This window comes from Carya illinoinensis, chromosome 11 (assembly GCF_018687715.1).
Source record: "Carya illinoinensis cultivar Pawnee chromosome 11, C.illinoinensisPawnee_v1, whole genome shotgun sequence".
Classification (NCBI taxonomy): Eukaryota; Viridiplantae; Streptophyta; class Magnoliopsida; order Fagales; family Juglandaceae; genus Carya; species Carya illinoinensis.
The window spans coordinates 8,020,365-8,089,817 of NC_056762.1; the positions used below are offsets into that span (position 1 = coordinate 8,020,365).

The following is a 69,453-nucleotide window of genomic DNA, read 5'->3' on the forward strand; positions in this document are numbered from 1 at the left end:
TTTGTTGGATATGGAGCTTAGAGAGAGGGATGAAGTCTTGAAGGAACTTAAGAAGAATTTGGCTCATGCTTAAGACCAAATGAAGAAGCACTTTGACAAAGGGAGGAGTATGGAGTCCTTTGAATCGGATGAGTGAGTATTTCTCAAGTACCTACCAAAAGAGCACAAGGCACCATCCAAAACAATATTGAGCAAGTTGAGGGCTAAGTATTTTGGCCCATATCAAGTGTTGGAGAAGTGAGGATAGCTTGCTTACAAGCTAGATCTATCGATCAAGGTTCACATTCACCCTATTTTTCATGTCTCATGGCTAAGGAGGAAGGTTGGAGGTCCAACTATGGTGGTGAGTGAGATGCCCATCGTGGATGAAGAGAGAAGAATGAAAATTCAACCCGAGAAGATCATGCAGTATAGGCTTGTAAGGGAGGAGGGCCAAGTGAGAACTGAAGCCTTGGTTCAATGGAATGGACTTCCAATCGAGGATGCTACATGGGAGAGTGTTCGGGTTCTCAAGAATCAATTTTTAGATTTGGACCTTAAGGACAAAGTCGGTCTTGAAGGGGGGAATTGATGGAGATGCAAGACGAACTATTCGTAATGCCACTAGGAGGGCTAGGCATGCCGAGGCTAGGATGGTTGCATTTGATTGCTTGCATGGCTCTAGTAGTGAGGTGATGGGCGTTCAAGACAAGTGCAACTAGAGGAGTTTCACGTGTTGGCCAATTCCTTGATTTTAGGAGTTAGATAACAAAATGACAAGTTTCTAAAATTTAGGGGTGTGGGCACTATTCATAGTGATGGCTAGGGGTGAGAGTTGAACCGGCCAAACCAACCGGACAGGCCATTTTTGGACCAGAGGTCCGGTCCTCATTTGGGAGGACCGAATGAGTTGGTCTGGTGCCAGTCAGGGAGTTTCCAACCCCGGACCGGACCGAGTGAAAAATAAATAAAAAAATATAATTTATATAAATAATTTTATAAATTAATTATATAATCTAATATGGTATTAAAAAAATAATACTAATAGTCTAATATTATAATATACTATAGTTATACTTATACTAATATAGACTATATAGTTATATTAAATACTATAAGTAATACTAATACTGATATAGTTATAGCTAAATCACTATAAGTATAACTAATACTAATATATAACTATACTATTAGTCTACTATTAATACTATTATATAGTTATACTTTTCACTATAATTAGTATTAATATATAGCTATACAATATACTTATACAGTTTTACTAATACTATTAATCTATTATATAGTCTAATAAGACTCTTAAGTCTAATATAAGTTATATGGCTATAACTAATAGTAATATTATTAATACTAATAATGTAGAAAATAATTATACTAACTGATTGATTTAACATAACTAATATTACTAATATAATATAGCTATACTAAATTACTAATAATCTAATACAAATACTATTATATATATAGTTATACTAATCATAAATTCATAGTAACTAAATCATTATAAGTATATAACTATATATATTTATTATCAATGTATTATTATATTGTTTAATGTATAACTATTAACTATAATATATAGTACTAGTATATATTAATATATTAACATATTATAAGAATTATGGTATAAATTATAATATATCATATATGTATAATTTATAAATTTATAATGTATTAGTATAGTTAACTTAATATGTAATATGTTAGTATTAAATCACTATAAATACATAGAGTATTAGTAATATAGTACTTAATATAACTACATAAAGTATTAGTAATAATAGTATTACTATTATTTAATAAAGTATTACATAGAGTACTAATCAATGTGTGGTGTTTGAAGAGATATAGTAATACTAGTATATTACATATAGTATTTGTGACCCCATACTTCGTGTGCCACAGATTTTGTGGACCCCACGAAACTGAATGTACTCAAGATGAAACGTGACTGGAATACAAAATAATTGAAGCCCTGACGTAACATAACGTGACTTGAACATAACTTGAAATACACGACCAACTTGATATAGAAACATTTCGTAACATGGCATAACATATAATAGACAGCATATTTAACATGACATACTTGCAACAGTGAATATTATATGACTTGACATGCATGTAATAGATGACATACTTAGCATGACGTACTTGTAAGGTACAGTAATACATGACAGAATATATTATGTAACAGATAAAAATTGATGACAGAATAAATTCTGTATAATAGACAATTACTTGATAACTTGTATGGCATGACATATATGATAACACACATACATACACTGTAGTTCCTTTACTTAGCACACATATACAGTAGACTGCTAGTAAGTTAAAAGCTAACTTATCTCGATCTCCGCGTTTCTTATAAAACTTTAATGCGATCACGAGGAACTGTAATTAATGATTCTAAAAGTTAGCACTAAATTACTAATAAATTAAAATATGGAAAATACTAACTTAAAAAATAAAATTTCCATTTTACTCTTTACATGTAAGAAAATGACTGTTTTACCTATAACTTAAGGATTTTGCATACTAACTCCAAAAGTCACCAAAATTTACATGCATCATGTAAATTTTATCCTCAATTCAAATATCAATTTAGAAAAATTTAAAACTAATCACAACTATTAAAACTCCATAGGGCCGAAATTCCCATATGCTATTTCTATTAATTTTTGTTTCCAACTTGTTTTGATCAACCTTTTGATCTATGACTTATAAATATGTGATCTTCAAACCAAACCATCACATGGTTTAAAAAGATATCATAAAACATATATAAGCTTCTAATTCAAGATCACATGGTTAAAAATTAACCAAAACATAAATTTAGCCAAGAACATCCACACTTTGACTTATCTGAATATCTCTTTGCATACAATTTCATATCTTTGAAACTAACATCAAATATTTTCAAAATAATAATACAACATGTATATAAGATGCTTAGGATCCTCCAATAAAATTATCAAAATCATTGGAATAGGTTTAAACCACCAAAGAGTTAAACTTTCTCAAAACAGAAACTGTTTTTCCTCTTCCAGTTTCTACGTTTCTAAATCTAAGAAAATATTTCATCAAAACCTTTAATCATGCAAAAATCCTCAACCAATAGTCATATATACATGTTAACAATACTCCATAAAAATTTCGGACCCATATCTATCTATTAGCTTGGTCAAAAACTCCAAACTATAACATATTCTCAAGTTTATCTCCCATAATGACCTTTTTATAGTTTACATAATATTTGACTGATCAAATGATCTTCAAATAGGACAAATAAGATATCCACATAAACTAGACTCAACAAGAAATAACTTATATGAAGGATACTTTATGAAAGAATACTTACAAAAGTTTCGAAATGAGCGTGCAAAAGAACTCATAAAAGCTGTCCGAGAGAGAATGTTTGATATTCTTTTAATGGAAAGTATAAATGAAGATAATTTCATGGGGAGGGGTGGCTGGAGATACTTATGGATGAGATATGAAAGAAATGAGGCTGGAGTGAGAGTTAAGTGTAGGACTCTCTTACCCGAAATGAGAGTTAAGTGTGTGACTCTCTTACCCGAAGTGAGAGTTAAGTGTAGGACTCTCTTACCCAATAATATCCACGAAATTAGCTTAAAATATTTTTATCCAATAATATCCACAAAATTAGCTTAAAATATTTTTATCCAATAATATCCACAAAATTAGTTTAAAATATTTTTATCCAATAATATCTACAAAAATTAGCTCAAGATATTTTTATCCAATAATATCTACAGTTTTGAGTAGACGTTTTGTCCGAAAATATGAAAAAATGTTATTGCGCCATAAGACCTTAAATAACCCTCCGAGTCTAATGGCACAAATCATAATACATTTTGACACTTCTAACTATCTCCAATAATCAAAAACACACTTCGGATACCATAGTAAATAATAACACTAACTATGTAGTTAGACTAAAACCTATATGATTAATGGATTCGTGAAAACTTATAGGGTCTTCACGAGGTTCCTAAAACTAATAGAAATTTCACAATTAAATTTCTAGCGGGCTGTTACAGTATTACTATTATTACATATAGTTATTAGTTATAGTATTAGTACTAGTGTATTATTAGTTATAGTAATAACTATTACTAATTTACTATATACTAATAGACTAATAGTATTAACATATTACTAATATATATAAATATATATAATAGTATACTATATATATATATTAAATATTTTACAATATAATTACATAAGTATTAAACAAAATGTCATTAAAAAAAAATCAACCGTGGATCGAATGGATCGACCGGACCAAATGGGACCGGACCGCCCCGACCCTTAGGGAGTTCGGTCCGGTCCAGGGTGGGAAAACCCTGAACCAAATAGGTTCGGTCCGGTCCACAAAACCTTCCCGGATCAGACTGAACTCACCCCTAGTTGTGGCCAGCCATGATCCTTTTAATTAGGGATTTGTTTAGTTTTTATGTATTTATGTTTATTTCCTAGTTTAATTCATTTATTTTAGGCACTAGATGTTGTTTCTTTAAACTTATGATTTCTTAAACTTAGAAGTGGATCTAAGATTGAGATCTAGATCTAGGTTAAGGGTAGAGAGGAGAGGCAAGGTGGTGCCAACCCTAGGGTTTTTCTATTTATATTTTCGGCCATTGCATTGTTTAATGATTATTGTTATGTTTTCTTTCAATAAATGAGAATTTTCTTTTCAAAACTTTTGAGAGTTAAGTACTAGCCTGAGTTAGTCTTAATTTTCACAAATCAACCAACTTGGATCTTTTTGTTGCCTTAAGGTAACCCTAGATCTAATCACCCAACATGCCAAATACAAGTGAGTGAGAGTGAGGCTTCCATCAAATGGTCGTGGATTATGGAGACTAAAATAAATAAGAGGATGGAGAGATGAAGAATAAAAGGAAGTGAAAGGGGTGAAGAAAAAGAAAAAGAGAAGATCAAAGCGGATACAAAATTCATTGGAATAGATAGAGCGGAGATTGAGAAAATGTGAGGTACCGTAAAGAGAAAGCTATGCGCCATTTAGGAAATTGTTTAAATAAATGATATTTGCATTTATGAGTGTACAAATGCCTCATAAGTTTTTTGAAATAGAATGGGATCTATTATTAAAAAATTAATTTTTTAATAGTAGACACCACTATTTTTAAAAAAGATTACGTTGCACTTGTGAACTCCACGACTGTACATAACATAACTCAATATTTTAACGTTCTAAATTAGGTCATTATATATGTGTGTATATATATATATATATATATATATATATATATGTTTGCTTCTATTCTTGAGTCTGGAATATTGCATAGCTCAACTATATTACTATTAAGAAGGAGGTATTATCCATAATGTTGTGTATTATTGATGAACACTAGAAACTACAATTGTTTTTAAATATCATTAGACAAAATGGTCTTGTCGTTTCTGCCAAGAAAATTAAATTGTTCTAAACCAAGATTAGATTCCTTGGTATGATATTGCTGAAAGCAAAATTCGACCTATTAGTATGGCTATTGAATTTGTTGAAAAATTCTCTAATGTTATTCTTGATGAAACTCATTTGCAAAGATTTTTTAATTCTCTCAACTATTTTGCAGAATTCTACAAGGATATGAGGAAACAATATTGTCGTCCACTCTTTGAGATATTACACACTCAAACCCTCCACTTTGGACTGAAATTCATACTACTCTTATTAGACAAATCAAAACACATGTTAAAACTTTACCATGCCTTTAAATTCCTACCTTTGGTTTCTTTAAAATTGTTGAAATAGATACATTTGACATTTATTATGGTGGCATTTTGAAACAAATTATTTCACTAGGTTCGTATGAAAAAATTATTCGGTTCCATTCTAGAGTATAGAATATTGCAAATATATGTTATATATGTAATAAATTTATGAGCAGGAGAGTCCGCACCATATACTGGCCCTCATGTTTTTCCCATTTTTGAATTATTTGCCCACTCAATATTGTGAATGGGCAAGATGCGAGTACCATGTAGCACCCTTACAAACACGTCAGTTCAATAGAATTGAAATGCAATTTTAATATTTTTTTAATGAAGCCACACTACTTATGAAATTGATAAATCCCAACATGTATGATACACTACTCATAATACTGCAACAAACTTTTACGGTCTTAAATTAATTTCCATTGCAACCAAAAGTAATAGTACGACTGTTAAAAGTGATTATATATATATATATATATATATTCTATTATAATAAGAGCCTATCCAGTGTGAACAATAATAAACAGTAACTTTTTTGTCCTTCTGTGTACAGTCTGTGGGTATTGTATGTTTACTTTTTTATCCTTCTACTTTATTTTTTTGTGTCTATTTATTTGAGGTTTTATTTGTCTTTTTACGGTTCTATATCAATGTTGGGGTGTGTCAATGGGTTAGGATTTAATTTATCCTTTTGTTTTACGTTTTGTCGGTAGTGTCAGTGCAAAAGTCTGAGTCTTGTATACGTCTATTAATTCATCAGTCCATGCGTCTAGGTAGTTGTGTTAGAGTTTTTTGTCTATCAGTTAGGGTTTTTTCTCCCCTGCCGTCGTTGAGTGTTAGGGATTTTAGGTTTTGTTATTTTTAAATTGGATTTTGTTGGTTGTCAATACAGATTCACATATTTTCTTTCTCCAACTTTACTATGTATCCTTTTGACATTTTTAAATATTTAAGAAAAAATCTACAAGGAAATAAAAAAATCACAAAAACCATTAAAAAAATTCTTAATCAATGGGTTAAAAAAAACCATACTCATTATTAAAGAAAAATTAAAAAGGAAAAAAATCCAATTATGTCTCATTTGCCAATAAATAAATCACAAAATCATTGGGAAAAAAAAAATTGTACTCATTTTTGAAGAAAAAAACAAAAAATGAAAAATGAAAAGTCCATGCATGTTTCATTTTGCTAGTTCATGCATCCGTCTGGGTAATGAAAAATCATCATTGTCATTGTGCCAGTCTATCAGTTTGTCGGTTAGCACTTTATTTATCTAGGTAATCCAAATTGTACTTTCCTTACACAATAAAATTAAATATATGTTAAAGAGTTTTTAAGAGAGTAAATCTGAACTTTTTTGTTTCCCCATTTATGTTTGATTTGGCTTGTGGTGGTGTGATGGGTGATGGTATGTCATTAGGAGCACGGTGCACCTTAAAAGCATCTCGTGGATTATTTTCCTTTCACTACCAACTTGTTTCAAAAATCTTTCTTTCCATCTTGTAATTTTGTCTTTCCTTCTGGATATTGTTCCTCATTCCAGGTAGTCTTTTTGGAAAACCTTCTTTGTGTTCTTTAGTTCTCATCTCTTCTCTTCCATTTTTTTCCTTTATTTGTTTTTCTACTGTTGAAGACATTGGTTCCTATTTTTTGTGGGTTATTCCCAGTTTTTGTGGTTCTTTTTTTTTTCTTTTTTTTTTCATTATTTACTTAGTGCTTATTCTTTTCTATTAGTTATTTTTGGTGATTCTTTTCAGGTCTTGTTGGTTGTGGGCTTTCAGATCTGCACATTTCTGGTTTTTACTTTTTTAAGTGTATGGTGTGATTTCTTTTATTATTTCGTTAGTGATATAATTCATCTCTTTGATTTTTCTCTGGCTTTTCTTTCTTTTTTTCATTGTTTACTGCAATGCTTATTCTTTCTGTGGGTTATTTTTGGTGATTTTTTTTTAGGTCTTGTTGGTTGGGAACTTTCAGAGCTACACATTTCTGGTTTTTATCTTTGTAAGTATATGGTATAATTTATTTTGTTATCTCGTTGGTGATATAATTCATCTCTTCAAATTTTTCTATTTTTTGTTGTTCTAATTTATACAGTTTTCTAGCTTGGTTGATGTTATATTTAAGGACATTATTGTGTTCAAACAGAATATACAATATAAGAATGTACAATATATGCAAAGATCTAAAAGAATAATACGTTCTATAAGTATTTAAAAGAATTTTGGCTGCTAAGTAGAGGGAAAAAAAAGGCATTTAAGAATCATATGTTGTATTTATTTTTTTGATTCTTTCCATTTTGTTTTTTGTTTTTTTGTTTTTTTTTGTTACGTTCTATGTTGTGTTTCTAGCTTGGTTGATACTATGTTTAGGGACACTATTATGTTCAAACAGAATATACAATTTATGTGAAGATCTAAAAGGAAATTGTATTGTGTAAGTGTTTACGATAGAGAATATATAATAACATAATATATTTACTTGCAGTAGATAAATATATTGGTGAGAAGTCAAACAAATTACTACAAAAATAAAAATCATAACATTGGAACACATGAGACAGATAAGTGGTTTAGTACAAACCAAACACAATATACAATATATATAAGGATCTAATAGAAATTATTAAAGTATTTTAAAAACATTTGGCAGATAAGTAGAGACAAGGAAGATGCATATGAAAACCCTTTGTACAAAAGAGTATATGTAATAACCTTATTTACAGCAGATAAATATATTTGTGAGGAATCAAACAAGTAAAGAAGGGATTTAAATCAAACAAATGTTAAATATATAAAGAAGAAATGCAAGTAAGGAATTTACAGAGGAAACCAAACACAATGTATATTTTGTGACCATCATTTCTCATATTGGTTATTAGAAACGTTCAATGGGATACACAAGATATAGACAGAATTTATAAAATCAAACAAATGCACAATATATACAAAGATCTAGAAGAAACCGTATTTATAGAGAACAAAAAAATCAATGCAAGACACCTCTCTCTAAAAAAAGCCCCTCCAAAACTGAATTATAAACTTATGTAGGTAAAAAAGATAAACCAAACAGTGAGTAGGAGATCCAGAGAAGCAGAGAAGGAATCTCAGGGTCACACCAAATATACAATGCATATAAAAATTTAGGATATCCCATGTCGTCAAAACATTTAGCAAACAATGAGTAGAAGATCTGAAATATTACCACAACAGCTAATCAATGAAATCAATATAAAAGAGGGGAAAGTTGGAGGAGTTGTCTAGCTAGCATGCAACAATGAAGAGGGACCGTGACAAGATGGACAAGAGGCAGAGTGAACTGATGGACTCTATGCTTCGACTCGACAGGAGGGTTAAAGCTTGTGATAATTATATCAAGGAGTTAGATTTCGAGCTGGCTGCTTTTGGTGAGTAGGTTGCTCGCCTTTCCGCTCTTGGCAGTCAAGCCGGTTTGCAATAGGGCCTTCGACTATGGCTATGGCATTGAGCTTGGAGAGGTTGAGAGCCTTCTTACTAGCAAGCCCTCATACTAACTTGAGGACACTGAACCTTGACCTTTCAAGCCTAACCGTGTCTCTCGCCTATATGTGGACGCTTTTGGGCGGGACATAATGCCTTATGCATTCCTAGCCTTGGCCCCGACCCTTCCAATTCCTCTTGCTTGAACACGGCGCCTTTCGGTTGTGAGCATTTTTGTTTATCATTTTTTCTTTCTTGGTTGTGCTAGCCACCTTTGTACAAGAATGATATTTTGAGTATATGGATATTTTTCCTCATGTTAATTGACTGTAATAATTGCCTCTGATTGTTTTGTATTATATGCTCTGTGTTTCAATCGCTTGATATTCTTAACACGTTTCTGAGTGTCACTATGGGGAGGGTAGTGCAGTCTAAGGACTTGTGCACCATTTTTCTTCACATTCCTCACCGCAAGTCTAAGGGCTCAATGCCGATGGGTGAGGATGCAGCAATCTGGTAACTTGCGCGCCCTATTATCCATAACGAGTCTAAGGACTTGAAATTAGTTGGTGAGGGTCGCATAGTCTAAAAACTTGCATACCCTATTATCCACAACAAGTATGAGGAATCAACATTTTCAGGTGAGGAGTTTCGGGTGAGGAGATGCACAAGAGGGAAATAATCAACTTTATTCATAGTCTTTCATTGCTTATATAGTTCTTTTTTAGATGTTCGGTATTCCATAGATGCGGTAGCTCATTTTCTTGAGTGGTGTCTTTTAAGCAGTACGAGCGGGGTCGTCTACTGAATAAGTGTAATCAAATATGAAAAAATCTAAGATCAAGAAGTTCAACATTACACATTCCAACTTTGTGGATTAACTAAATTAAGAATAGAGAGTTCTGTAACTCTGTTTTTCCATTTTCTCTTTTTATATTATATAAAAAAAATACTTGTCCCCAACCAATCGACCAATCTACTAGATTAAATTGAGGAATTTAATGCAAATCAAAGGAGATATGTTCGGTTTTCACTTTTTTGAAAAATCTTTATATTCACTCCAAACAATTAATTTTAACTCAATAAATATATCTACTTTTTTGAAAAAAAAATTACAATCATTATCTAGACTTCTGTAATATATATATATATACAAAAACCAAAATAAATTTTACAAAAACACATGAAACACCCGTTCACAAAATTTCATTTGAATAATTTCTCAAATCTATGAACTTCTATTTTTTATAAACCTCAATGCAAAACATATTTTCAAGATTTTTTTTATTGAAACACCCTCTTATTTCTCTCTATCTCTATACAAATTACAATCTCAAATCTTTCGAAGAAATTCTCAAAATCTTCACCTACCAAATAAATAGATCTCAACTCGCTGTTTTGTAAAATACCAGAGCAGAATTTTGTGAAGGCAAATGGGGATGCAACACTTGATATAAAGACAAGGAAGATGGGGATGAGAATCATCATTAGAGATGGGAAAGGGGAAGTGAGGGTAGCATGTTGGGATCAAAGAAGTAATGTTGAGTAACCAGCCATAGCAGAAAGTTATGCACTATGGAAAACGATGAAAATTTGCAGTGATCTGAACTTCATCAAAGTGATTTTACAAAGGGATGCACAACCAATAGTTAATGTAGTCAATGATGTAAATGAAGACATTTCTTACCATAGAAGCATCATCGAAGTAAAAACACAGCAGCACATACCTTTGCAACAGCGGCTATACACTTAGACGTTGAGAAGGTGTGGATAGAGGAAGCCACTGATTTTATATTGAGGTGTTTAGAGAAAGAAAAAGCTTTTAATAAATAAATTTTGACTACGAATGAAATTGGCATGGTTTATTTCAAAAAATATATTAAAAATAAAAAAAATCTCGATGCTTCGACAATATTATTTGATAGTTGGCCCACAAAATTGGTTTATAATGCCACGGTGGATTTTAGACAATTGGAATCTTTAGCTCTAAGTAGATAGGGGTTGATGTCATAAGGGGTTCACATCACTTTCCCAACTTCATCTTCACCTTACAAAAAAGCAGACCCCACCAGATTCCTTCTACCACCAATTGGCCAATGAATTATATGCTCTCATACTCCTTTTTGCCACGTGTAAATCAAGAACAGATAACTTTTTTTTTTTTTACATAAAAAGAAAAATAAAATTATTATTTTTCCACTCCGATTCAGAGGATTAAATCATAAATGTTGTTGTTTATTAGTAAAAAAATTAAAATATATATATATATATATATATATATCCATAATTGCTGTCGGCATGTCATGGTACTTGTACATTGCACAACATGTATATGGCTATGTGCTCTTGCTTTTGATCATTTTTTTTCAAACACACATGTTCACCCAAAAATTGTCTGGAGTCTTGTCCTTGTTATTGCCACGTTAGCACTAAGTAAGTCAAATGGAAATTAAATATAATTTATATCTTTGAATTTTGGTGCCTCTTTTGTAATCTCAACCCAAATGATCACTTTTATAACATAGCGTTCTTAAAGTTAAAAGATTTTACATTAATATGTACTCTTTATTAAGATTCCACCATCAGGATTATAGTGCCAAATTGAGGTACAAAGTGGAAGTATTTTTCCAAAGAAGCTAAACTTCTAAAACTAACAAAGTATACTCTTTATCGCATGAAAATTTATAATTAATGTACATTCTTAATTAATAATTAATATATGACTGTTAAGATTGTGTCATGTTGTTGGCATTGAGAAGGGGGGCAATCAGAAGAAGCGACAGGTTAATAGAAGGTAGCGAGTCTCGGGTCACCTTTATTATTTATTTTTAACTCATTCTTATTGATAGAAGTGCAAGAGTTTTCTATTTTTAAAAGTATAATTAATATACATTACTTTATAGTTTATTGTAAAACACATTTGTTAGAAGCTGGAAATTAAGCTTGCTTTAGGTTCAATATTATTGGAATTTGTAACACATTTATGGATTAGCACATGATGTTTTTAAAAAAATAAAATTATCACATCATATATGTACATCATGAAAGAAAGTGACCATTACCCGATCGATGATAATCTGAATATTAACAAAGATATAAACTCCCTGCATTTATTTTTTCATTAACTAATGGCTAATCTCCCTCCATTCCCTATATCAATCACCTTCATCATGGTCTTCTTTGCCTGCAAACTAGGACCATTACCTTGGCCAATCGATCATAGAAACCTTTACCAAACCAAGCCAGTAAAATGCCCCAACTATTTAGAAATGGCCTCAAACTTTTATATTATCGGTTTGGTATGGTTCAAATCTAAGCATAGTAGTGTCTAACTCCGAGTTGGCAAAGGAAGTTCTCAAAGATAAGGATCTGCAATTTGCAAGTCGGCACAGTAGTAAGGCAACTGCTAAGATAACCAAAGATGGCGGCAATGACCTTATTTGCGCTGATTACGGCTCGCTCCCAGTACTATATATATGAAGGGAAGAAAGCTTTGTACTCTTGAGCTTTAATTTCTCTCCCAAGAGCCTTGAGGATCATAGATCCATTAGGGATGATAAAGTTAGAGCCATGGTTGATTCCATTTTCTAGGATTGCAGCAGACTTGAAAATCCTGGAAAAACTGTAGTGGCAAGGAAGTATTTGAGCTCATGTGGCATTCAACAATATTACAATACTAGTATTTGGAAAGCGTTTTGAGAATTATAAGGGTGGTGTAATAGACAATAAAAGAAAGGGTTGGAAGTCATTGCAATTGTGTTAAATGCAATAGAGTTTGGAGAATCACTTGCCTTATTTGAGTCGATCAAGTGGCTGGGATGGATTACATGGATTAAAAATGAAGAATTTGCCAAGTATTTTGCACGTAGAAAGAAGCTTATAGACCGAACTCTCATGGAAGAGCACATGCACACTTACAATAATATTGATGGTGATGACAAGCCCCACTTTGCAGATACATTGGCTACTCTTAGAGAATGATATGAACTCAATGAGGATACCATAATAGGAAAACATTGGGACAGTCTGGACAGACATGGTCATTTCAAGTATAGACACCATTGCTATGTATTACTGCAAAATGGGCCATGGGCCATATATAGCCAAGTTGATTAAGAACTGAGGGTCCAACACAAGGCCCAATATCCTGAGCAGGACAGCTTGCTCGGGCCCAATCATATGATGTTAGAATCTGACCTCCCAAGCCTACCTTACTACAAAGTGTAGCAAAGGACGCATTAAGGTTGCACCCTCCAACCCCAATGATGCTCCCCCATAGGGCCAACCAATGCCAATGTCAAGATTTGAGGGCATGCCATTCCAAAGGTTCAAGTATTATCAGCTCACTTATCACAAATCAAGCAAATATCTCCTCCATTTTTGTAACACCACGATTTTAGGAAATTAGCCTTTAATTTTGTAATTGTAAATTCATACCATACTCAACTAGTTGCCTTAGATAGATTTATTCCTTATATTTATTTATTCTTATCACTCTCTCACTGTAAAAATCAAGTTTCAGAAATACAAAGTTTCAATTCTTGAGATCAAGTGTGTTAAAGATATGTCAAGCCTTTTGAAAGTGTTCTATACGACTTGTTGTTCTCTATTTCCATGTATTTTCATTAATGGCATTTATGTAATTTTGTATAAAAGGAAAATGTGTAAAGCTTTGTATAAAAGGCATGTGTGCCTTCGTAAGAGAGGTGCAGAGTCCGATTTTTCACTTTACCTTTCTTGGAGCCGCCATCGTCCTGGAGAGAAATGGAGGGTTTTCAAACCCTAGTTTGCTCAAGATTAAATTAGAGTTTGAGGTAAAGATCAAGTGCAAAAAATGTGTGGTTTCATTAGAGGATAATAAGAGGAAGCCACTCCCTATTTTGTGGGGGTGAGAAATGGTTTTCTTGTTTGTGAGAGGGCTGAAAATATAACAAGTGGTATCAAAAGCTCGGTTTGATAGAGACTGCGAGGTTCGATATTTTAAAAATTGATGAAAAAAATGACTCTGGACTGTGGAGGATCAAGATGAAAGCCCTTCTCACTCAACAAGATCTCTAAGAAACTCTTCTTGGAAAAAAGAAAATGGAATCTATTGAAGAGAACGATAAGAAAGAAATTTTGAGGAAGAATCACAGCGCTCTCATTCTTTATCTCGGAGACAAAGTTCTGATGGAGATAGCCAATGAAGACTCCGCTGCTAGAATCTGGCTGAAATTAGGGAGCCTCTACATGACAAAATCTTTGGCTAACCAATTGTACAAGAAAATAAAGCTCTACACATTCAAGATATCTGCAGGTATATTGATTTCTGACCATCTCGATTTTTTTAATAAAATTATTTTAGATTTGACTAATATTGATATTAAAATTGATGATGAAGATCAAGCAATTTTATTGTTCAGTTCTCTGGATAATTCTTATGCTAGTTTGAAATAGACAATGATGTATGGGAGGGAAACACTAACTTTAATAAAAGGTTAAAAGGGAAAGAATAATAAAAACAATGTGAGAGGTAGGTTTAAGTCTAAAAAGAAGAAATTAAAATGCTTCCTATGTCACAAAGAGGGGCATTTCAAAAGAGATTGCCCTAATAAGATATCTAACACAGGAAATGGGTCTAAAGAGGAGCGGGATGCCTCGGTTGTGAGTGATGGGTATAAGAGTGCCGATGTCCTAAATGTGTCCGAAGTTGATTTAGGAAAAGATTGGATCATTGATTCAGGATGCACTTTTCACATGTGTCCTAATAAAACATGGTTTGAAGTTTAGATGGGGGGTTTGTGATGCTTGGCAACAATAAGTCTTGTAAAATCTAGGATACAGGGTCAGTGAGACTAAGGCTCCATGATGATATTGAAAGACTCTTAACTGAAGTTAGATATATACCTAAATTAAAAAGGAACCTAATCTCACTAAATGTGTTAGACCAATCCGGGTACACTTTTAGATCTGAATCAGGATCTTTGAGGGTTGCTAAGAGTTCACTTATCGTGATGAAATAAGTCATTAAAAATGGCTTGTATACCCTCATTGGAAAAACTGTTATAGGTGAGGTTTCTTCTATTCTAGAGAAGGATGAGGATAGGGTTGTTCTATGGCACAAAAGATTAGGTCACGTGAGTCACAAGAGACTGTTAGAACTCCATAAACAGGGACTGCTAGGTGAGAAAAAATTGAAAAATTTACCTCTTTGTGAGGATTGCATCATTGGGAAAGCTAAAAAGGTAAGCTTAAAAACAGTCATTCACACCACAAAAAAAAAAAAAAAACCTTGGACTGTGCACTCAGACCTTTGGGGTCCAGCTCGGGTCAACTCACATTGAGGGAGAAGTTATTTCCTCTCTATAATTGATGACTATTCCAAAAAAGTGTGGCTATATATTCTTAAAAATAAGAGTGACACTTTTGAGAAATTCAAGGAATTGAAGAAATTGGTAGAAACTCAAGTAGAAATGAAGGTTAAGAAATTAATAACTAATAATGGGCTTGAGTATCTCTTAAGTGAATTCAATCAGTTATGTAAGAATGAGGGTATGGCTAGGTATAAAACAGTAAGGGAAACCCCTCAACAGAATGGTCTAGCCGAGAGGATGAATAGGACTATATTGGAGAGGGTTAGATGCTTACTGTCAAACTCGGGACTTCCTAAGTCTTTTTGGACTGAAGCTGCCACAACAACAGTCCATTTAATTAATAGAAGTCTTCTTCAGCTATAGGGCTTAAGACTCCTCAAGAAATGTGGATTGGAAAACTTTCAAACTATGATTACTTGAGGGTGTTTGGGTGTATTGCGTATGCTCACATCCAAACTAACAAACTGGAACCAAGGGATATGAAATGTATCTTTGTATTGTACCTAGAGGGAGTAAAATGGTACAAGTTATGGATTGACGAGTCAGGGATACAAAAATGTATCATTAGTAGAGATATGGTCTTTAATGAACATGAAATAGTTCGGGTTAAAACTAAAAGACTTGAACCCACTCAGGATACTAACCCGGAGAAGATACATATTGAGGTGGAGCAACCTGACAATAATTTGAAGAAATTAGAAGGCCAGGATGCTGAGACTCAAACTTCCACTTTAGGTGCTAAGGACCGAGGTAGAGTTAGTTCATACAACTTGGTCAGGGATAGAAAAAGGAGGGTTATAAAACCCCCAAGAGGTATGGTCAAGCTAAACTGACTGCTTTTGCTTTGACCATAGCAAATGAAGTTGTGGAAATGGATCCTAGATCCTACAAGGAAGTCATGGAAAGTATTGAGTCTCATAAATGGGTATAGACCATGGATGAGGAAATGGATTCTTTGAAAAAGAATCATACTTGGGAAATGGTTGTTAAGTCTAAAAAGGCTAAGCTGGTAGGGTCTAAATGGATCTAAAAAAAGAAAGAAAGCATACCAGGAGTTGAGGGTCCTAGGTATAAGGCTAGGTTGGTAGCGAAGAAGTTCACTCCAAGGGAAGTGATAGATTTTAATGAAATTTTTTTACCTGTTGTTAAACATAGTTCAATAAGGTTAATTTTATCTTATAAAGATTTACACTTAGAGCAATCAGATGTAAAAATAACTTTCTTGCATGGTGAACTAAATGAGACTATTTACATGCAACCCCCTGAGGATTATGTAAATGAGTCCACATTGATCATGTTTGTTTACTTAAAAAATCATTGTATGGACTTAAACAATCCCCAAGGCAATGGTACAAAAGATTTGACTCTCATATGTTGGACAATGGGTTTAAAATGAGTCATTATGATAGCTGTGTGTATTTTAAGCATTCTAGGAACTACATTATTTACTAACTCTTATATCTAGATGACATGCTTATAGGATGCTGATCTAATTTAGGAAGTTAAGTGTATACTGATAACAGAATTTGAGATGAAGGAACTTGGGCCAGCTAAGATGATATTAGGTATGGAAATAGTTAGAGATAGGAAAATAAGACTTCTCTATCTATCTTAGAAAAAATATATCACCAAGATCATCAGCAGGTTTGATATGTCTAATTTAAAACCTATTAGCACACCAATAGGACAACATTCAAAACTGTCAATAAATCAATCCCCTAAAATCGAGGAAGACATTAGATTTATGCAAAGTATACCCAATGCAAGCATGGTGGGAAGCATCATGTAAGCTATGGTGTGCTCTAGACTTGATTTAACCTATGCTGTTAGCATGGTAAGTAGGTTTATGAGTAACCTTGGGAAGCCACATTGACATGTTATGAAGTGAGTATTACAGTACTTAATTGGAACATAGTATCTAGGTTTGAAGTTTGGAGGGGATGTGCAACAGGGGAGTGAGTTAGAGGGATTTGTGGATTCTAACTATGTTGCTAATTTGGATACTAAAAAGTCTTTGACTAGATATGTATTTACAGCATTTGGGGGGGCTATTAGTTGGAAAGCTAATTTACAATTTGTAATTGCTTTATCAACAATTGAAGCTGAATATATTGCTATGACAGAAGCAATAAAGGAGGTTATGTGGTTAAATAGTTTTTCACATGAGTTAGGCATATTTAAAGGGGTTATCACAGTTCATTGTGATAAACAAAGCACTATACATATTGCTAAAAATTCAGTATACCACGAAAGGTCTAAACACAGACATTCGACTTCATTTTGTAAGGGATGTAATAGTATATGGAGAGGTTAAAGTAGAAAAAGTTTTAACTGAGGAAAAACCCTTCTAATATGATGACAAAATCCCTACCAGCTATCAAGTTTAGGCATTGCCTAAATTTGATTAATATGGGGAGCTATTAGAGTTCAGATTACTTTGCAAGAATAGTCTAGAGGAAGAAGAATATCACTTTGTATGGATAAAAGGCTTGTCAAAGTGGAGATTTGTTGAAGATATGTCAAGCCTTTTGAAAGTGTTCTATACGACTTATCATTTTCTACTCCCATGTATTTTCATTAATGGCATTTATATAATTTTGTATAAAAAGCAAATGTGTAAAACTTTGTATAAAAGGCATGTGTGCCTTGGTAAGAGAGGTGCATAGTCTGATTTTTCACTTTACCTTTCTTGGAGCCACCATCGTCCTGGAGAGAAACGGAGGGTTTTCACACTCTAGTTTTATCAAGATTAAATTAGAGTTTGAAGTGAAGATCAAGTGCAAGAAAGGTGTAGATTTATTAGATAATAAATATAACAAAGTGTTCAGGTAAATGGTTTGGGCCATAGATTGGGACCCAAAGGTTTATCTATAGTCCAAACGTTTAGAAAGAACCATTGGAGTTTAGGCCAGAACAGTACCTGAATGGAAGAGGATGTTGACATGGAAGGCAATGATTTTCGTTTACTGCCATTTGGTGCAGGGCGGGAGGCGCATGTGTCCAGCCGCGCAACTTAGCATGCATCAACTTGGTCACCTCCATGGTGGGTCAGCTACTGCACCATTTCAAGTGGATCCCACCTGAAGGGGTGGGTCCCAAAGGAGGAGATAGACATACAACGTTTGAGCCCCGGAATGGTGATTGGTGAGTTACATAATCATAACTAATAAACATAATCCTACTTCTCATCTCATATCCAGATAATCAATTAAAATAAGATTACGGCCCAGTAAAATTTATATAAACCTACTAGTTTTAAGCACATAATTCCTTGGTGGATCCAATTAATTACATGAAACAAACCCAGCATCACTTCACAATCACACATATATTTCACGATGCATATATTTTAACCATGTTTTCACGAGCACATTTAACAGAAGAACTCAAAACACAAATGGAATATGATTTTTGCCCAGGGGGAAAGGGGTACATTATTAATGCGAGGAGATCAAAAACCAGAAATACTGAGGGAGGAGCGGGAGAAAAAGTAGATGAGTGACTAGGTGGATATTTCATAGTGGCTAATGTTTATAACATCTTCAGGTCGTGAAGGTGGATGGGTCTTGTTTCTCATCCTCAGCTGCTGGTACTCTTTGTGTTGGAATCCTCGGTACTTTGGTGGCTCTCCAATCTCTTTAGTGAACTGTGATAATGGCTCTACCCACTTGTCTCCTTGCAAGTTATAGAAATATGCATATGAGAATCTGCTTCTTTCTTCGCTTCTCACCACTCTGTGAGTAGCACTCTTAAATTTTTTGTTGCTCAAGACCTGAAATCTCAAAATCATGTTTTCCAAAGAAGAAAACAAATTATTAGTTGGTTTATTCCAACCAGCTTTAATCATAAGCTTACATTAGGAAGCAATAACAACCTGTTCAGTCCCCTCGAAAGAAATTAGAGAGACAGATCTAGAGAGAATTTCCAAACAACTTGAAGCTTTTTGAGAGATAAGTCCATCTTAATTACTCAAATTTTGTCTTCTACTCACTAACATTAATTTAAGAAAATCAGAACTTTTGGGAACCTACAATTCTCTTCTACTCTAAACCTCAAAAGATTTTCGAGTTAGTGTTATTTGTCTGAGTAATGTTGCTCATCAACACCACAGATGTAAGTGCACATAACATCATTAACTTGATATGCATGATTTCGAGGTTATGATTCTTTAGTTTCAATTTTTTTTATTATGACTAATATAGATTTGTCACATCAACGATATTAAGTGAGTCATGTAACACCCTTGACTATCAAAACTCAAACCACTACTTCGACTCTTCTTAGTTCACTCTTAGGAATAATTGAGTTTGAAAATAGAGATGATCAGAAGAGATGAATTTGGGACAACCTGAATGACATCGCCTACATTGACAACAATGGTGTCTTCAACTGGAGTTACAGGAATCCATTCTCCATTTTTTAGAACTTCTAGGCCTCCAACTTCGTCTTGAAACACAAAAGTGATCAAATTCCCATCTTCATGTTCCGAGATACCATTATTCTCTACTTTAGTTGCCGGGAAGTAACGCAAAGCTGCCATGAAATCCCAGCTCCTATCTTGATTGTATTCCCTAAGGAAGTTGGGAGGGAGACCCAAGCACTCATTTAAGATGCTCTCTACAAGCATTCCAGTTCTGGTTAAGTGGGAGAAAATCTCTTCCAATACTTCCCTATCAAAATCAACAATATGCATATATTTTAACCATGTTTTGAGTAATTAAAACATATATATATATCTGCCAGTACTGCATGCAATCAGCTAACTAAAAGAATAATCTAGGATTCATTATAAAGGCTAGTTAAATTTATATTCTTCACAACTGCACCAATTAATTTTGATGAACAATAATGAGTATTTAATAACCTCGTAATTGCAATTCTTCATCTTGAGTTTTTCATGAGACAGTTTAAATAGCTTCTTAAATGAAAAGCCACTTACAGTAAGTTATATTAACTGGTATGATTGAAAATGACAGGATCTAAGACGAAAAACAACATTTTCCTATTATTGCAAGCCTATTTGATGCTTGGGGCCCAATTTAGTTTCAGGTGATAAAATCCGGTAGATCACGGCCACTTAACCTGAATTCCGGTGGGTTTTGGGGGTAGATATTGAAGCGAGAGTTGGGTGGAAAGAGGAGCAAGTACTCATTCCTGTCCGGTGAGTTTTGAGGATGCCTAGTGTAACCAGCAGGAAGCGGTGCAGCAGATACAGGACTACACTTGAGCTTTTCGTCATCAGGGTACTCAAAAAATGTCTTGGAGAGTTGGAGGGCACGGTTCATCAAGTCGAGTGGCACCCCATGGTTCACAATACGGAAGAATCCATGCTCTGAACAGGACTGGTAAATTGCGTCCATTGCTAATTTCTTCTCCTTGTCTCCCTGATCACCATTGCTACTAAAGAAAGGAGAGAGATCAACTGTGGGAATGCCTGAGCCAGCCATTTCTTTCAACCTTGAAACTCTGCTTGCAGCTTGATGACTTTGAAGTTGAAGATGTAGAAGCAGACAAAATCAAGTAGTTGTATATTAAAAAGGATGAATGGCAGACATTCAAACTTCTTGTTGAACACTAAAAACTTGCAGCTGGCTAAAACAAACCGTTACCTGTGATAGTAAATTACTTTGCTGAGCCTGGCGGACTTCTCAATTACTTTGCTGCCGTTATCTTTTTATTCTTGTCCGAACGTTGTTGTTAATAAATAACTCATAGCTGGACTTTTTAGTACCCTTAGGGATAACTGCAGGTACTGAGTTTATGGCTTTGTACGTTTCTTTCATAATTTTTCAGCTTTATTGAGATTTTATTTATTTGGCTTTTATTTCTTGATTTGAAATAATATCTTCTAGAGGGGTTAGCACGTATGGTGTTTTTAAAAGGGTCTAACGATTTATTTTTGGAGATATAATTTAGAAGAGTTTGAGGGATAAAATGATAGAAAAAGATACGTGCATATATATTTTTTAGAGAGATTTTCTAGATAATAGAGAGGTGTTTTTTGACAATTATTGTGGATGCGTCTAAGCTCGATCGTGAAGGTTACGAATGGCGTGCAATTTCATTAGTCTTGCAGAAATCCTTAAAAGAAAGAAGATTGTGCGTTCGAATTTATTCAAAATCCAAATCTCCTATTTAGATTACATATTAAATGAAAGATCTATATATCTTTAAAATCAAGATCTTCTGATCATAACTAGATTTTATATTAAAATTTAGATTTAGATTTGGATGAGTTTTAAGCTTAGATTACAGTCTAGAGATCGAATAGAAATTAAGGCTCAAAATATCATAATCAGGCTCGGAATCAGAAAAGAATCGATTCAATAAATTTGGTGATTCAACAATTTACATGAGGCGATTCATAATAATTTTGAATCAGTTATTTTAATGATGATAAAAATATTAAAAATCATATATAATGGAATTCAAACATTTAAAGAGTAAAAAGTATAAATTCATTATAAGTTTCAATAAAAATATTATATGAACCCAAATAGTTTTAATGAGCATATAATTTATCCTCAATTATCAACATTTATTTTTTGCCTCATTTACTAAAAAGATAAAGATCATTACGTTATAAATACAGCGGCAAATATAGTATTTTATGCATAAACACAAGTTTAATATAAAATACTCATTCATCTCTTAATTTTTTTTACTCAACTAAAGAAAGTAAAGAATTACATGTTTTTTTGTCTTTTAAATTTTCCAAGATTATTATTGAATATAATGATGAAGTTAATATATGTTTAGGTCCATCATACTTTTGTACAAGAAATTAAAAAATTAAACTTAATTGCTAGATAACTTAAAAATAAATATAGTTTTTTATAGAAATAGGCTCAAATAAGTTTAAAATTTATTAGAATTGACTGTCGATCGAAGCGGTTCAACGAATGATGAAAAAAGTTCACAAAAATCAGTTTGGTTTTTTATTAATTCAATTTGAATCGACCTAAATCGAACCCTTTTTTTGGAACCTTGATATTAACCCTCCCTGCATAAACAATAACTGACCAGAAATGTAATTTTTCCAGCACTGATGTCACGAATACAATATGAATGTTAAATCAGGTGATGATCTAATCTGCAGCTGTACCAGAGCAAATCTCACTTATAGATCCGAGGGATGATCACATATATTGTAGCACTAATCATGCTAATAAATGGCACAATATGAGTGGAAAAAGGGCATGTACAGGAAGAACACCAGAACAGATTTACACCAAATACTATGATTTTACTCTCATTAAGTTACCACGAAATGTAATAATATACCATTGTCGTCAAGGAGACAGCATATTAGGGAGGGAACCCACAAAAAATAACCCCAGAAAACAACAGAAAATGGGCTTGAAGCAAAAAGAAATAACATTCCGAAAATTACAGACTGGCCGTGTGGGCAGTAGTCAATTGCCTACAAGATAAAATAACTATTATAAAAGAGTTACCATGGTCACCCTCCACTATCACAGGATATTTCAGCAACTATTTAAGGACCACTCACTTTACATAAATAAACTGTTACCAAGGCAATGAAACCCATAAGTGAACGCGCTGATTAAGGTACTTCACTTGCCATCATCCTCAACACCATCTTCGTCGTCTTCATCATCGTCATCATCTTCTTGGTCATCCTCATCCTCTTCAGAGTCATCACCATCCTTTCCCTGGCGGTGGTCAAAATTCAAAATGAAAAAACAATTATCTAGATGTATAATGCCTGTCATATAATCCCACCAGAGAAAAACCATAGGCATTCATCGGCCTTGGAATATGATAATCCTAATTTTCATATTAATGAGTGTTAATTTAATATCTGGAAGTCCAAACAGGATAAACACTAATATATAGTCAACAATACTGTTGGAAATGACCAAAACTACAGGGTGCCCTCCCTCAAATACATGACAAACTGTAAGTGCATGTTAAGCCTCACCTCAAAGATCTCCTCCCACACCTCTCTCACATCGCTTCAGCCAACTAACAACTACTTGAATCTTTGAATCAATCTACAAAATTAATTAAGTTTGCGACATAGGTAAAGACCAAAGAGAAGATCCTTAAGTTCTGCTCTATAGTTGGTTCCTCTCACTTCACAAGCAGGAAATCCTATAGAAACTGTTTTCAGCCTGTTCCGGTTTAGTTGGGAAATGCCAAGGCAGGTAATGGACCTGTTGATTTGCTGAAACCGTAGGTATGGTAGTCTTCACAGTGGAACTTTGTGGAAAATTGCCCTAATTTGCTAGTGGTGCATTTGGAGGGAGGAATGCTTGAGGATTGCAAAAAGAATTTGGAGCAGCTAAAGGATTTCTTTAAATCTCTTTACCATTAGTGGCAACAATCCTGAATTTATCTAGGTTACTTTTTAGATTTATTTTTTTATTTTTTATTTTTTAAAACTCTTTCAACATAGGCAATTTTAGTTTATGCTCCTGGTGTACTTGGTATCACCTTTTGCTCACTAATAAAGGTATCTAAGTCAAATAAACATTAACTGGATAGTACAAGACCTTCAACCACATTTGAGTCAACCGCCAATAAGCTCATACAGCCCAAACTAAACCTCAGCAGAAGCAATCACCCCTCTCTTGGTCCATTTCCATCAAGGGGAGGGAGAGGTTGTGACACCATGCCAGCCATTATTACAATAGTCTAAAGAATAATTTTTTTTTTTTTTTGATAGGTTACAATAGTCTAAAGAATAATTATGCTCCTAAAGCACTTCCACATCATTAATGAGCTTCTTCTATTTTTTTTTTTTTTTAATAAGTAAAAAACTTCTTCTAGTTGACATAAATCTTACACTTGGGATAACAATTCAAGAACCATTTGGCTTGTTTTTTCCACTCTTGAAGGGAAGCTGAATGTTAACCAGCTCTCTCAAAGCCTCATATTGAACAGTTCAAGATTCCAATCACCCCAAATTGCCTCTCCCCACCAACTAGACATAGTTCTCGTGTTAACCTTACATCCTTCCCATCCAGCAAACTACTTTAACCATGTATCACCATGTTCAGAAACAAGGGTACCAAATCTTTGAAACCTGCACATATTTCTGCTAGTTGTCCTACCCAACACAAGTGGTTGGGAGATGTTTATGCACATGTGACTGTTTTAGCTCAACATCAAATGGTGAACTTAGTGTGATTACACCGAATATAAACTAAGCTACATATTGATCCCAAATGGGCAAAATTGTTCAAGGGATGTAGTGAACCCAAATCAAATTCCCAAACATACACACAAAAAACATATAAACATATACATTTACCTCTTCTCCGGCCACTTCCTCGTCAAAGTCTTCCTCATCCGCATCCTATTTCAAAGATGTCACCAACTACTATTAGAATAGACGAGTATGAAAGTAATAGAAGCTCCTAAGAAATTGATAAAAATAAAAATAAAAAAACCCATTGATGACTAATGGGATTAAAGGGAATGAAACAAGAGAAAAGAAGTTACATTATTGAAATAAGTGAGTGGATTTGGCCATAAATCCTCCTTGATGATTTCTGCAATCTGAAATTTGTTGGAAGTGAAAGCTTAATACTTTTTTTTTTAATAGGTAAGTGAAAGCTTAATACATAAGTCCGATAAGTGTATCAAAATAAGATAATGGTAACAATGGAAAGAAACCAATAACTCCAACATTGAACGAAAAATACTGATGGAAATTTGAAGGTAGAAACAGAACTTACCTCATCATGAATGTCATCCAAGTTATCTTTCTCTTGAATATCGGTAAACCAGCTAAAGAAGCTGCATTCAACATGATAAAACAGAATGCGACATAGGCATAAATAGGAAGAAAATATAAAAGTGAAGATGTCATTCTCATTCTCTTGTATATGTCAACCACCTAAAGAAGTTGCACCCAACATGATAAACATAAACACTGCACATGCATAACATGAAGGAAATATGAAAGTGAAGATGGTCAATTGATATTTTTTTTATACAGTGAAGATGCTCAATCGATATTAAGAATGTTAAGGTGCAGTCTTATCCATAACTCAGATGTTCGCAATATAATAATTTTGATAATTCCAATGTCTCAGGCAACCACTAGTATCTCCTTTACTTCATGTTGATCTCAAACACAGTACAAAATAATAAAAATAAGGAATAATTTTTAAAAGATTCAGTTTTCTTTTACCTCCAGTGTCAGGATTATCAGAGATCTGAATTTTGAGAACAGCATTGGGATAACAAATCATATCAGTGACTACAGCAAAGATAATTCCTTTTTAACCAATTCGAAATATTTCAAGAGACTACCACAATTACCAGTACAATATTGTGTTCGTAACCTGAAGTAGTGGTTATATTCCGTAATTGACTAACTATTATGATCTATCTATATTACATTTTGTCAGTAAAAAGAGGATGATCAAAGTTATTGAACTGGCTGAAATAGGCTCAGGAAAACTGACCTTTCATCGCTAGCAGGCCGCTTGCTCCCTTTCTTCTCATGGTTAACCCCATTTGGTATGCCCTTCCCATATATGTAAAACAATTAGTCAAACTGCAACAAAAAATACAAGTTTAATATGGCCAATAGTAGTAATTTAAGTAGGCCTTACCATGCCCTCTTTCCATTTTATTGATGTCGCGGTAATTTTTGTTGTTCCATCATCGTCAGCATAAGTGAACGTCTTTGTAAGCTTTGTATCTTCAAAATATGGGTTTGGGTTAAAGTGCTGCAAATTGGAGACACAAATCAGTTATGATTCAGCGATTTCATCAGTTGACGCATGGCTGATTTTTATTTTATTTTTAATAAGTATGAAGCATGGCTGAAATTCACATCCGCGTGGAAATGCAATGAGAAAGGAATTACTATTCAAAAGTTGCATACAAAAGTAATCATCTGAAAAGAATTTTTTTTCTTTTTTGGGTAGGTAAAACAGGATTTTATTAGCACTCATTGAAGAAGTAGGCATAGCCCATCATTAGGAAAGAAAAAAAAGATAAAAGTGAACTCACCAATGTGATAGAGTAACCCGATTTGACATCTTTGAAATCCTCTACTTCCAGAGAGCTTAAATACTTGAATATCTACCAAAAATGTAGGAAATAATTAAGCAAAATCTCTACGAAGGAACATGTCAAAATTGAGGAAACCAGCTAGATTGTAAGATACATAAGAAGAACCCTCGCAACATGATTCAATGAGTTTAAAGTACAAATATACGTGTGAAACTCAAATCTTATAATCAAAGTAGGCACAAAGTACAAACCTTTTGATCCTCTTCACTCAAAAGCTCACTTAGAGCAGGATGACTCAAAAACTGCATAGAATTGGGGAAAAAAAATCAACTGAATAAAGATGTCTTAACACCATAGCAGCAAACATATTGCAAATTCCCAAAGATAAAGAGAGGGAGACAGATTACTAACAGCAGTCAACCAGAAGTCAGGAATGGCTTTAATAATATCATTTCGCTTATCGTAAACAGGCTTGCGTATCTCATTATACTTCTGCTCCACTTCCAGGACCTTATCACTGGCCTCCTCATTTATCTATAACATTAGAAAATAATTACAGATGACAATTATGTCACTATGTCAGAACAGCTTCAGTGGCACATAAGTGAACATCCAATCAGTTATATTTAAGAGGTAAACGAGGAGGCTTCCAACAGAAATAAAAGTTATATGCATCCAAATTTCTGTGTGGCCCAAATGACTGAAATGATATTATATTGTTGTGATTTGAGTGGCTCAAGTTAAAGTATACAATCACCATCCACTAAAACTCAGAAAACCAATATACTCCAACATGAAATAAGCATACACTAATTAATTCCTGGTTTAGCTTAATTTCCCATACCCTGAAAATAAAGATCAGAGCTTTAGGATTGTGCTCATCATTAAGAGCGTAAAGATATCAGCTTTGTTCACTTATATGAATCAACCTAATCGGTTGAATTAGGAATCTATAGAAACTAATGAAAATATCAACCCAGATAGACAGTATAAATCAAATTATGCTGCCTTATTGCCAAGGAATTTAGAGATGAAGAAAATTAAATAAATATCACATAAAATCTGAATTCATCTTCAAAGAAAAAAAAAAAAAAAAGTGTTCGGAACAGAACCTTAATGCGAATGAGGGTGAACGAGAAGTATACCTTTTCGAGCTCGTCTTGTATCTCCTGCAGCTTCTCGATGGAGAGGACAAGTTTCTCATCGATGGCCTCCGAGTTGTTATCCTCCTCGTCTTTCTCCGCTACCTTCAGCTTCTTTCCCTTGTCAGCCCCCATATTCCCTGCCTCAGATAGAAACACTGGCTCTTTCTCACTCACTCACTCTCCCCTTCTTCGTATCTCTGCCCTCTCGGTGATTGCCTAAAACCCTAGTGGCTCTCTCTCACTTGCTTTTGTAGTGTGTGAAATTGGAGCGCGTGTGAAAGAGAGAGAGATCAAAAGTATTAGGGTTTTGGGAGTTTTTATATTCTCCGGAGGCTCCATAAACAGCCAAAAGAAATCCACCAATATTTATGTGACAAGTTTTAGAATAGAAATTTTTCAGTCATTTAAGAAGATATATTGAGGGTAGTTTGGGCACTCTGGTTGTAGTTTTATCCTCTCGGAGAGAAACGAAAGATCCTGGCCGTCGATTTTACAGATTTCTCTTGTGATCTTGTAGGTGATTTACGCACCAACAGCTGAGATTAATATATTTTTCCCTTAGCGGTTGAGATTAATTGCACTTTTTAGTTCATCTCATGATAGGGAAATGCTTGTGGGTACACTGGTAACTCCCGTTGGAGCTTAATGTTGACTTTTTTTTTTTTTTTTTTACTTAATGATTAAGTAAATAATTTTTAATAATATTATAAATTAAAAAAAATTAATTTAAAAATATTAAAAAAATATATGTAAAAAAAAAACAAAAAACAAAAAACACATCATACAACTAGTGGAGGTTGATTTCAATATACAATTAGTATATGCAAGTCTTTACACATTATAAATATTTTTTAAAATAAAAATATTCATTTAATTGTTTATGTATTATTCTAAAGTGACCTTTTTCATATAATTGGGTATTTGATGGATTGAAAAAAATATTTCTCCACAAAAATATTTGGGTATTTCATATATTTTGTATTAAGTTTCATAATGTATACACTTTTCTGATGATTTTATATTTAATAACATAATGAATATATCGTTCATTCTAAATTAAATTATTATTTTTAATGGTCATTTTAATTGTAATATTTAAAATTCATTACTTACACTTATCTAAAAATTTTATAAAAATATCTTAACGTACCAACTGAATATCTATATTTTCATCGGAGTTGAAGCAGTGATGGAGGATAATCGACTTTGATGGTGAAAACCTTTGCTTCTAGTGAAGGTAAGGTGATTGTGAGAAAGAAACTGAAAATGTAGAGAGGAAAAAGTGGAAGTCGGTTGGATGAAATAATGATAAAAATTGAAATGATCTTAAGGTCATATTTGTTGATCCTAAATTTCTTAGTGTTGGTCAAAGGTTGGTTGGGTTTATGTTGCTAGATTTAGCCATATTAGCTATTTTAGAGGGCATTTGGCTAGAGCTCTAATATGAGACTTGTTTTAATAGGGGAAAATCATTTTGATATTTAAAAGATGTTTTGATTGAAAGTTTAAAAAAATTAAAAGATTTCTTAAAATCCTCCAAATGACAAGTGTTTTGAACTATAAGATTGGTATTAATGCAGTTTATTTTCGATTTACTTTTATTCGAATTTTAATTATTTGTTTTTGATTTACTTCCCTTTTGAAACTATATTGACAAGGTGGGCTAGGCCTAGCTAATTGGAGCAAAAATAGGGCTGTAACAAAGACACATGAAGGCCTAGTACTTCCATTAGAGATGGCCCAAAGACCTTAGTCGGTCATCCAAATTGAAGGTTGTAAGGCTTGAATGGAAGGCTGTGTTGCTTCCTGAAAGTAAATTATTTTTGAGATTGTGTCTCAGATTCAAAATTTTTTTTTCCAAAAATGAAACTGTCTTCAAGCTACAGTTATGATCTTGATTTGTTGAGAAGTATTCATTGTCTAATTATTTCTACTAGAGTGCCGAAAGTGAGGTCCTTTGCTTGGCAACCTCCTCCTATGAATTGTAGGAAATTAAATGTTGATAGTTGTTCACTTGGGAACCCAGGTTTGTCAGGTGGGGGTGGTGTGATTCGAGACACGAAAGGGAATTTTTTTGCTAGCTCTGCTCATCATTATAATGTGCAATCAAATATTATTGTAGAATGTTGGGCCTTAAGGGATGGTCTATGGTTGTGTAAGAACTTGGGTTTACGTGTAGAAAAGGACTCTTTATTGGTGGTTTCTTGGTTTTAACGTGGGGAATGTACTCATTAGTATCTATGGGATTTTTGGGATGAGGTAGTTGATCGTCTTAGAGATGTTGATGGTCATATTGGTCATATTTATAGAGAACAAAACATGGTTGTGATGTCCTTGCAAAGGAAGGCGATCGTAATTCTTGCCTTATTCTTTGCGCTGATAGTTTTCTTCCTTCAAGACTAAGAGGCTTGCTATGTATTGATAAATGGTCTTTGTCTTACTTACGAGTCAGGTCAATTGTAATTTTTTACGAAGTTTGATTGTTTATTGGTTAATGTCTGTTATCTTATTGGTAGGTTTGTTGATTTCATTAATAATTTTTCACGTTAGTCGATTGAATTGTAACCACGGTATTCTTCCGCCACAAGTGAAGATTTATCAATAAAGCTTCGGAGGTACTGTACTCTTACCCCCCAACCACAGCCAAAAAACAAAAAAAAAAAGATCATCCAAATTGAAGGCTAGATACTACATAGTACATATCTAGAATATACTTTCATGCTTTGACAGGAATCTTGTAAAAAACAATTGTTCTCGTCATACTAAATTTGATCATTTTCGTTCATATATATCGATGTGGTATGCTTTTCAAGTAATTTCATATATAGTTCTACCACTTAAAAATAATTGTACGGCCTCGTTTGGTTACGCAATTCAAATGAAATAAAATGAGATGAGATAGTTTGATTTTGTGTAACCAAATCAGCCCTGAGTAAGAATGACAAAATTTAAAATGAAGAACAACATTTCTTGTTCTATGAATGAGATTTTACATATGCTCAGGATGCTTATAGACTCCAATTGTAATTTTAACTAATTAGAAAAGTTATGTTGCTAAATGCCGATATGTATACACTATACATGTTGCTTAATGTGGACTTTACTTTGAGACTATGTCAATTATAAATAAAATCAAAATACAACTATTTCATTATCCTAACTAATACAGCAAAGGTCTACATCAGTGACGTGTTTGGTGCGTTCATACGTAAACTTTGCAGATAGATTTTTCTTTGCTGAATGATTACAAATGCTATCATGCTCAATCCCATTTAATAAGTTCTTTTTCAGTACAAGTTCATAAGTGATTTAATTAGACTTTGTTTTGATCGTTACTTTAAACTTTATAATAACATCTTTTCTCTAACAACTTTTGCAAATGATGTGAGTTTTGTTGTGACAAAGTTCATGGCTTCAGGGCCACACTGAGGGGTCACCTCTAGTTGAATTTTTTTGGAGGCAACCTTTTGTTCATACTGTTAGTTGTAACAGTTGGTTTTTGCATATGGTTCCAAATATGTGAGAGAGTGGTGCAGACATCAGAAGAACAAAGATGACTTAACAAGGTAGAGAACTTCTATGAGACTTCGTATTTTTCTTTTTTGATAACATTTATTACAACCCAACATAAAAAGAGTTTCCACTTGTTCCTTGGGTATTGCTTCCCTTTAGGTTTATCAGTGGGGCCTTTCCTTATGGTTCACATAATCTCCATGTCTATCATATATTGTTGAAAACATTTTTCTCACATATAATTGCAGTGAATCTCTTCTTCCTTTTCCCCAATCACAAACATCCCTTTTTTTTTCTCAAGTGTTTTGCTCTATGGACTTGTGGCAATGTCAGACCAAGAATATTGGTGGGATCCTTGAATCCCATCTTTCAACCCTCTTGTGGAGCCCTACTTAATTTCCTTTTGATCATGCTTTTTCTCTTTTCAGACTTGGTTGTGTAGATGCTCACTTATTATGAAAAATGCTTAGGTTTGGTAAGTGAGATGGGAATTTTTTATTTTAGATGAAAGTTTAAAATATATTTTTTAATATTATTATTATTTTGGGATTTCAAAAAGTTGAATTGAGATTTGAAAAAGTTGAATTGTTTATTATATTTAGTATAGAAATTTGAAAAAGTTGTAATAATGAGAGAGGATGAGATGATAATTTTGTATTTTGTCTTGATGGCCAAAGTTTGAGCCAAGACACTGGCTTATTTGAAATGAATTGAATGGGAAACTCACTAAAAATCTAAACTTAATTTTTATTTTATTTTATTTTTTTAAAATGTGTAGTGTTCCATACAATATGTGTGTTTGTTTTTCTAAAGTTTCTCGAGTAAATTGCCATTTCCTTGTGATTATGACTCAAAAGCCACAGATATTTAGAATGCGCATGAACAGGTGAAGTTCAAAATAATATAGGTAATTAAGTTAGTATATTTGGAGTCATTACATCATTTAAGATAATGCCAACGTTAACACATGGATCTCCAAAAGTTGGTTGAGCATTTTGGTATTTTATTTCCTTACTCTTCTCATGCTTGTATGTTCTTCGGTGGAGAGAAGAAGCATTGTTCTTTTCTTAGTCAAAGCAATTCTACTCATCAAGAGCAATAACCTTTATGAATTCATTAGTACCAAGGCTAAAATGCATGAGTTGATAAAACTAAAAGATTTGCGTTCAAGAAAGTTGGCAGTAATCCATTATCATAGGGAAGAAATGACATAAATGAACAGAAACAAAGCTCCCTAAATGCTAATGCTTCCAAAATATATATAACATATATATATATATATGTATATGTGTATATTAAGTTGAAGTGAGGATGGCTTTCCTTAGTGGTCCAGGGCAACTATTAATTCCATCATCCAGAGTTTTAATTTCATTTTAATCCAACCCAGTAGGTCCCTTCCCAACATTCCATTAGAGGTACCTCTGCCTGTGTATTTTATTAGATGACACCAAGAAAATTCCACTGACATCCATCTTCGGTGTCAATCTTTTAAGATTGGGTGTGATGGACAACTTCTTCTCCCTTCTCCCTTTCATGAACATTTATGACTTGTCTGCCTTCAGTTTCTAGGCTACCCTTCATGAATTTATGAACACGGCGGGCCTTCTCTCAAATATCTTGGGATTTCTTTCGTCAAGAATTTATTGCTGAAAAAAATTCTATTTGCAAGCTCGATTATTGACAATTAGATAAAAAAGGATTTATATTTCAACTTCTTTTTTCTGTTATCTGTTACGGCTCTTACAGCCTTACTGAGGTGTTTTCATACACAGAGAGAAGTAATCAACATGGCACTTCTTGCATCACAAAGCAATTTTGCCTTCTATGTGCGTCCATTTAACAGAAACTGCAGTTTGGCATCATGGCTTCTCTTGTTTAGAGACTTTCAAGAAAAAAGTGTCAACTTGTACAGAGAATTTACTGTTACAATCCAACACTAACACTGGAGGTTAATAGGGTTTACAGAAATTTTGTTTGAGAAATGTTACGTGATTCCCAACCTTATTTCTGTGGGATGAAAATGAGAGAGGAGAGAATGGGATCCACATTGGTTGTAAGATGGTTACAGAATTGAATGTAGCTACCCAACTTGCTTTAGCATATAATGGCCTGACAGTAATGAGTTGAACGTGTCACTGTGTGCGACATTCCTTAACAGTTCCCATCATTTGAGTGATATATTCATGATATGAGTGTTCCCAGCCTTTATTCAAACCCATTGAAATGCTTCGTGTTCACAAATTCTGTGCGTTGTTGTTTGCAAAGATATAAAATCCTGGACAGAGCCACTTTAATGTCCTTTGGTAAGGAAATTATATTTACAAACGAGTGCGGCCTCACCATTGACATGACAATATTTAATCTGCAAATCAATTTAATATTAAGCATAGAATGGCTCTTAGTTTCTGCAACAGTAACCTGTCCCAGTCAAGATTTGCTATAAAGATTGGTAACACCACAAAAAGGCTACAGTGAAGGATTAGATTCCAAATCCAACTTTCTGAAGCTCCGGCATTTCCATTTGTTATGTTTTGTCTTAGTCAAGAGAGATACACGCCAACCCAAAGTTAAAGATTTGTAGACTAAGAAGTGAGGCAAGCGTGGTTTGCCAAAAGCAGACTTGGTTAACATACTAGAGAGAAGGAATGACCCCAAGGTTGTAAATCAAGAGAACAATAAATCAAAGTTGGACCTATCGAAGGAAAAGGGGTGGACAAGGGTGGTCTGGTCTCAAAAACTTGATGCCTACTAGTCTTTTTTTATTTTATTTGAGTTCGAGTGCCTTGACAGATCTAAATCCCTTTTATATTTTCAGGATTGCCGTGCCTTTGAATGACACAAAAGCTGTGGATAGAAAGCTTCTGTTTAATCACTGCAAAGATATTAGTATTGAGTTGGGTTTATGAAATTGATAAGTTAGTGCAAAAAGTGTACTTCAGATTTAGGATGATTGCACGATTTCTGTAAAATCATGTCATACAGAAGAGTTTCAACAAAGTTCTGCTAATCCTACTTACATTCACTACAACATGAACAGGGATAAACACAAAAACTGCAAAAGGGAGATCTCTCTGGAGATAATAATGTTGCACTCATGAGAACTCAAAGTCTTTCACCTTAATCTCAATTTACACGGAGGAATCCAATCTTCTCTGATGTACCGAGTCAGATTTTGGCCTCTCATTTGTTCTGTGTGCAGTTTCAGCAACATTCACTGCCTTGAGACTCTTACAGCCAAGTAGTCCAATTGGACGGATTTTTGGCGCTTCCTTGTCAATTATGGATTTGGTTTTGACCACACCAGGAATCTTATTACTTTCTTCCAGTTGCTTTTCATCAAAGCCTCTATCGGCTGAGAAACCCGCAGCACTGGCTGTGACAACACTCCACTCAATGCTTGCGTCACTTGGCTCATACTTGGTAATGGAGGTCAAACAGCTGGACATGCCATCAGACTCTTGCCTCGTGAACTGCGGCGGCTTTTCACTGCAGGATAGGGTCTCTATCTCAAACAAATCCGAACTAGCATCACTCCCCACATCTTCATGGATGCCTTCAGTTCCAGAAATAGTGGAGGAAACGTTTTGGGCTTTTGGAATGGCATCCCAAGTGAGGATGGAGACTTTTCTCTCTAAGTTCATTGCAATGTCGCCTTTCTTCATCATATAGGATCCAAACACCTCGAGAGATTTTCGTGGTTCTTCTTCTTTGAGCTTCTTCTCTTTCAACTGGGAACTAGCTGCCAGATTTTGCAACCCGGGACTTATAGTTGGAAATGAAAAACTCATTTCTCTGTTTGACCTCTCGAACTTTGGGCCATGAAGCTCATCCTTTACCTGAGATCGGGGTTGTAACTGGTTGTGATCAACTTGAATTGCCTTTTTCCTGACCTCTTTTCCATGAGTTCCTCCATGCTTATGGACATTAAGCGATTTCTTATCTGAACAAGATCTGCTGCAGATAAAACCAGAGAAATATATCTTTCCATTTACCTTCTTTTCAGTATTTTGGAATGGTTGCCTGTGAAAACTTGGTAAAAAAGCGGCCTGGCTATTCGAACTTGCTTCAGAAATTATGCTAGGAGCTCCTGGCCTGCTCTTTGGTTCTCTATAGTTCAGATCAAATCGAGAATCTTTCTTAAGCCCATGCTTATCAATACTTTTAGGACTGTCATCATCCAGCCCCATGCTGAAGTATCTTTCAGCACGAAAGACACTGATTTCACCCTCTGTAGTTTTGCCTCTGTCTAGGCATGTCGAAGAGGGAGTGGTTCGGCTTGAAGCGACCGCAGGAGGAAGATGTTGAACCAACTTGGCAACCTTAAGCATAGAGCCCTCTTCTGCTGTGCCGAAGTATGAAGAAACGGCAGCATTGCTGAGCTTGGTGCTGTTCTTCTCAGTGTCCATGGTAAGGACAGGTTGCTTTACAATTTTAGCTTATGCAGATGACAGCACAAGAATGAGGTGCTTTGGAGGATTTGAAAGCACTTGGGTAGCGCAGAAAGTTTAGAAGATGGTGGTCTATTTAATATAACAGAATTTCTTGCTTGGAGATACAATTGCCTTGAAAAAAACAAATTTCTTTTTAAACAAGAGTTTGGGCCCTACTTGCTTTGGAGCTTGACTGCCAAATATATATTGCATTTGCCTATATATTTCAGAAAACAAAATGCCTTTTTGAGTTTTCATCAACTCACTAATACATTAAACTTTGGTTCCAACAATATGGACATAATCGCTTCTGTTCATGTGGATATGATTATATACTCTTTTCAACTCATCATCTGTGGACATCATCACAAGAAGTGGTTCACAGACCATTTCTTCGAGAGAGTTTCTCAATGTGATGGCATGAGTCACAATCAGCATGAATGGAAAGTCTAATCTGTTGTTCGCGAGCCATTTTTTGCGAAGCAACTCCTCTTCATCTTAAATTTTATCATTTTCAATCATACATGTTGATATTATGCCATATCTATCAATTGCTATGACTTGGTATCTATCATAAAATTCAGAATGAAAAACAAAATTTCTCTCTTTTGTAAGTAAATGGCTGCTGATTGATCACTTCATTGAGCTTGATTATGACCTGGACCGGAGATGATATTGTATGCTTAGCTATAAACTAATTGTAAACAGATGCACGTTTACGATCACATTTATGGGCAAATGTCGACCCCCTTCCTGTCCTGAATGATGCTTGAATAACATTGCATGTGCTTAATACATTTATCCCAACCTTTTTAATTCTGTTCCTTTCCTTCAGTGACAATCCCCCTCAAATGTTTTTTTTCTTTTAATCTTTTGAGAATACACGTGGGTAAGTTTTTGTGTCTTATTACCTAATATTATTCACACATTATGGCATCTTCAGTCCAAGCTTGACAATTATCGTCGGCCTAATGAGTAATGCTACATACAATCGTGGACATGAAGTGTATAAGTAATGTGTAAGTATTGTGCAATTGCTTTGAAAAAAAGTGAAATTCACTATTAAAAAATTATTATTTTTTTCATATTAATCTTGTATTTATTCACTTTTTTTAAAATGATTGCACAACACTTAAATACTCACGACTGCTGCAACTATAATTTCTCCGGTAAGTAGATTTGGCCAAATATAAGAGGTCTAAAATATTACAATTGTGAGACTGATGTTCCATTTTGCCCAACTTGTGAACTTTTATTTTAATAGTCCTAGTTCCGAGAATTCTACTTTGTTTTCCACCTTTGCAATAAATAATTACTAAATTCACTATATATTCAGTTTCAATAAATAAATAAAACATACTAATAGATGAGATAAGGCCAATGTCCTTCAGCCAAAATCAGGCTTCATTCTAACACGAAGCTTGAGTATCAACATCAGCTGTAAGATCTTCAAACAGAAACTACAAGAACTAAAAAAAAAAAAAAAACTGAAGTGTAAAGGCTAAAATTGACGCATGGAGCCTTTTTTTTTATCTGTAAAATTGACATGGAGCTTCAAAAATTGTCAACACCTATCAGTCTGCTATACCTACCATAGGAAGCTGGAGAATCAACGACAATTACCACGATAGTCATGTCCCTCGACTTGCTACTTGCCTGGACACCCATGAGTTGGTATAAAGTGATTCTTCGAACTTGACTCGACGACAGTTTCTGGCTATAGTTGCGCTGAAAATTTCTCCTTTCCCTTCACCTTGAAGATGCGGTGTTGTTTTCACCTGCAACCCAATACTGTTTGACAGCAAACAATATCTTTTCTTGGACAAGAGGGCCATCCTCATGATCTACCATTTTTGTATTCCACCTCATTCCTTTCACAATTCTTTTAACCTTGATTAGCACATCCATTTGGTCACGGAATATAACAGCTCCTTCAGGCCGTAGGATACGATCCATCTCCAGAAGAATGTCTTCCGCATTGCACCTGCATTAGTTAGGGTTTAAGCAATAGCATTCCCACACAGGAAAATGCATCCCTTAAGGAAGATAAAAATGAACAGATGGCAAGGCTTTTGTCATCTCCAAGTTGGTTCCTGCTACAAGGTGTATCCTAACTTTTCATGTTTCTGCCAATTTGTGCTAATAGTTGTTGCTTGAACTCTAGAACAGTACTCCATTGGTAAATTATTTCATCTTCTTTTATATGCAATGTGAAATGGATGTGGGCCTTGCCTCTTACCAATGCCCAATTACTAAAGCATATCAAATTCCCTTCTCTGAATGGAAAAGTAATTTTATTATTACTCTTATATTTATGAGAGAAAATTCGACTTTTGCGAGATGGGGCTGCTTAACATTAGAATGATGCTAATATTACAAGTAACAAAGTTTTTATTTCCTTCTGAACAAAGTAGGATGTAAAGTCAGGAAAGACTTACTTATCCTTGTATAAGCTGAAAATACCATTTGCATGAATAAGGTCGTACGTCCTAGGATACGTGGAGAAGGCTTCACACCTGTTTTAAAGTAGAGAAAGATTGTGAACCAAGAAAGGCATTAGCTAGTGAAGTAACAGTGTAATATGGAAGCAAGCAAGATTAAATTTCAGCTTCCACATCCCGAAAACAACAGCTTGCTCTACATTTTATTTTTCTAGGGGCTGGTTTCTTTTAATGCATCAAAACAAACCCGGGAGAGAATAATATAAGTGATTTATCATCAAATATATTCAACTATTGAATCAATCCAAAGCAGAAATAAAGTCTTTCAGTGAGTAAGAAGGAAGCAGTGGCAACTTAATCTAAATGCAGTAGATTACCAAACACACAACTGAATGTTAAGCAGCTTAAACTACTTGGTAATGCTACCTCCTATATCCTGCACCCTTTACTAATTTATCTACTGCAGCAATGAAGCGCTTGCATCTTCTGATTGGCAAAGCCCCAGACAGTAGATGATGTTTAAACCCCAGAAATAGAAAGGAAAAGAAGCACAAAGAAAATACATACAGAGAAGATTATAAACTATTGATAAAACCCCAACTATGGTTATCTACTTATATTTATGTCTGGTAATACGTACGGAGAAGGTTAATAACATATTGTAATTACAAATGAACAAATGATTATACTGAAGTCAAGAATACACATCGCTGTCCAGAATCCAACCAGAGCCTACATTATGTTTAGGTCGGTCACTCACTGAATCTCCAAGGTGAATGATGAAAATTCTTGTTAATGAAACAAAACTGGGGTTGAATTCTCAGCTCAAATAGCAGAGATCAATCTTCATGTGGGGTAAAATACACAGGTTTAAGAAATTAGTATGTGGAAGGTGATGTTACTTATTCAAAGTTTCTGAAGAAAGAAGCATGGGGTGACCGTGGGATGGTAAAGAAAGACCATATTTTAAAATTCATTATCAGGTTTCAATAGATGAAAAAAGTAATTTTACCCGAATAAATTGTATTAAGGATGATTAAGAAAGCTTTATTGATATTCTGTCACAGTTAAAATTAAATCGTTCATAGAAAGTGTCTAAGATGAAGAGGAGGATAAGGATAAACACACGTAGGTTAAGGTAGTAAGTAGGACAAGTTTGTTTAAGGATAAAAAAACTATATTTTCCACCTGCCTAAAATGTTAGGCAAAAGGGGCTTCATTGAGTTAATTGGATACCTGTTAAGAAAAGGATCATCAAGAGGGATGTAAAAGCTAAGTCTATATAGATCTGGGTTCTTTGAAAAACAGAAAAGACATTCCAGAAGTTACCAATCATGATATATGCCGATCAATCCACGCTCAAATATGACACCCAGTGTGTCCTTCTCAGCTATTGTTGGCATAACATTCATAACCCACAACTTTGGAGATTCAAGAGCAGCAGCAAAACTTCCTAGTCCAGCATTCATATCCATAATATTGCGATATCTGCCAGAATCAATTATCTTGTTGATCCTCTTATAAGCATTCACATGCTTCTTCCATGAGCGGTTGTCCTCCTGGTATGCCTCAACAGATATTTCAGGAATGGATCCACTAGATATTCTGAAAGGAACAGCATTGAGTCTCTCTGGAAATGGCTTCCATGCTCCGTCAGCAACTTCATCAGGATTAGTAGTCTCAGGATACGGAGTTACACATGCTTCCATCTTTTTGTACCTAGACGCCAGCAGAAGATAAATGTTTCAGAGCAAAATTTTCATGATGTCCAAAATACCGTAAAACTGAATGCTAGAGTTGAAACTTAAATAATGCAACAAAAGAAGACAACGGGGCAAAAAAAAAAAAAAAAAAAAAAAGCTTATTATGAATTCATTGATATCCTCAGATCTTCTTAAAACACTTGGTTTGCACAAATACTCCTAAAAAGGTTTATTCAGAAAAAATTTCAGATATCATTTAGATCCTAGTAATGAAAATACTTGTCATTCAACAATCCTTTTGTTCACAAAACTTCTAGGAAGTTAAAGCAGCGTAGGGGGAACATATACAGTGCAAGAGGTAGATCACGGGACATCTGCTTCAAGAACAAGCAACTCAAATCACTTGTACAAGTGCAATAGGTATATCACCAGAAACTGATCATATAAAAGAAACTCAATAGCAAAGAAAACTGGGTGCATATCCAACTTTCCAGACATTTCTTTGCCAGTCAAATAAAAGTTCAACAAGAGTGTAAAAGAGAGAAATTCAAATAGAGTAATATACCAAACACCATCAGCATTTCCAGATTCACACATTGCAGGTTGAGAATCTTGATCACGGCAATGGTCATAACTTATTCTTTTCCTCCAAACAGCAATATCACCCTTCTCGTGCTTCTTTTCCCAACAAAGACGTTTGGCAATCTCTTCAATGTTTCTTTGTTCCTCCTGAAGTTCTTCTTTGGGACGTTGCCATGCTTGGTAATTATTCTTCCAGTTGATGGGTGGACCAGAAAGCACCCAGTAACCACCGGGTCTAAGAACTCGGTCAACTTCCATCATGTACATTCCATCTGCAGGTGCCCAATAATCATGATAAAAATTAGTTTCAGTAAACGGAATGTGATAACAGAAATTAGAACTAAACAAAAAGAAAAACCAATTATAAAGGTCCAGAGACTCGTCAGAAAATAAGAAGCCAATGGTCAGTTGACAAAAATGCGCCAATCAAAAGTAATTTTATCTTCAAGCGAGTACTTTGATTATAATGCACCAAGGAATTATAAGGCTCATCTTAAGCCAGACTGAAACAAAAGTAGCTTTTCAGCTGCCTTTGAGCAAGTCAAGCTTCATATCAAGGAAGTTTCAGCAGAGTCAAGGAGGTCAAAATGGACTTATACTTAAATTAGGTTGCTAGCAATTGATTCTAATGATGTATCCTCGCAAAGCTATTTTGTATTGCAGTTGGCGAGCTCATTGTTAACAAGCATATTGCTCTTTTTCTTTTTACTAGGAATTACAAACATGTTACCCAACAAACTACATAATTTTTATCCTCACCATTTTCACCCCATCGAATCAAGCAACGGGAACAGTGTGCCATGTCAAAGGCTCTGGATGGGTATGGCAGCTTTATGGTTCCAAGAACACCAATAACAGCTGGAACACCTCTTTCCAAAGCAAATTGAACTTGTGCTTCATGAGAGTCCCTTGGTGCAAATGACATGGCAATAACATTTTTCTTGAACAGGTACGCACCCCAACTTGCAACCTAACCACCATCCAATAGCACTAAATCAACTACACTAAAGATTAATGGAAGTATATAAGCTTGATAGACTAAATATAAAAGTGAGGAAAACTAATGAACTAAATGAACCAAAGGCAAGTTGTATCCATAGAAGAAAAAGTAGATTTATCAGAATGTATCACTGCTTATGCAAAGAATGCATGAATGCTATGAGCCATATTGAGATGATAAAAAAATGGGCAGGTATGATGCATGATAAGGGATAAGAGTTTGGGCATTTATGAACCCAAAAAACAGTGCAATAAAAGCTAGGTGCGTAACCTACCCCACAGCCTGTATCCAAAGCAGTTCTAACGACCCCGTTGTCTAGTGGAATCACAGATGCGAGTTCGTTAATATATGCATCCGCTCCATGAGGAAACTGTGTGCCTCCACCAGGGAATCTAAAAACATTGCCCTCATATTGAATCCAGTTCTGAATAGCCTTCTCAACTGTCAAGCTCTTATAAGGTGCATTTGCATAAGGCACATAGTCGCGACTCTGGGGCCATGGAAATGGGGTCACATATCCTTTCCGTGCAGGAATAAGGCAGTGCAGTTTCTCATTCTCAGAAGGGCAATGCCGTTCCCTATAGATCATGTTTTCTCGTGGAAATGTCATAGCCCGCATTTGATCTTGACAGGGTGTGTAATCAATGTAGCGATCATCACATGGCTTGAACTCATTAACTTCTGCTTCAGATTCATCAATTGTCCCTGCATCTCCACCATGATGGGTCTCATAATTTAGGTTCGAGAGGATACTGCAATCTGTCTGTTTGGTAATCTCCACAGCTATACTGTCTCCCTTGCCAAAACCACTTCGCTGCCATGCACCCAGTATATAGAAGAAACCGCACAGACCAACAACAATGAAAATTGACATTGAACTCCTACTTCTATTGTCTCCCGAGTTCCCCTTTGTTGCCATGATGCACCTGAATTTTTTTTCCACAAGTAATTAGAGTATACATAAATTTTTTATATATAAAAAGTAGAAAAAAAAAAGTGCATTCTGCATCAAATCTTATATAAGAATTGCAAAATATTAACGGGTCAGTACATATCAAATGCAAAAGCATTCTCCTGATTGGAATGATTTGAAGTCAAACGTATATTTTTGAGGTTCAGAAATAGTCAATTCTTGCAACATTGCAGGGACGAAATGTATGAAAAGAGATTGAGCTAATTAAAATTTACAGCAAATGGCCATGAAACAAAACATGTTTTACATGATGTTCAAATTAACTAAGAAAATTTTTGGGTTTCAGAAATGATCAATTCTTGCATCATAGCAAGGAAAAAAAATGTATGAAAAAAAGATTGAACCGTTAAAATTTACAGCAAATGGCCACGAAAGAACACGTATTTTACACAATGTTATAATTACTAATGAAATTTCGACTTAAAAAATATAAAACTAAGCCTTAATACGAGTCTTGATAGAACTTCGAGAGCTAAATCAATCAAAGATTTTGTAAAAAAGAAAAGTGCAAGCAATTAAGCGTAGACTGCCAAGCGTAACCGTCAGAGAAAATTGCGCTAGTCTTGTATGCACGTATACAGATCTGAGCAACAAATCAAAGAAAAAGACCTCTCATCTCATCTTTTCTCTTTGTTTTTGGCGTAAATAATATTGGGACTTTGAAATTTATTTGGGTGCTTGAAATTCGCCCTCAGCTGATTCAAAACAAACTATTTATAGTTGAAATGATTAACTCTATCTGGATTATCATAGATTAGAAATCAAAGAGACACATGCATTAACATTCAACTTTTTATTGTTCGAAGTAATCAACCAGAGGAGTCAACGATTATAAATTCAAGGAAAAAATCTAAACAGGTCAGGGCGAGATTCTATGAAACATTAAAACCAATATGAAACCGAGTACCCCGGGTTGCAGGCTGCAGCCTTGAGATCATAAACATGAAAACAATGATTGATTTCCACAAATATAGATCCAAATTGAAGAACCAGAAGGCTTACGGATCTCAGGATGTCAAAAGAGCCAAAATCTTTCTGTGGCAGTCGAATCGGATTTACATCATCACCTTTCAAAACCCATAACCAATAGAGCGAGCGAGAAAAGCCACCCCGCCAGAGAGAAGATTGTATTGAATTATGTATGGCGGGTGGGTTGAAAATGGCGAATGGACATGGAACAGAAAACAGAAGGCCGGGTAAAGGATTGTCAGGTTGTGTCCGTTTTGCGCTCTCTTCGAGTCTTCGTCTCCCTGCGCTCGCTCTCTCACTGATTCAATCCATCGAAATTCATTGGTTAGTTAACTGATACCTTCAACGCAAAACAAGAACGTAATTCTCTGGCCAATTAGATCCCGCCACCTCATTTTAGCCACCCCATTCTACTTCTTTCTCTACCTATTTCTTTTTTTTCTTTTTTTCTAAGCAAAAGAAAAAAATATTGTTGTAATTTTTTTTCTCTTTTAAAAAGTTTATAAATAATTAATTTGAGATAAATAAAAAAGGATTCTGCTTTGGTGAATAACAATATTTTAAAAAGATAAATAAAAAATAAATTACAATTGTTGGTTAAAGGATTTAAAGGTGTCTTCTTATCGAAATAAACTTCATCTCATTTTAATTTATCTCAAATTAATTATTTATAATTTTTTTTAATTTTTTATAAAAATTTAAAAAAAAATGATACAATCAATCACATTAATAGAGTACATAAAAAGTACGTAAAAGTAATTGTATATAAATTCTTTTAAAAAATCTATAAAATATTACTATTTACAGATTAACTTAAATTATTTAAAAACACCTCAATATCATCCAAAAACAACTTACTTTTTTTAAAAAGAGTATGCGAAATTTATATATCTTAAAACTGTATTTAATATTACTTCTCTCTTTTTTTTTTTTTTTTTTCTAAGCAAGCATATAGCATTGAAACAAAAGATAATACAAGTTAAAGAGGGTGGGGTTCCCCGACAAATTCCCCAAAACAAACAACCACAATACAAAAGAGGTGGTAAAACAAAAAAAAAAGGAATTTTGAGACTAATTTCTTAGTCTCTACCCAAACCCTACAAAGAGGGTATCGTCTTACAATTGTTGGTTGAAAGCCTTGAAGTATTTGTTGGTGAGGTCCTTAGTCTCTTTCATAAGATCACCGGTTAGGGAAAGATAAACTCCGGATAGACTGGTATCGGAAGGGTAGAAAAGCAATCGCCGAAAAATCAAGCAGCGCCTCTGGAGTGGCGCGTGAAGGCCACGCGCCGGTTGAAAAGATGAGAGGACAAGCCGATCTGAAGGATCAGAGGGCGGGAAATCTACTGGTACGGCGTGTGTAGCTGGTGGAGCTGTCGGAGAGCGGCGGGCGGAAACGAGCCTCGCGTGAGGGCCACGTGTAGACAATATTGGCGCGGTTCCGCGTCGTTCCAGAAGATCGGCAGATGGCGAACGTGATGGTGGGGCGCGTGTCGACTGTTCATGGCTAGAAAGCTACAGATCTGAGAAAATCCGAACCGGTAGAAAAACACTACCATATAAGCATATTCACATATAGGTAGTAGAAAATAAACGGAAAAAGAAAACGAAAACGAGATGGAGAGGAAGGTGGAGCCGAAACTCACACCTTCCTTTCCGGCAAGAATAGACGGAAAGATCTGTTTTTCTAGAGAGAGGTCAGAGCTTCTCTTTCTAAAAACAAAAGCTCGGTTCGTTCATCCATTTCTATCGATCTTTCTATCTGCATGTGGGGGTTGAGATATTACTTCTCTCCTTATTAATATCAAATAGTAAGATTATGTCAAGTGTTCTTTTCAATATAGGTTGAAGAGCTTTATCAAAGGAAGAGTGACAGTTTTGGATGCAATGCGCCAAAATAGACCTCACATTACAAAATGAATAAAAATAATGTAAAGTTTCGTAATATATATTCCTCTTAAGAGAAATATTATAATACTATGAGTAGATGCATACCAAAATACATAAATAATGAATTTACTCACTGTGTCAAAACTAAACAAAATCATAATGTGCCTGCAAAATTTAGGTTAAAGAGAAATGATACTTACAATTATGAGTGTGCAAACGTCACATAATTATTTAAAAAAAATAAATAAATAAATACGAGATTCATATAAAAATACTTGCAGTCATAACGCTTACACATTTCACAATTATATATAATATTACTCGTTTTCAACCATTAATGCATACACATGGAGTTTCTTTCATGTTAGTAATGCCGTTCACAATCATAGCCATGCAAATGCAACAGCGAAAAAGATGGTGGCCTTCTTCCTGATCGATCTTCATGGCCAGATGCTGTTTATTTTATTTTATTTTTTTTCCTTTTTTCTCCCCTTTATTTCTCAGGCTTTGATAGTGATATATATTGAATTCGGCCTATTGCAAAGACTGGGGTTTTTGCTTTGAGATCTGAGGTCTGAAATGCACTTTTACTGAATTTTATATGAATGATGATGCAACGTAATTGCTCAGGGATATGGTTTCATCGAATACTTTACGTTACAAGTCGTTGTGGAGAACACAGTTTCCTCATCAACCTGATTTGATTTGTAAAAAGAATTTAAAATTCTGAATATTGCCAATCAAAATTTTCCATACAAACGGTCTAGACTATCTGCCAATTTACAAATAGAACGACTCTTTTCAATAATCATTTTGGACATGCGCAGTCTTCTAATCCCACACGTATTGGGAGACTCGCCTGATCACGGCTTCTGCTAATATGGGGAAGATGATGGGTTGACGGGTACGTAAAAGACAATTGAAGTAGATGTCAACATCTCTCTTAGTGATACCCTATGTATTCCTCTACTTTCATGTGCATATTGATGGAGTTTACTAGGAAAGAGCTTCGAGACAGCCAGAAATCACTCTGATTGTAGCCAGAAAAATTATAAATTTCAAGGTGGAAAATGATAAACACAATCCTTTTTACAGTAAAGATAACATTGATTTAAAAGTGGCAATATCATTGGGGAAAATGTAAAAAAAAACTTTAAAAAAACTTGCTTTTCCACGTGTCAGTTGTCAATTATTGATATGTTGAAAATTATGAAATTTGAAATTCAAAATTTGAATATCAAAAGAAAAATAACAAAATAAGTTTTGTAAGTGTAAGTAAAACTCAAAAGTACATGTAGCACTACTCTTTACCAGCTCCACTTATCCACCTAAGTTCCATACACAACACAAAAACACTTTAGTTCAGCTGTTAGTTCAGCTTATTTGTCAACCTTTTTGCTCTTATACAAATTGTTATTGCCCCAACTATTGATTCACAAATCCGAAGACTGTTGGATGCCAACACAGCTAAACCCTCAACATTAAGGCTCAAAACAATTTACAGAGTAAAGCCCTTAATTCCCTTCATGAATTTTAGCAATTCTATTCAGGCTAAAGTTTGAACAGGTAATGGCTCTGATCTAAGCTACGTTAAACATTCCCGGAAGGCATGGGAAGATAAAAATGGATCCACATGAAGTGTCCGATCAGCATTAACAAATGCCTAAAATGCATATTTTTTTAACTTTTCTTCTTCTTCTTCTTTTTTTTTTTTTTTAATAATGGTCGTTTATATTACATTTTCTTATTGGTTGAGACATGTGCAAGTAGATAAAATACCAGTACATTTTTATGCAACGGACAAGAAGGTACAAAACTTAAGCATAGTTGCATTCTGAAACTTCTGTGCTTTCATTAATCTATTTCCAGAAAAAGAAACAGCCTAACATGGCTATCAAATAGACAAGCTCAGTATCCCATTCACATAAAATGTTCTTGCCAATATATTGAAACAAGGAAAAAAGGGAGCAAACAACCTCACGCAATTGTACCTTAATGTAATCTTACACATGTAGCCCCCCATTTACTCATGGTCCTTGCCAAACTTCCTCATTTTAGGCTGTTGCCACTTGCCTGTCCTTCAGGAAATATCTCGATTCATTGCTATCATGCTGCACCCTCCCTGTTATCTCCAAGCACAAGCCTTTGGTTAGGCCCTTGTTCGGTTGTCTACCTTTATCAGGCTTCTTAGTGGAGCCTGGGTCCAAGAAGACTGGTTGAACTCTAAGACTTGGGTTTGGTTTAATTCGGTTCACTTCTCTTTCATCACGTGGCCGTAAAATTCTGTTCTCTGATTCTATATCTGAAACTTCATCTTTGTTTAAAAGAACCTGAAAAAAAAGCATCTATAAGAAAACGAATACAATAACAGATTGAGCAGATCCCAGTGTCAGAGTGGTAAGAAAGAAAGAGGCAGAAATTTGTTATGAACAATGCACAAGCACCCATCCATCACAAGATGTGAGAAGAGAAATAGATCCTAATAAATTCTCAACTGCAAAAATAGGAGAAGAAAAAAGAATCCTAATAACTTTTTCAAGGGCATCTCGTGGGCACTAACAAAAGGCTGGTATAACCTATAACGATTCACCCTCAGGTATAATTACATAAAGATGGAAGCAAGATATTCCCAAACAATAGAGAACTCAATAGAAACTCACGCAACAACCAAGCCAAATATATAATAATCCACTTGGGTAAGGGTAAAAACCTTGCGGCCAAGCAAGTCAAAAGTTACAACCACTTTATTTCGTTTGGCCTGTTCAGCTTCTTCAATCTCCTCTCGTTTCTTCCTTAGAAGTTCCTTTTCCTGGAGGAAAATAACTGATTTAACTTGAAGTACGTACATGAAAGGTGTACTCAAAGTATTACGGCATACTTCAACTATACAGTTTGGGAGAAAGTAGATACCTCCTTAGACAACCAGCTGTTCCCCTCTATTTCATAATAGTCACTCTGATCATCAATAACTGCTGTACGTGCTGCAGAGTTCCGGTCATATTCAACGAGTCTCTTTGCATAAGCATCAGCTGCTGCTTCAGCATCTGATTGGGGAGGCAAACTTTCATCTAGACCAGCATATGTGCTCCCTTCCATCAGCACAAGGGAACCGCAAAAACTGCAAGGCCCTTCTCCCTCTTGTTCACAAACTATCTTTCCACAAGACAAACAATTGCTTACCAGTCTGTGGCGACGGGCTTGGCATGAGCATGGTTTTCCCTGCTGAAACACAATTGATCCTTTGGCAGCCTCTGCAAGTGAAACAACCTTCCCAGCTTTCTTCTTTCTAGAATTAACTTGGTTCCCTTTCTGGCTTTCCTGAGAACTGGACGCTATTTGCTTTTTCGGTTCTGACTGAGAACTAGGGACTGAAAGCACTTTTGATGTTCTGGATGGTTTCTTGTTTCCACCAATAGAGACTTCATCCGAGCGGGGTTTGACATAGGTTTGTAATTTTGTAGCTGGAACATCCAGAGAACTGCTGCTGACATCTGAGTGACCTCTCAGCCGTAAATATTCTTCAATCACACTTCTGCCAGCTTCCTGGCCTATAATATTCTGCATAGGTAAATAGAAACCAAAATTTTAATTTTCAACAACTGATGTAACAAAGCAATCTGATTGCAGCATCTCAAGAAAAGTAAGGATTAATTGCAATATTTGCATCACACGAGAAACTGCCATAAGCAACATTTCCCTCCAATAAGTTTGTTATTTATGCGTGCGAGAATCAGTCAATTTAGCCATTTCCCTTCCACAATACGATTCTAGCCAGCCCAAGTAAGAATCAGGTGATGCACTCAGTAAAAATGTCCGTAGAAAAAAAAAATATATATATATTCTGTCAAGTTATCTTCTTTATTTTTTATTTTTTTATTGACACCAAGTGTCCAATAACAGCGTCCCAACTAATCCCCAGGGTGCACAGACCCTTGTCAAGGAATTTCCCACAAGTGCAACTCAAGTAATTTAAGGAGAAAACCCTCCAGTCCAATGGCTCTTAGAAATTGTTTGCACCCAAGAGAATTCAAACCTTATACCTGGAGGGAGAATACCACCAAGACCAAGGCCTTTACCACTTGAGCCAATCCCTAGGGGTTTATCTGAAGGTCATAACCAACGATTTGGTTTCATTTTGAACTACCACTAGAGCCAACAAAATGTCAATCAACAAGCATAGCTTTTTCAGCCAGAAGAAGAAGCAGAGGCCAAGACATAATTAGAATGACTAGGTTTGGTTTGGTAGTGAGATAAGAATTTTGAGTTTTAAGATGAATATTATTATTGTTTTGAGATTTGAAAAAGTTAAAAAAAAGTTAAATTATTTATTATATTTTATATGGGGATTTAGGAAAGTTGTAATGATAAGATGAGAATTTTGAGATTGAGATGAGAATTTCTTGATGCCAAACCGAACCTAGAAAGATAAAACTATACTTAGAACAATTTCCAGTTTCCTTTTAAGATCACAATAAGAATTAACTAAAATAATGAATTATAAATGCTTGTTTGTCAGCTATTGTATAATACATAAACATGTTCTATTTTTGTTCAAACGTAATAGACATGCCTACCAACTTCCATGGATTCTCAGCATTAAATTTTTAGCCCAATACAATTTAAGTTTCATATAAACAAGAATTTTCAGTCTTGGCATTGCTGTTTTTGTTTGATAGTTGTTTTTGCATAATGTTCTAATCTTTAAGCTTCCTTGGCTTCCATAAAGATCTCCAATCTTTGTTCTTATAGACGCTAATACGCTTCTGTGCATAAAAGAGGGCAAGGAACCCTTTACAGAACAACCCGATGCATAAATGAATACCCTTGCTGGTACAAAACAACCAAACTTATCATAAATCCACTAAAACCCCCTTGAAGATCAAAAGTCATCACAAGCTGGGTACGATTGCCCTCATGTATCTTTCTTTGTAGGGTTTTCTTCGTTCAAAGTTAGTGCCTAAGATAACCTTGGAAGCCCTTCTTATCTTAAAAAATGCCTACAAAATTCAGTAGAGCCGTATGAAACCAAAAATAATAATAATAATCAAACATAGAAAAATTTAAAAAAAAAAAATCCAGAATTCATCAATGAAAGCTAAGATTTCGGGGAACACCCACGATTCGTAACAAAAAAATAAAATCCGAGAACAAATTAAATAACATCGAAGAAATAAAAGGAGACATAGGAAGATTACGTCAAGGTACTCTTTGGCATCTTGGGGATGAGCGAGCTCGCAGTAGGAGACCAAGCCCGATATCATATCCTTATCCATTCCCAGACCCAGACCCGTCTCTATCCTTTGACATAGATCCACCAGCGCCTTCTCTAACCATTGTCCCGGCGTCTCCATTCTCTCTGATCTGAACTCTTCCTGCGCCAATCGTCTCAGTTTGGCAAACAGTGAAGGCAGTACTTTTTCTGGGGATTTCTTTTTTGTACTTTTTCTTTTGCTAAGACGGGGTCGGGATGGTGGAGAATCCAGGCGAAGAGTAACGCTACGTACGCATGGTAGCTGTGTAATTGTTAAAAAAAAATAGAATTTATTATTAAAAAATTAATTTTTTTATATAAAATTTACATTTATGCATTTTTTTTATATAAAATTTATATTTATGTATTTTTTTAAATAATTATATAATATTTACATATTTACTATTCCAACTATTATTTCTTTAAAACAATAATTTAAGAACGCTTTTAAAAAGTTCATCTGATTTAATAAGAAAACCAGCCCTCCAATTCCAATGCAACACGTAAGTAATTATGAAATTAACATTATAGATTAAAACACAGGAGATAAAATATAGTAAGCGAAGAAATCGTGCGCTTCAATCTGAGTGCTTTACACCAAAACCAAAGGAGCTCCATGCCAAAACTAACACTCTGAAACCATCACGCCAAAACTAGCAAGCAAAGGGAAGTATTAGAGAAATCACGCAGAAACCAGCAAGCAAATCCACTACGGTTGCCGTATCGCACTACAGTTCCCGTCGCCCAATGGTTTGATTTTCTGCACTTTCGAATTTGAATTTTTTTATCTGCTTATTGCCTCTTTCATTTACATAGTAGCAAGTGTTTGTGAAAATGCCACTGAGGGGAAGTATTAGAGAAATATCGATTGAACCTGTGCAACGTTCCCACATTATTATTTGGAAAAGACAGATCATCAGTTTTTTTTAATTAATGTGCAACGTGCATGTCTTTTACAGTTGGCCGGTACTTGGATTTTAACAAGTTTCGTAAGAAATTTCTTAACTTTCTTACAAGTATATACGGCCTGTTTAATTGATAAGCATTTCATGCATGAAGGTCTATTGAAGATATACACGACCACATTGTATATCTTTGGATTAATGTAAACCTTTGTATTAATTATAAATACTGTAATATTTCTTAGTTATCATGTCACTATGACTGGTACATAAGTGTTAAAGGCCTATCCATATATTGATTCAAGTAGCGTAACACCGCCTTGTTTCACTATGATTAATAGCTTATTTCACTATGACCTGTAAATTAGTATTTCACTATGACTAACAGTTTGTTGGTCGTAAAAGATTTCCATCATCGTGTATTTCTATTCCATATTAACAATGCTGACAATTAGACATCGACACTTTCTCTTGCATGAATGGTCATTGTTGGTTGGCTACTTTTTCTTTTGGAGATAAGTCCTTACAGCTGAGGTCGAACACACTAACTTGAATTCTTAATCAAATTTACTTATGTATGTGAGAAAGATTTTTTTTTTTTTTTGGAGATAAGTCCTTAAAATGTAAAAGGATTTTTTAAAAATTTAAGTTTTATATAATTAATGGTTTTGTGATTAATGTGACAGGAGGGTTGTGAAGCATTTGAAGTTTGTGAAGAGAAGTTAATTTGATCCAAGATGAGCTTTTGTGGATTGAAGATCAATATTTTTGGAAGATTTATGGATTGATGAATTTGAAGCTTTGTTTTTGAACTCATGTATTTGGCCCAAGTGTTATATACTTATGTAATTAGGAATATTTGACTTTTCGAAATGATGCCATTGATCTTATGTCAAAATCTTTTTGCAAGGTTTGATATTTGAGTATGCATGCATGTCATGCAAGTCCTTTTTCAAAACAGGGAAATTGCAAGCGATTCAATAAAATAACAACTTATATATTTATTATATAATATGTTCATTACAAATTAATTGTCCAAAGCTAGAGCCAAAACATCTTACATGAGTCGAAGCACTGTATGGCATACATTAATATTTTCGGCATACATAAAAATTACAACAAAAATTTCATAAAAAAACAACCACGATGTCAATGACGTCAACTCGCTTTGTCTTTCTCTCTTGAAGGGGACATACTTGAACCGGAATGAGAATCCGAACTTTGCCATTTGCTGGAAAATATGGAAGAACTCCATCTGCTACTTCGTGTTTTTAGTTAGGGTAAGTTTGGTATAATGCAGAAAATCCTCCAGCGGCTCATGGTTCAAAATGCTACCAAAGGCTCATCGTTCAACTGCAAAACTGATGGTTCAAAGGCTCATGGTTCAAAATGCCACCAAATGAAGAAAATGCTACCATAAATGCTTGGCTGTGATATACAGAAAACAATAAATAATCAGGTAAAAAGTTTTTCCCAAGTCTGAATGCCTAATATTGTTGAATCCAAGATTTTAAGTTTTGTGTAATTATATATTTACACATGAATTTTGATGATAACAAATGAATTCAAAGAATAAAGAAGTCTCAAGCTCAAATTGTCTACACAATGGAGTCAAGCACATCAAGAAAACAAGCATGAGCAGGAAGGAAACAAGTTCACATTAAAATTATAGAGTAATATTGTAAATCTCTTCAAAATTCGAAATTAAGATTCATGCTCAAAATTAATATTTTATCATAAAGCATTAAAATACATTTTCCACATGTACATGAATTTTTTTTTAAAATTAAATTTGAAAATTTTGAAAGGTGATTGATTGTCATCTTTTACATGTGCATGCCTTGATTAAAGGGTTGAACTTTGAAAATATTAAAGATGATTGATTGTCATCTTTCACATGTGTATGTTTTATTTGAATATTTTCAAAAGTGATTGATACTTTTTTAGACTTATACAAAAGGTAGATGATTTTATTTGAAAAATTTGAAAAGTAAAGTGTGCTTATTTTGTCATATACAAAAAGTAAAAGATTAGGTTTGAATTTTTTGAAAATGAAAGTGTGCTCATTTTGTCATATGCTAAAAGTAAAAGATTAGGTTTGATTTTTTTTTAAAAAGTGAATGATGTTGTCTTTAACAATTGAAAAAGAAGAACCTTTTATTTGAATTTTTTGAAAAAGTGAATGATGTTATCTTTGACATGTGAATCTTTTTAAATTTGAATATGAAGTCTCATATGCCTATAAATAGATCATTTGAGAGTTTTATATTCACAACACCAAGAGCATACAACATTTATTCAAAACTTTCATTCTCTTTTCTCTAAGCATTGAGCCTTAATCCTTGTTCATTTTGAGAGATATAGTTTGCGCTGTATTGTTCTTATTTCACTCATTGAGGAGTGTTTTCTGATAACCTACCCACTATCAGCTCTTGTATCAGAAAAAGGGTGTGTATAACCCTTGTACGTGTAGAAAGTATTCTACACGAGGAATAGTTGAATCACCACGTGTAAGGTGATTGTAAGTATAGAGGGTGTTCTACACGGATCCTTTGTAGCGGTATTGTTCAAAGGTGTAATAGGTTTCTATCTCCACCTGAAGGAGGTTGAATAGTGAATTTGGGAATCCTCAAGGGGTAGCTTGAGGCGAGGACGTAGGCAGTGAGGCCGTACCTCGTTAACATACTGAGTTTGCTTCTCTCTTACCCTTACTCTTTATATTTATTGTTATTTCATACTTTGTTTATATTTTATATTATATATTTGATTTATAATTGTTAATTTTTTTAATACAACTCAATTCACCCCCCCTCTTGTGTTAGTCATCTGAGCAACAATTGGTATCAGAGCTAGTTAACCTGTACTGTTCATACAGGCAGATCACTTATGGGAACTCTCACTTGTGACTGTGTCACCGAAGCAAGACTCTCCGACCATGAGTGACGGTGCACCGGTAGAGACGGTGGCCGGCTAGTCTGGTAGGTACAATTGTTAAATGACATATGTGCGGCCTATGATCAGTAACAATTGGTATCAGAGCTAAGAGCTCTATTATAAGATTAACTATCTTTTGAGTTAAGATCTTATGGCTAACATTGCAGCTTCATTTTGTGAAGGTCAATCTAGCAGTCGGCTTCCACTCTTTTGTGGAGATAATTACTCATTCTAGAAAGTTAGAATGAGAATATTTCTTCAAGCTCAAGATAGAGAAATCTGGAAATGTATTGTAAATGGACCTTATATTCCAACAAAAGTGGTTGATGGAGTAAATGTCAAAAAGGAAGAAGAAGAGTTTGATCGTGAAGACGATAGACTTTATACTTTAAATTTAACTGCTATGAATTTATTATATAATGCTCTCAATGGAAATAAATTTAATAGAATAATGAATTGCGCTACGGCAAAGGAAATTTAGGATAACTTGGAAGTAACTTATGAAGGAATTTCGCAAGTCAAGGAATCAAAAATTTATATTCTTACTCATGAATATGAAATGTTTAAGATGAATGATGATGAATCTATTTCTAGTATGCACACTCGTTTTACTAACATCATAAATAGTTTGACAGCTCTTGGCAAAGTTTATTCCAAGGTGGAGATAGTAAGAAAAATTCTCAGCTCTTTACCAAAACGTTGGGAATCAAAAGTTACAGCGATTCTTGAAGCTAGAGACCTCAAGAAGCTCGAAGTCAATGAACTCATCGGGTCACTTATCACTCATGAGTACACATTGAAAAGAGGAGAAGAAGAAGGAAAGTCAAAGAAGGGCTTAGCACTTAAAGCTGTTCCTCATGAAAGTGAAAGTGATGAAGATGAGGAAAATGACGATAAAGATGAAGAAGTTACGATGATAACAAGAAGAATTCAGAGGTTCTTGAAGAAAAATAGAACTCCTCCGAGGAAATCCTTCAAAAAGTTTTCCACGAAAGATTCAGGTAAAAATGACACTTTAATTTGTTATAAATGCAATAAACCTGGTCATATCAAGTCAGATTGTCCTCTGCTAAAGAAAGATCGAAACAAGGGCAAGAAAGCAATGAAAGCTACATGGGATGATGATTTAAGTAGCTCAGATAGTGAAGCAAGCAATGAAGAATCAACAAATCTTTGTCTTATGGCTAAAGATGACATTGAGGTAACAAATCTTGATAATATTGAAAATCCTTCATATGAAGAATTGTAAAATATTTTAGAAGAGGTTTATGAGGAATTTGAAAAATTGGGTATCAAATATACTGCTTTGAAAAAGAAAAATTTTTCTTTAACAAATGAAATTGAAATTTTAAGAAAAGAAAATATCATTTTGAAAGATGAAAATCTTGAATTGAATAAGAAAAAAACAGATTTAGAAAATATTGTTGAAAACTTTACGAATGGAAAAAGAAATTTTGAAAAACTTCTTGGTAGTCAAAGATGTGTTTTTGACAAGGCAGGTTTGGGATATATGCCAAAACAAAAATACAAACTTTATAAAAATTTCTTTGATAATCATTCTACATCAAAAACTAATATTCAAAATTCTTTTCATAAAAATAATTTTGTCAAAAAAGGATATTATTATAATCATTCAAGTTTTTCATATATGTCATATGCTATTTGCAATTTTTGTAATAGAAATGGTCATAATTATCATACTTGTCCTATTAGAAGAAATCATACAATGACTATTAGGGCCATATAGGTTCCTAAAAATCTTATTTCTTCTAATACTAATAAATAAAGGACCCAAAGAACTTGGGTACCAAGAAAAATCATTTTAATTGTTTTTATAGGTATGCATGAAGTCTTCCACAAACAAAAACAAATGGTTTTTAGATAGTGGATGTTCAAGACACATGACGGGAGACAAGACTAAGTTCTTTGATCTTAGATCTAAAGAAAAAGGACACGTGACATTTGGAGACAACTCGAAAGGGAAGATCGTGGGAATAGGTAAAATTGGTAATGAATCTTCTCTCATAATTGAAGATGTTCTACTTGTTGAAGGTCTAAAACATAATCTTTTAAGCATAAATCAATTATGTGATAAAGGATTTACAGTTACTTTCAAAATGGATAAATGCATTATTTTGAATGATCATGATTGTAATATTTGTTTTATTGCTTTTAGAAGTAACAATGTTTATACAATCGATTTTGAAGAAATTACCCCACAAGATGCAATTTGTTTTTCAGATCAAAATGAAACTAGTTGATTATGACATAGAAGACCAGGTCATGCCAACATGGAACTTATTTCCAAACTTTCAAAAAATGATTTTGTGAGAGGTTTACCAAAAACATATTTTCTTAAAGACAAAATTTGTGATGCATGTCAATTTGGTAAACAAACAAAAACTTCTTTTAAAACTAAGAAACATATTTCCACTACTAGAATATTGCAACTGATACACATAGATCTTTTTGGACCAAATAGAGTTGCAAGTCTAGGAGGAAAATATTATGCATTTGTTATTGTTGATGATTTCTCTAGATATACTTGGGTCATCTTTCTTGCTCATAAAGATGAGGCACATAATGCCTTTACCAAGTTATGCAAGAGAATTCAAAATGAAAATGGTTATACTATTTCAAGTATTCGAAATGATAGGGGAAAAGAGTTTGTTAATAAAAATATTGAAACTTTTTGTGATGAAAACGGTTTTGTGCATAATTTTTCTGCTCCTCGAACTCCTCAACAAAATGGAGTAGTAGAGAGGAAAAATAGATCTCTTCAAGAGATGGCAAGAACAATGCTCAATGAGAACAACTTGCCTAGTTATTTTTGGGCCGAAGCGGTAAGTACTGCATGTTATGTTATAAATAGAGTTATGCTAAGGTCTAAGTTAGATAAAACCCCCTATGAGCTTTGGAATGAGAAAAAGCCCAACATTGGTTACTTTCATGTATTTGGATGCAAATGTTTTATTTTGAATGACAGGGATAATTTAGGCAAGTTTGATACAAAATCTGATGAAGGTATCTTTCTCGGGTATTCTACTAATAGTAAAGCTTATAAAGTATTCAATAAAAAGACTTTGACTATACAAGAATCTATGCATGTAATATTTGATGAATCTAATTCTCCACTCTCCAAGAAATCTATTGATGAAGAAATAGGAGGTATAAATAACACGGAAAGTCTCAATCTCAACAAAGAGAAAACAATAGAGGAAGTTCAACATGGAGCCATCAGGAAAGATCATCAAAATTTAATACAAGATGCAACCAAACAGTGAAAATTTGTGAAAGATCATCCAGTAGAATAAATTTTGGGAAAACCTTCACGAGGTGTAAGTACTCGATCATCTCTTAGAAATATTTGCAATCATACTGCTTTTCTATCTCAAATTGAACCCAAAAATATTGATGACGCACTTCTTGATGAATCTTGGATTCTAGCTATGCAAGAAGAGTTGAATCAATTTGAAAGAAATAATGTTTGGACACTTGTTCCTAGACCCAAAAATCATACTATTATTGGAACAAAATGGATTTTTAGAAACAAGAAAGATGAGTCCGGAGTCATTACTAGAAATAAGGCTCGACTTGTAGCCCAAGGTTTTAATCAAGAAGAAGGAATCGATTATGATGAGACATATGCACCTGTCGCAAGATTAAAAGCTATTCGAATGCTACTTGCATATACTTGTTATAAAGATTTCAAACTTTTTCAAATAGATGTTAAAAGTGCTTTCTTAAATGGTTTTATAAATGAAGAGGTATATGTTGAGCAACCTCCAGGTTTTGAAAATCATATTTCCCCAAATCATGTTTTCAAACTCACAAAAGAACTATATGGACTTAAACAAGCTCCTAGAGCTTGGTACGAGAGACTCAGTAGTTTCTTGATTGAAAAAGGTTTTTCAAGAGGAAAAATCAACACAACTCTTTTCATTAAATATGAAAATGATGATATTCTTTTGATTCAGATTTATGTTGATGATATAATATTCGGTGCTACTAATGAAAATATGTGTCAAGTTTTTGCTAAGACTATGCAGGAAGAATTTGAGATGAGCATGATGGGAGAACTTACATTCTTTCTCGGATTGCAAATTAAGCAAGCAAAAAGTGGGACATTCATCAATCAATCAAAATATATTAAGGAATTATTGAAGAAGTTTGGGATGGAAAATGCTAAGGAAATTAGAACACCAATGAGCCCATCAACTAAACTTGATAAAGATGAATCCGGTAAGCCAGTTGACTCGAAAATATATCGAGGTATGATTGGTAGCTTATTATATTTAACAGCTAATAGACCAGATATTATGTTTAGTGTGTGCTTATGTGCACGCTTTCAATCATCTCCAAAAGAATCACATTTAATTGCAGTTAAGCGCATTCTTAGATATCTTAGTGGTACAATTAACCTAGGGTTATGGTACCCTAAGCACACATCTTTCGATCTAATCAATTATACAGATGCAGATTATGCTGGCTGTAAAATAGATCGAAAAAGCACTAGTGGAGCATGTCATTTCTTAGGTTATGCACTAGTTTCCTGGTTTAGTAAAAAACAAAATTCTATTGCACTATCTACTGCTGAGGCAGAATATGTTGCTGTGGGTAGTTGTTGTGCTCAAGTTCTCTACATGAAGCAACAACTTGAAGATTTTAAACTCATGTATAATCACATTCCAATCAAATGTGATAATACAAGTGCTATAAATCTTTCAAAGAACCCAATACAACATTCTAGAACTAAGCATATTGAAATAAGGTATCATTTTCTTCGAGATCATGTGCAAAAAGGGGATATAATATTAGAGTTCACAAACACACACGATCAGTTAGCAGATATTTTCACAAAACCTTTACCAGAAGATAGATTATGTATGATTAGAAGAGAAATAGGTATGATGCATGCTATGAATATCTTTTAAAAGATAGACCAGAGTCAATAAAAATAGAGATAGATTTTTTAAATACTTTTACATAAACTTGAGATTCTTAGCCTCATATTTGAGACGCTCATTCTCTTCATACAATATCATGTCATTCTTATCCATGGGAACCGGCAAGCGGAATGAAGAATCTAATAAAGATTTCAACTGTTTATTGTTCTGCCAAATGATTCCTTCCCTTGTGTGAGAATCTTGAACAATTCGTTGAAGTACAACAATTTGTTCTTTGAGCTTTTCAACTTCGTGATTTTTGGCTTGTAGCCGCTGAGAAAAAGCAACAATAGAGGAAGAGTAGCGAGTCCCAAGACTCACCAAGTCATAAATAGCATCAGAATCTGACTTATTAGTCAGATTATTATTTTCTTGCTACAACATGGCACCAATGGTAGCTGCAGAAAGAACAGGAGGTTGAGATGCAGAATGCCTCATGGATGGATCTAGAGAAATGTTAGAAGAATGAGCCATTGAGAAAAGAATAGAAGGCTTAAAAAGAGAATATTGAAGGAATGCAGATGAGTTATAGAGATGAGAAGAAAACTTGATGCGGATTGGATGAACTTCAAGACTGATTTTATAGAGATAGCATAAAGAATAAGACAAGCTATCATCCAAGTCAAAGAGCAATGTATTTTTTTTGCTGATCGGTGAAAATGACATTTTTAGAAACTCGGAGTCTTCAATCTCGTTTGTCAATAACATCAGGCAATTTTTTCATATCTCCAGCCGCACTTGTCGGGTCACGGACGGATGAAATTTATTTATTTTAACTATCTACAGTGTCTACTAACGCACCGTTTTCTTCAGGTCTATTTACTTGCTGCCGATCCTTTTTAATGATGCCAAAAGGGGGAGAAGTTTTAGACTAGAACATTAACATTGTTTAAATTGCTAAACTTGTTATAAATGCTTGGAATTATATTTATACTTTTGCTTGAAAAACTAACGCACATTCTCAGGGGGAGCTTAAGTATTTATACAGGTTTCAGGTTCTATCAAGTATTTGTCATCATCAAAAAGGGGGAGATTGTTGAATTCAACATTTCAAGTTTTGTATAATTATATATTTATACATGGATTTTAATGATAACAAATGAATTCAAAGAATAAAGAAGTCTCAAGTTCAAGTTGTCTACATAATGGAGTCAAGCACATCAAGAAAACAAGCATGAGCAAGAAGGGAACAAGTTCACATTAAAATTATAGAGTAATATTGTAAATCTCTTCAAAATTCAAAATTAGGATTCATGCTCAAAATTAATATTTTATCATAAAGCATTAAAATACATTTTCCACATGTGCATGAATTTTTTTGAAAATTAAATTTGAAAATTTTCAAAGGTGATTGATTGTCATTTTTTACATGTGCATGCCTTGATTAAAGGGTTGAACTTTGAAAATATTAAAGATGATTGATTGTCATTTTTCACATGTGCATGTTTTATTTGAATATTTTCAAAAGTGATTGATGCTTTTTTAGACTTATACAAAAGGTAGATGATTTTGTTTGAAAATTTTGAAAAGTAAAGTGTGCTCATTTTGTCATATACAAAAAGTAAAATATTAGGTTTGAATTTTTTAAAAATGAAAGTGTGCTCATTTTGTTATATGCCAAAAGTAAAAGATTAGGTTTGATTTTTTTTGAAAAAGTGAATGATGTTGTCTTTGACAATTGAAAAAGAAGAACCTTTTATTTGAATTTTTTGAAAAAGTGAATGATGTTGTCTTTGACATGTGAATCTTTTTAAATTTGAATATGAAGTCTCATATGCCTATAAATAGATCATTTGAGAGTTTCACATTCACAACACCAAGAGCATACAACATTCATTCAAAACTTTCATTCTCTTTTCTCTAAGCATTGAGCCTTAATCCTTGTTTATTTTGAGAGATATAGTTTGCGCTGTATTGTTCTTATTTCACTCATTGAGGAGTATTTTCTGATAACCTACCCACTATCAGCTCTTGTATCAGAAAAAGGGTGTGTATAACCCTTGTACGTGTAGAAAGTATTCTACACGAGGAATAGTTGAATCACCACGTGTAAGGTGATTGCAAGTGTAGAGGGTGTTCTACACGGATCCTTTGTAGCTGTGTTGTTCAAAGGTGTAATAGGTTTCTATCTCCACCTGAAGGAGGTTGAATAGTGAATTTGGGAATCCTCAAGGGGTAGCTTGAGGTGAGGACGTAGGCAGTAGGGCCGAACCTCGTTAACGTACTGAGTTTGCTTCTCTCTTACCCTTACTCTTTATATTTATTGTTATTTCATACTTTGTTTATATTTTATATTATATATTTGATTTATAATTGTTAATTTTTTTAATACAACTCAATTCACCCCCCCTCTTGTGTTAGTCATCTGGGCAACTAATATTTATGAGGAAATGTCAAATATGAATGCTCTTAAAATCCAACAATTGGTTTGGTAGGAATTTGGACAGTGGTGGTGGGACTTCAAATATACAAAGGGATCTGTAGCCCACGTACCTGTCATCAAAGAAACCAAACAAAGTCAGCAAAGTAGGAACTTGTTTAACATGGTGCTTCCTCTTAACTGTATACAAATCTTTAAAAACTTTTGTATAAGTAGGAAATTGTTTAATAACATGCAAAAGATGTTGGTTAATCTTTACCTGCCTGAGATTCTCTAAGATTTCACTACTAGAATCCAAAGTTCGCATACCAAATTTTAAAGCTTGAGGAAATGGTACCTTAACTGAGCTCTTGATTACCACGGCTTCTTTTGGCAACTCGGTACTATCATTGCTTTGTTTCTCTTCAACATCCTCTGGCTTATCAGTTATTGGGATATGTAAAGACTTACCATTTCTTGTCACAATGACATTAACCTCTTTCAAATTTCCTTACGCCATATGTTGACCTTGGGGTGTAGATTAAGTTTGAAAATGAAACTTGTCACGCTCATTCACATTCAAGGAGCTCATTATCTTGGATATATAACTCTTTATCTCTTTGTTTTCTTCAACAATCTGTATAATCAAATATTCAAATTTTTGATCAGTTTTACTCAGTGCCTCAATAAAAGCATGTAAAGTATCTTTTAAGGGGTTTCTAGAAGATGAAGACGCATGATATGATCTAAGCGGTTGTGCAGGCTGCTGGTTTTCAGACTTACAACTAAAATTTAGGTGATTATGCCACCCAAAATTATAGTTATCAGAAAGGTAAAACAGACTTCATGTACATACCTAAGGCATTACATTGTTCCTCATACATCCCTCTCATCTCAGCAAATATGGGACACTTTTGGGCGAGGTGATCTATCCCGCTACACACAAAACATGGTCCAAAAGATTCTACATGATTAGTCACGTGTGTTGGATTTAAGTCTTTATTCTTCAACACCTCTAGCTTCCTAGTGAGCATCTCAAGATCAGCCTTTAGATTATCCTATTCACTGTTATGATAAATTCTACCACCATTTAGATTTCCTACAGGTCGTGACTTATTTATGCTCTCAATAGCACTAGGTCCAGTCCAAGTGTGAGCTTTTCAGCAAGCTCATTAAGGTATTCTATGGCCTCATCAAGATCTTTTTGTAAGAATTCACCATTACACACCATCTCCACAAATCGACGCTCTCTAGATGTAAGTCTCTCATAAAAATAGCCCACTAAGCGCCAATTCTTATACCCATGGTGAGGACACATACTCAACAACTCCTTAAATCTTTCCCAAGACTGATACAAAGTCTCACTATCCTTTTGTGCAAAAGTGGAGATTTACTTTTTTAAAGCATTGGTCTTATGTTAGGGAAAGTATTTATTAAAAAAGACCTAGGTCATCTCATTCCATGACCTAATAGATCGTGGTCTCAGTGAGTATAGCCAACTTTTAGCTCTATCCTTCAAAGAGAAAGGAAATAACTTAAGTCTCACAATGTCATCAGTTGCATTTTGATTATGAAAAGTTGTAACTACTTCCTCAAACTCCCTAATGTGCACATATGGATTTTCATTTTCCAAGCCATAAAAAGTAGGGAGTAATTGTATTATCCCTGTTTTAAAATCCGAATGGCGAGTATTAGCTAGAAACATGATGCATGATGGTGTGGCTGTGCGAGTAGGGTGGAGGTAATCCTGAAGGATCCTAGTGGGTTGATCTCCGTGTTCACTTATTTCCTCAGAATTAGAAAAATTATCAAACAAATGATTAGAAAAATTAGACTTTGACTCTGATTCTAACACAGGTCTACAAGCAAACCGACCCGATGCGTCTCTATACATGTGCATGCAAGGTAGAGAAAAATGCAACACTAAAAAAAATAAAAATATATAAAGAACAAAAAATAAATTAAAGATGCAGCAAGCTAAAAGAGGGAACAAAGTTACCGCCTTTACAAACTACTGAAAAGAAAAACTATTTAGCAATTTTTCTACCGTCTCCCCGGCAACGGCGACAAAATTTAATTACATCCAAAGAATAACGCGATAGTTGTAGCACAACTTTGGAGTGTCGATTCTATAATGAGACAAATTAAAAGAATAGAAGAAGGAACAAAGAAACTAAAGAAAAATATTAAATAAGTAATAGATAACAAAGACTAATTTTAACTGCAAATTAAAGTGAAACAAAGTGATTAATAAAAAAAGTATTCAAATTTGACGAATAGTAGAGTGTCGAGAATCCCTTGCACAAATCTGGTATTTTAATTATTCTTAATTCATTGGATAACTCAATTGGGAACTCAATTTCTGAAATTTCCAATCGGAAGGTATAGATTTATAAACTAAAATTAAACCAAATGTAACCTTTCGAAAAATCATTCACCACTTTTAAAATACGTAAATTATTATCCCTATTGAGAAAATCCAGCGACGACAATATACTCAGGAAATAATATTGCAGCAAAGAACTAAATCAAACAGATAAATAATTGATCCAAATATAATCAAAGAACTAATCCATTCATTAGAAAAAGTATGACTGAATCTATAAACTGAAAAAAATTTTATGATTGTTCAGAGAAGAAAACATCAACGATGAATTGAGAATTTGAGATAACCAGGTGGGCTGGTTATAAGATATTCTCATTTACCACTACTTCTGTAAAGACAAGTCGGTTCACTCCTTTGTGCACGCCTACTTAGGTGTACGTTTTATATTATTAAAAAAAAGAGTTATGCTACATACAATCATTTTTTAATACTCTTTATATACTTTACTAATGTGATTAGCTAAAATAATTATTTTATATTAAAAAAATGACGCAGCCAATCACATTAGTGGAGTATGTAAAGAGTACACAAAAGTGACTACACATAAATTTTTTAAAAGAAAAAGGGCTACGAAGGGTGAGAACCTGAAGAAGAATGGTTAGAAGGGTGAGAACCTGAAAAAAAGTGGGAAATTTCAACACCGATGTCTATCTCGCTTATACCGTTCCTCAGCTACGAACTATTCATCATTTTCGCGAAAGGGTGAGAACCTGAACACCGATGTCTCACTCTCAGACCATTTTTTCTTGGTTGCACTGCACTCCTCTGCCACCCATTATTCATTAGAAGTAAAAAAATCTCCTTGTGTTCCACCCACTCATTGACATCGTCTGTTATAAGTGGTTACATTTCCTCTATTTTTATGAAAGCCCATGTGTTAGAAGAAACATTCACTTCAAATTTTCAGGTTACAAAATTTGCCCCTTTCATCTATATTTTTTCATAGCTCAATTTCACTTCAAACCACCGTTTATGCATTTATATTAGAAATTATTTATTTTTAGGATTGATTACTCACTACTATTGTTCTAAGAATAAGAAACACCCAAATATTGCATTTGAACGTGCTTTCTACACAACTATTTGATATTTGTGTTGCTTGCATTATGGGGTCCTCGATTCTTAGTTATTTCATGTACAATGTTGTTATGTTTGCTATCAATATGATTTGTTCTTCCATGGGTTTTTAAAGATGTTCTGGTAGGAAAGCATAGTAAAATAATGAGTTCTTTTATATCTGAACAAGATGTAGAATCCTTATCAAATTGATCTTTAAAGTTCTCTAGTGAGCAAGATGACTCAAACCTTTCATACTTAATTCATCTAAACACACAATAGGATTGATTCCATTGTGTGTTCTATTTGGGTAGAGAGTTCTGATCTTACCACCCAAAATTTTAAGTCTCTAATTAGCTTATAATTTTGTCTTCCAAGCGTAGAAGCTATCAAAGTAATACAAGGGTAAATCCCAAGATCAAATTCACAAGGACAATGAAAATTAAGCAAACCTTTTATAATCACAAGATAAAATATTGACGTTTATGGTAATAAGAAATTTTGAAAAGAAGAAAGTCTTGAACTAAAATGTGGATTATTTACTAAGGAAGTGTGAACTGAATTAAGAGTATGATTAGTGGTTGTATTGGAAGTTCAAACTCGAATTAAATTGAAAATAAAAATAAATTTATGATTATAAAATTACCAAAACTAAGAAACTTAGAGAAAGTGTGTAGCAAATGAATTAAACTTGTAAAAAACAAAAGAGCAAACAGTTGGGATGCAATTTTCACCCACTGATTTGGAGATGGATTTACTTCTCTTTTCATCTTCTCTCAACCAAGCTCCCATTCCTAGAAGTCATGGTCGGATAATATAGCAATGAATCCCAATTCTAAACCTAATAAAACTACTTGACAGATTATATAACAATTGTAAAATAGTAAAAGAAACCCATCCAAGTCTTGTTACTTATTTAAATATCAATTGTGCCTTTATGTCTACAACTAATCTAAACCAAGAACAAAGAACTTCAATCATTTCTAAATGTAAACTAAAATATTATCTAACAAGTTAATCATTGAAATCATATAACATTGAAGAAAATCCACTCCAAAATAGTAATAGGTTACTCATTGAATCTCAAGCTCAAAAATCTAGACTACCATCTCTAAATTAGTAAAATACTAAAAAATGATGAATCCTAACATTTTAAGTTGTTGTATGAAAATAAATACAGAATAAAAACTAAAACTCTGCCGACTAAGATCTGGAACGAAAAGGTAAGGCAACTAAGAACGAAAAACAACTGGGAAAAGCAAAAAAAAAATAAAATGAAAGCCGAGAGAGAGAGCTTATGTTGCCTCACGGTCTGCATGAAAAGAAAAACTAGGAACTATAAAATGAAAGGAACGCTGAACGAAAGGAAAAACTGGAAAGAAAAAAAAAACTAAACGTAAAGCAAGGAAAAAAATAGTTCTGCTCCAAATGAAAAAAATGAACTAAAAAATGAAAGTGCCGTCCCAAGGTCTTGGACCTACACAAAGAAAAGAAAAAAAAATATGGAAAAAATAAATTTAAAACAAGAGTGAGTGAGAACTACTCCCTACGCCCCCTACCTACTAAAAGTAAAACCAAATCATGACAAAAAAAAAAAAAAAACCCCAAGGTCTGCCAGCAGAAAAAAAAAACAAAAAAATCGTAACCCCCCATAATAAAATAATAAATGAAGAATAAAAGTTTCGTCCAAAAGCCGAAACTACCCTTTTTTCCGTGCATCTTGATATGCGTTGAGCGTTGTTGCTGTTTGAGTGAGTACCAGCTCCCTGTGTGATCTGCTGCATGATGAAGCACTAAAATTGCATGATTAAGTTACTTAAGCGAACAAATTGTTTAATAAAAAATGATTTAAGTACTTAATTATGCAATAGATCACATTACTTGAGTCAATTGATACATTCTAGTATTTTGGTGCTTAAAAAGATTTATAATGCAATTGATTCACATGAAACAAGACAAGCACCTCACATGCATGCAACACAAACTCACACATGCTAAAAGCAAACAAACTCACTCGGACATCACATGCACACAGCTGGACCCACAACAGCACTCATGCAAAACACATGCACATGCAGAACAAGAAGAATCATTCGGATGTGCACACATGCAGAACAGAAAGCAGGAGAAGAATCTGCAGCACATCACATGGACAGCAACTCACACTTGCAGCAGCACATGTACAGCAGCAGAAAAATCCTTCAAAGCAGCAGACAATCACGCTGGAAAAAAATCACATGCCAACAGCAGACTATTCAGACCAAGATGCAGAAAAACACATGCAGAAAAACACATGCAGAAAAACAGATGCAGAAAACGTGGACCTACAAACCAGCACATGCACATGCAGAACAGAAAAAAATAGACAGCAATCAATATGCTTAAAACGTGGACCAGCTCACACATTCAAACATTCAACAGAAGATCATTCGGACCACAACATCACACATGCAGAAAATTCAACCATGCAACAGACCAACACATGCAGACATGCAGAAAAATGCAAACATACAGACCAAACTCACATGGACAGCACACCAATGCAGAAAAGCTGGACAGCAAGAAATCACATGGGCTGCCTTTACTTTTCAACTGGGAGTTTTCGGTTTGGAAGAAAAGCAAGGGGGCAAGCAGCTGTTTTTCTTGACTTTTATCTTTCATTTTTTCTGCTTGCTTTCGGTTTGGCAGCAAGAGCTGGAGAGTTTGAGTTTTTCTTCTTTCTTTTTGATTCGGCTAGCAGCAGATTTTCAGGGTTTTTCTTTTGGTTTTACATTCGGGCAGCAGAGTAATGTAGAGGTTGGTGTGTAAAGAAAGAGAGGTGCCGTGATTAAAGGGGAGTGAAGAGTGGAAAATCAGTGGTGATTGGAGGAGGGGGTTTGGACTTTGGACGACTAGAAGCAGCTTTATATTTATATATATATGTTGCTGGACGTGGGGGAGGAGAATTGTAGAGAAGAAGATGTAGAGTGAAAGGGATAGGTGGGGAGTTGAGAGAATTGAAGAGAGGGAGTCGGCTGTAATTATTTCTTTCTTGGAGGAAGTTGAGGTCGGTTGAAGAGAGGGAAAGAGAGACGTGTAGAGAATCTCCAGATTGACTTTGGGGATTAATGTGAAAAGAAGTTGATGTGGGGGATGGATGTGTAGGCCGGCTGGAGTAATCTAATTGGATGGGATTTATTTTGGTGGAGAAAGGGACATGATGAGATAGATGCTTGAGTTTAACGTGGAGTTGAAGTGGTTGGAGTTTTTTTTTTTTTTTTGCTTCTTCATGTTTTTCGTTTGGCATCTGGTGGGGCTGTAGCTTCTTCTTGATGAATATCTTTTAATTTCAATTTCTGTTTTATTGTGAGCTTTATTCCTCTGTATCAATTGAATTTCAGATTTTGTTGTTTTTAAGTTATTGCTTAGTATTTCTTGTGTTAGTTATTTAATGGAGAATACTTATGTGATTACTATAGTATTTGCAATGAATATGTTTGGCTAAATTTTCATACTAAGGTTAGAGGTGAAGTTTAATGATTTACATATTGTTTCCGAATCCACGTAAAATCTATTTTGCGAGCTTGATTGATTGAAAGATTTTATTTGGATAATTTGATTATCTATATACTCGTCTTGATTCATTGTGATTTCCGAATACAGTAAATGCTTAAGGAATCCCTGTGGTATTCAAATAGATTTGTAAATGTTTTAATCATCAATCGTTCATGCTCAATCATAAGCGTCTGTTTTTCTCGATCTTAAATGCTAAATCTACCAATTAAACAGAATCATTATTCTAGTTTAATTGAGGTAAATTGATCGGAAACAATATCATAAATTATTAGACGGATCCTCGAAACCTTAGTCTTTTTCCATTCATTTTATCATTTTAGTTTGATTCATTTTTTCAATCTTCATTTGATTGCACGTTTCTTTTAGTAATTTCGTTTCATTGTCTGAATTTATTTTCTTTATCACAAAAGTCAATCTCTGTGGATTCGATCCTGTAAGATACCACAACACCTGTATACTTGCAGGTAAAACTGCATAAGATTCTTGATTCATTAATTTGAGTCAAAGTTTAGTCGCAACAAGTTTTTGGCGCCGTTGCCGGGGATTGCAAGGTGTGATAATTGTTTTTTTTTAGAAAAGAAAAAAAAAATTTAGTAATCTTTTGCTAATTGTTTTTCATATCTTTTTTGCAGGTACGATTTGTTTTCCAGAAAAGAGAGCATGTAACATTGCTTCCATCTTCATACCATTTGGTAATCTCATTCAAAAAATATATATATATATATAAATAAATAGATAAAAAAAAATTTACTTTCTTGCTTGTTTTGCATTTTGTTTATTTTTAATATTTGAATGTGCTTGATCCTATATGATGAATGATCTCGTGGCAACGTGATC

At 34.1% G+C, this 69,453-nt stretch overlaps 5 protein-coding genes, 1 non-coding gene and 1 pseudogene across 9 annotated transcripts; 2 read left to right on the top strand and 5 right to left on the bottom strand.

The window, feature by feature from the left end:
• The first annotated feature begins 9,048 nt into the window (after positions 1 to 9,048).
• LOC122282181 lies at positions 9,049 to 18,824 on the top strand (annotated as a pseudogene).
• A 68-nt stretch (positions 18,825 to 18,892) lies between these two features.
• LOC122280847 (flavonol synthase/flavanone 3-hydroxylase-like) lies at positions 18,893 to 21,343 on the bottom strand. Of its 2 annotated transcripts, XM_043091912.1 has the most exons (4): positions 21,193 to 21,343; positions 20,666 to 21,067; positions 19,932 to 20,253; positions 18,893 to 19,355 (listed from the first exon to the last, which is right to left on the bottom strand). In XM_043091912.1, the coding sequence occupies exons 2-4, from the start codon at positions 21,028 to 21,030 to the stop codon at positions 19,086 to 19,088; spliced, it is 957 nt and encodes a 318-aa protein (XP_042947846.1). In that variant the 5' UTR covers positions 21,031 to 21,067; positions 21,193 to 21,343; the 3' UTR covers positions 18,893 to 19,085. The 2 variants fall into 2 exon arrangements, with proteins under 2 accessions (XP_042947846.1, XP_042947845.1); XM_043091911.1 differs by lacking the exon at positions 21,193 to 21,343 and having other exon boundaries at positions 20,666 to 21,176.
• A 1,465-nt stretch (positions 21,344 to 22,808) lies between these two features.
• LOC122281935 (NAP1-related protein 2) lies at positions 22,809 to 28,011 on the bottom strand. The gene is made up of 10 exons (XM_043093810.1): positions 27,727 to 28,011; positions 26,993 to 27,115; positions 26,833 to 26,883; positions 26,579 to 26,650; positions 26,176 to 26,292; positions 26,026 to 26,087; positions 25,291 to 25,351; positions 25,055 to 25,111; positions 24,864 to 24,908; positions 22,809 to 23,259 (listed from the first exon to the last, which is right to left on the bottom strand). Exons 1-10 carry the CDS (start codon positions 27,856 to 27,858, stop codon positions 23,161 to 23,163), a joined length of 819 nt encoding a protein of 272 aa, XP_042949744.1. The 5' UTR covers positions 27,859 to 28,011; the 3' UTR covers positions 22,809 to 23,160.
• A 6,162-nt stretch (positions 28,012 to 34,173) lies between these two features.
• LOC122280399 (protein PHYTOCHROME KINASE SUBSTRATE 3-like) lies at positions 34,174 to 35,776 on the bottom strand. The gene has a single exon (XM_043091286.1). It carries the CDS (start codon positions 35,643 to 35,645, stop codon positions 34,368 to 34,370), a length of 1,278 nt encoding a protein of 425 aa, XP_042947220.1. The 5' UTR covers positions 35,646 to 35,776; the 3' UTR covers positions 34,174 to 34,367.
• A 1,279-nt stretch (positions 35,777 to 37,055) lies between these two features.
• Positions 37,056 to 45,116, bottom strand: LOC122280398 (probable methyltransferase PMT2). Of its 3 annotated transcripts, XM_043091283.1 has the most exons (9): positions 44,458 to 45,116; positions 43,276 to 43,635; positions 41,670 to 42,321; positions 41,155 to 41,365; positions 40,379 to 40,667; positions 39,440 to 39,829; positions 39,299 to 39,346; positions 38,108 to 38,185; positions 37,056 to 37,653 (listed from the first exon to the last, which is right to left on the bottom strand). In XM_043091283.1, exons 1-9 carry the CDS (start codon positions 44,511 to 44,513, stop codon positions 37,419 to 37,421), a joined length of 2,319 nt encoding a protein of 772 aa, XP_042947217.1. In that variant the 5' UTR covers positions 44,514 to 45,116; the 3' UTR covers positions 37,056 to 37,418. The 3 variants fall into 3 exon arrangements, with proteins under 3 accessions (XP_042947217.1, XP_042947218.1, XP_042947219.1); XM_043091284.1 differs by lacking the exon at positions 39,299 to 39,346 and having other exon boundaries at positions 44,458 to 45,114; XM_043091285.1 differs by lacking the exon at positions 44,458 to 45,116 and having other exon boundaries at positions 43,371 to 43,682.
• A 1,938-nt stretch (positions 45,117 to 47,054) lies between these two features.
• Positions 47,055 to 50,730, bottom strand: LOC122280400 (activating signal cointegrator 1). The gene is made up of 4 exons (XM_043091287.1): positions 50,423 to 50,730; positions 48,138 to 48,785; positions 47,938 to 48,036; positions 47,055 to 47,557 (listed from the first exon to the last, which is right to left on the bottom strand). Exons 1-4 carry the CDS (start codon positions 50,576 to 50,578, stop codon positions 47,282 to 47,284), a joined length of 1,179 nt encoding a protein of 392 aa, XP_042947221.1. The 5' UTR covers positions 50,579 to 50,730; the 3' UTR covers positions 47,055 to 47,281.
• Positions 50,731 to 62,917: 12,187 nt separating this feature from the next.
• On the top strand, positions 62,918 to 63,025 carry LOC122283514. Its single transcript, XR_006230915.1, has one exon. It is a non-coding gene; the product is annotated as a small nucleolar RNA R71 (small nucleolar RNA).
• The last annotated feature ends 6,428 nt before the right edge of the window (positions 63,026 to 69,453 follow it).

Coding starts and splice junctions, on each gene's coding strand:
- LOC122280847 (XM_043091912.1), bottom strand. CDS start 21,030: ATGGCTGGCTCAGGCATTCCCACAGTTGATCTCTCTCCTTTCTTTAGT. Junction 20,254..20,665: donor CAAAACCCACCGGAATTCAG/GTTAAGTGGCCG, acceptor TGATTTTGATAG/GGAAGTATTGGAAGAGATTT. Junction 19,356..19,931: donor ATGTAGGCGATGTCATTCAG/GTTGTCCCAAAT, acceptor TTGAGATTTCAG/GTCTTGAGCAACAAAAAATT.
- LOC122281935 (XM_043093810.1), bottom strand. CDS start 27,858: ATGGGGGCTGACAAGGGAAAGAAGCTGAAGGTAGCGGAGAAAGACGAG. Junction 27,116..27,726: donor TACAAGACGAGCTCGAAAAG/GTATACTTCTCG, acceptor CTAATGTTATAG/ATAAATGAGGAGGCCAGTGA. Junction 24,909..25,054: donor CACTCACTTATTTCAATAAT/GTAACTTCTTTT, acceptor TCTTTGAAATAG/GATGCGGATGAGGAAGACTT.
- LOC122280399 (XM_043091286.1), bottom strand. CDS start 35,645: ATGGACACTGAGAAGAACAGCACCAAGCTCAGCAATGCTGCCGTTTCT.
- LOC122280398 (XM_043091283.1), bottom strand. CDS start 44,513: ATGAAAGAGACTAAGGACCTCACCAACAAATACTTCAAGGCTTTCAAC. Junction 43,636..44,457: donor AAGGCTTTCAACCAACAATT/GTAAGACGATAC, acceptor GGATTGAATCAG/TGAGAGAGCGAGCGCAGGGA. Junction 41,366..41,669: donor CTTTGGATACAGGCTGTGGG/GTAGGTTACGCA, acceptor GATGGTGGTTAG/GTTGCAAGTTGGGGTGCGTA.
- LOC122280400 (XM_043091287.1), bottom strand. CDS start 50,578: ATGGAGACGCCGGGACAATGGTTAGAGAAGGCGCTGGTGGATCTATGT. Junction 48,786..50,422: donor ATGCCAAAGAGTACCTTGAC/GTAATCTTCCTA, acceptor TTACCTATGCAG/AATATTATAGGCCAGGAAGC. Junction 48,037..48,137: donor ACAGCTGGTTGTCTAAGGAG/GTATCTACTTTC, acceptor ATTTTCCTCCAG/GAAAAGGAACTTCTAAGGAA.